Genomic DNA, 68,384 nt, shown 5'->3' with positions numbered 1-68,384 from the left:
GGAAATAGAAAGCCATCAAGGAAATATTTTGATCTGTGTAATGTCTCAATGCTCGATTAATTCAGGGGTAATGGTCTGTCGTTTATGTTATAACCTAGGACTGGTTACAGCAGAGAGCGACGCCATTCTTCCCGTTGTGTCGGTCCAGGCTGTGTGCAAGTGCAATCGACCGCGGCACATTTGCGCGATCTAAACCTGTCAGTTCAGATAATCACTATAAATTCCCGCAGCGTGGAAAAAATGATCAGATTTGCAGAGACACAGAACACACAGCTAGGGTGTGTGTTTATGAGAGTGGCAGCTGCAAACGTTTAATTGGGTCAACGGATACAGCGAGTAAGAAAAACCGCCGGATGTGTGGTGTTGACAGCAAACGAATCTAAGCATCACATATCACTTGCAGAAACCACGCTCAATGTATTTTTCCACTAGTGCAAAATCACGATAGAGCAGAAAGAGGCTTTTGGGCTTATGTACATTCACTGGCGCTCTGAATGAGCATTTCATCTCATGCCATTCCCCAGACTTTTGCCAACAATCCTTCATATTATTTCCTTTTAAATCTGTATATCTCTTTATTACCTCAATACACACTGTTGCCATCTCACTCTCTGGAAGTGCGTGCCAGAGATGATACACACGCTGTGTTTTCTCAAGTCACTTTTGCCCCTTCCACCAATTACCTTAAATCATTATCACCTGCTTCTCCACGTCCCGTCAGTGGGAACAGACCATCCTTATTTACTCATCCCTGATGCCACATGGTTCTAAATACTTCCGATTAAAACTCGTGCCATCCTTTTTAATTTCTGAAAGGAACTAATTCCCAACTTCTAGAAACATTCTTCAGAACTAAATTTTCTTGTCCCTTCAATCATCCATAATTATAATAATCATCACTTATTGTCACAATTAGACTTCAATGAAGTTACTGTGAAAAGCCCCCAGTCGCCACATTCCGGCGCATGTTCGGGGAGGCCGGTACGTGAATTGAAACCGCGTTGTTGGCCTTTCTCTGCATTACAAGCCAGCTGTATAGCCCACTGTGATAAACCAGCCCCTAATGTACAAAACTTTGGCACATTCTACAATGCCTTCACATGCAATGCCCAGAACTGTACGTAACACTCCAGCTGAAGCCCAAGTTCTGCCTTCTGCAAGCTCAATGTAACCTGATTCCTCTTGTGCACCAGGCCTCTACTAATAAACCTACGATACAGTATTTGTCCTGAATTTACATGTACTTATTAAATCAATTTCACATTGAGGAAATAAATGCATTTCTGTTCATGATCCAAATGAATTGATCTGTTCAAAAAAACCCACAAAGATCAACTCCACCCAGATCAGAAATATCGATTATCGATGAAAACCTGTCGTTGTTACGTGGTTTGGTCTCCATCTCACTTTCGGCACAACACAAAGTAGTTGACTGTGAATTTATTTCAGCATTGGTCAACTTTGGCTTGCCTTCGGACAGGCGTTTGGTGTGTTTTGAACATTCCTCTCAAGGTTCTCCATTTAAGCACCCATTCAATTGCCATGTCGCCAATTAGGTGCGCATGCTGTCATTATCCATTCCGCATTCCTCATAATATTAGCACCTGTTCTGCTACTTCTCGACCTTAAAGTAGTATAAAGTACTCGTGTTTTTGTTCTCCATACAACTTATTTTGTCCCTCTGTACACGTTCTCTGCTATGCAATTCCTGATGTATCTTTCAGCTCAGTATCTGTTGTGAAATTATTGGTCATACTCGCGCCATTCTTTTAAGTTTTCCTGAATTCCATATATTTGCTCCGTATTTCAAATTTTCAGATTTACCTGCGAAACTGTATCTATTAGAAATGCAGAATTATGGACATTTTAAGGGTATTTGGTGGTCATCGAGCTCATCCATTCTTAAATGGCCGAAAGTGAAGCAATCAGCCTAATCCCACTCTACAACACTTGGCCCACAGCCTTGTAGATTACCACACTTCAAGCCTAAATGGAGCTCCTTTAAATGTTTTCATAGATTCACCACAATCCTTTCATGCAGTGACCTTCAGATTCGCACCATCCTCCTTGTCAGAAAATGAAATTGCCTTTAATGTACTCTACACCTCTTCCATAGTTGCCTTCATCTGTACCAAATACTGCACTGAACCAAAGGGAATATTGTCTTTTTCTCCATTATATTAGGCTTCAAATAATTTTTATATATTTCAGTTAGGTCTCACTTCAGCCTCAACTGATCCAATCAAAATGTCTTTAATCTAGTAAATTTTCTAAAATTCTCGAACCGAGGCAACATATTCCTCATTCTCCTTTTACCGATGCTCTTATCATAAGCGGGGTTATTGTTATTGTTAGAGCTAGAGTTATTGTTGACACCTGCGCAGCATTCCTGGCCTTCCACGAATGCAACACTGGCTCCGCATCTGGACTGATTCAGTGACTGTTGAGGGGCTAGTACCGGTGCTAGGTGGAACACAATCAATTCCAATGCGAAACGATCCAGAATTCAAGGGATTCACCATTGATACTCAGGAAGTTGACAAACTGCAGACGCATATAGACGTCACTCATCACGCATATCATCCCAGCCAATAAGATGGCAACACGACGCATGGCCGCACGATTTACAGGCGCCGAGCTGAAGACCTGCTGGACGTGATGGAGAATAGCCAGGCCACCCTGTACGTCAGCCTGCAAGGATGCTGCCAGCCGCCGCCGTTCGATGTGCCTGGGCGGAGATGGCCGAGGCTGTAAGCGCTGCCAGCAACAACATCTGGACTGGTCAGGAGTGCCGCAAAAACTGGGCAAACTTTTCTGGTCGGCCAGGTTGAAAAGGCAACACAGTGCCCCAAGCACTAGCCACTGTCCCAACCATCCATATGTGTAACGCCCTCTCCCACCCGGAGGGCTGGCGAATCCCTATCCTGCACAACATGTTAGCACCCATACCGGCCTCCCCTGGAAAGGTGCCCTGAGCACTCAGGCGACTCCCTGGGCCACATGCGTTGACATCTAACACTGTCGTTATCCGTACCCCATGCCCCGCTCGCCAAGGAGAACGGCACACATAACCGCCGGAGCCGGGAAAACTGGAGGGGGTCGGATCTGTGGTCCCACACGTGACTAAGCAGAGGGCCCTGTAGGTGGCCATTGACCCAGTGGAAAGGGATATTCCCGGGATGGATACTAGTCATGGACGAGGAAGTGTGCCGCCGCTGAATTGCCGTTCCCAGTGACACGGAAATCCACCCTGGCAACACCACCACACAAGACTCTCTCCCCCATCACCGCCCCCACACCACTCCCGCCCAACCCTCACACCACATCAACCTCACCCCCATCCTCACTCCCAAAACCCCCCAACAACCCCACCTCCTCCAACTGGCGGTCTAATAGTGCATCTTGTCTTGTGTCTTGCAGGACCTGATCGTGATGGAGCAGCACCGCCTCCCCCAGACAGTGCACAACTGGAGACCCCCCTTCCCGTGTGCGAAGCAGTGATGACGAGAGCAGGAAAACAAGGAGCCATATTCGTGTAACCCAGGACACCCGGAGCTCCTGTCCGAGGATGACACTGATTTACCCTCACAGCTGTTTGCAATACCCTCCACCTTCCCAGAGACACTCGCTTCGGTTGTGCACTTCAGGGAAGAGGCTGCTGGGACAGTTTCTGGTGCGAACCCCAGAGCTAGTTCGTTGCATCATGGGGAAGGTAGGAACGGCTGAGAGGGCGGACTGTCCGGAGAGAATGCTTCCACTTGTAGGTAAAACAAGAACCCGAGGACACCATCTGAGACTAAATAGACGATCCTTTAAAACAGAGATGAGGAAGAATTTCTTCAGCCAGAGGGTGGTGAATCTGTGGAACTCTTTGCCGCAGAAAGCTGTGGAGGCCAAATCACTGAATGCCTTTAAGACAGAGATAGATAGGTTTTTGATTAATAATGGCATCAGGGGTTATGGGGCGAAGGCAAGAGAATGGGGCAGAAAATATCAGCCATGATTGAAAGGCGGAGGAGACACGATGGGCCGAGTGGACTAATTCTGCTCCTAAGTCTTATGGTCTTATTATCTTCTGGGATGGACAGTCGGATCGATTGTCGAGATGCTCTCACAGAGTGAGGTACTACATTAAGTGTTGTTGGCGAGCATGCGGTACCTGCAGGCGCATTTGGAAGAGTCCAACCACGTACAGGAACCAACACTGCACGAATGGCTTCCACGTTAGAGACATCGGGTCGAGGGTGTTTACTATGGATCGCATGTCCAAGATCTGAGGCATTCTGTGGATGCGCTGGTGGAGCCCTAAGTCACGTTTGCGGCCTCAAAGGGATCCATGAGCGAGGACCACCTCGAAATTGCAGCGGCCCTGCTGAGCACAACCCAGTCACAGCGTGCTGTGGCTGGAAATATTGGCGTCATTGCCTAGCGGCTGGCCAGTGCAGCAGAGACAGAGGGAGGGGGCCCAGTCCCGAAGGGAGAATCACGGTCATTGGCTCATGTGACACAGACGCAGAATGTGGTGGTTCATCAGTGAGTGACGTGGTTGAGACCCTTGCCGAGACCAGAGCGGGTCTCCACGCTGACTGAGTCATGTGGAGACACAGAAGATAGCTCTACTTGCACCCTTGCCCCGTGCAGTTGACCAGGGACAACCACCCACCTTGACGGAAGAGGTGCTGGTGACTCCTGCAAGGGAGGTGTCAGAACACTGCAGCACTTTTGACTCCCCCTTCTGTCCCTGGCGCATCTGGATGGCTGCGGGCTGAAGTGGGTAGTATTCGCCAGCTGGTACAAGCAAGCAGCAGACGGGCCCTTCCAGGCCGGTCGCCCCATAAGATGGCTGCCAACGGCGATCCAGGTCGCAATGTGGGAAACATAGCATGTTGCCTCCACTTCTGATGCACAATCGGGGGATACAACTAGCCGGGGCATTAGGTTCCGTCAGACCAGAAAGTTAGGCACTAGTTAAGTTGGCATGGGTGCAGGGCACAGTTCAGTTCCAGGGACTTGGGAACGACTCTGTCAATCTTGCTGCACATTGAACAACTGTACACAATGTTGGAAGCTGCCTGTGTGCTGCGTCAGATGGGTATGACCCTCCCTACCTCCAGACCGTCTTGATGGCTTGGGGCTTTCTTTTGTGTAAGAATGCAGTGTCTATTTCCCTGTCCACTTGCACCCACTCAATAGCCGCTGTAACTGGAGGCGATTAGAGCGTCCAGTGTGCTTCTGCCTTCGCGCTCACGTCACATAGTCTCTCATGCCTGCCACAGCCCCATATCCTCACATATCCATACCGTCCCCTGCATCCTTTTCATCGAACGAGGACTAGTGCACAGCCTCCTCCTCCAGCAGGTGAACCCTGTGCTGAATGATGTTGTACGGGATGCAGCAGACGGCCAGAATGAGGAATGCCCTCTGAGCGACATACTGTAAGGCCGCGCCAGGGTAGACCAAGCACCTGGAACACATATTCAGGAGGCCGAACCACCGCTCACTCACGCCCTTGGTCGCTGCAAGTGCATCGTTGTAACGGGTCTGGGCATTGTTCTGTCACCTCCGGATAGGTGTCATGAACCATTCCCACAGTGGGTAGCCTCTGGCTCCCAGGGGATACCCCTAGCCGTAGGGGAATCTTGAACATGTCTGGAGTCATTAACTATGCCAAGGTGAAGGCGATGTGTACACTCCTCAAATTTTGGATTCGACGTCCGTCATGCGTATCGGATTGTCACGTATCAGCTGAACATTCATTCAGTGGAAATTCTTTCGGTTTGTGTCATCTGCAGGTGTTCATTGTGAGATCTGCATCGCCCCCTGCACACGGGGTATCCCGTATATTGCAACGAACCACGCTGCCCACGCATCCTTGTGGGCTCAGTTCACATTGAAATGGATGTAATCTGCGTGCTGGACATATAGCGCCCCCGTGATGGCGCAGGTAAAGCTGTGCATCCAGCTCTGTGAGATCCTAGACATCGCCACTCGATGCCTGGCAGGACCAGTGGTGTAAAGGCTCAGGGCCACCATGGTCTTGACAGTCACCAGGAGCGGGTACCTTCCCTCATTCCCCAATGCTGCTCAGCGACAGTCTTTGATGGCATGCTCGACCCAGCAGGTCTTCGAACGACAGATGCTACCGAGACAAATGAGGCGCCATGCAGCACCCCCTTTGCTCCTCCTCTGCGGCCTGTTGGGGTGTTGGTTCTCCATCCAAGATGGTTGCCTCCTGTTGCTCTGGGGCATGCTCCATTGCTGCATGCTCTGTTGCAGTTTCCAACTCCTCGTGCAGTGCCAGCTCGTACAGCTGCCGGGGTATCCCAGGGCTGCGGCGACGAGCAGGAAGGTCACATTCGCTGGTTAAATGTCTGAATTAATTGTATCCAGGGAGTGAAAGGCAGATATGTGAACATGATGCGCAGCCTCTTGCCCAACCAGATCCAAATGGCTACAGAGTGGGCGAAGCGAGCACTGTCTCTGCCCCCCTCATGCCCCTCCGATCAACACACCCCTGTGCCTGTCAGTGCACGACACTTGGGAACGCTGACCATGACGCCCATCCGTGCTTCGACCGGTATCGTCAGCTGGAGATGTCATTGCCAGTGTTGTGCTCCATGGCTCCCACCCGGCAAGTGGTAGCCGAATGGGTGGTGGGGGATATGGCGGATGGTGGGGTGCGGGGAGTGCGAAGTGCGGTAGCCTATATGACCAGTGCATCGCTGCACAACAAGAGGCAAAGGTAGGCGGTCAGTAGGGTGCACATCAAGGAGGCCAAAGCATGCCGGTCCATGCCTGGTCCCTACTTCAGTCCTGCAGTCACACACTGCCCTTCTGCCCCGTCATTGTCCTCCCGGGCCCTGGTAGCCCCATCCCCACACCACAGCCAGCCCAGCCAGTGTCCGGCTGGCAGCCGACGGTTGCACCTCTCTGTCTCCTACCTCTTCTCTCCCTCATCTGCCACGATTCCGGATTCACGATTTTCAAAAGCAGAAGTGACCTGTGACGTCGGAAATTCGGCCTATTGAAGGCAGAGAATGGTAGCGGCCCTGGAGATTACCAGTTCCGGATTGCTAATAATATGCACAGAGATTTCACTAAATATGGGGCTGGATTCCCCACTCCCCGGTGGAAAGCCGATCCGCGGGCAGGTAGGGGGCCTCACTCTTGGTTGGGACACTGTGGCTGGCGGTGTGGGACGCACGAACTGCCGAAGGGAGGCATTACCTTTGCAGGCCAGATCTGCGGCTGAGTCTGCTGCAGGCCGACGCCATGCATATGCGTGGCCACGGAACGGGAAGTGATCAGTGTCCTATCGACAGCTAGGCCTGAGATCTCTACGCTGCCTCGCTGTTAGCCAACAGCAAAATGGGAAATCGGTGGCCAATTTACGCCGGTTTTCCTGGCGTTGTCGAGGCCTTGGAGAATTGCGATTTGGCATCAAATGGGAGCCCACAATTTCGGCCTCCGTGACAATTCTCTGCAAAATCGTGTTCCGCGATTTTGGTTTCGCCCGCAAGAGAACGCCGCCTCAAAGAGTTCCACAGCATAAAGCCCAGAACTGAAAGGAATAATCCAGTGGTTGCTTAATCGTTAAATTACAAAGTTCCAGCACTTCATCGTACCCCTTATATTATATGCCCCATATGGCAAAGCATCTATGCTAAATGTCTTATAGACCTCTTTATCTACATGTTCAGCCACATTCACTGATTGGTTATGTTCTCTGGCATAATCTGTTGTCCTCCAATGTTTCGAGACATAGTTCTCACAGGTAGAATAATTCTTACAGGAGCCTCAATTCTTACAGAAAATGTACAGAAATTACACATCTTCAGAATATGGTATTTTAGTAGATTTTTATTCACACTTGAAATACGTATTTAGAAGATTGGGAGGAAAATGTACAAGAATTGATAAATTTAACAATTTATCTTCTTCTAAAAACAAATGAACACAATGAACAACTCAGCTTGCCAACTATAAACTGTCACATGATTTAAACACAAAGTGAAACAGAATATCTAACGCTTTATTCCGCCAAATATGCGATATAACAATTGCCTTCGACCTTAGGAACCTTGCAGGAACCTTCTGTTGCAGAACTCTAACAAACCAATACAAAAGGACAGCATATTAACACTGTATTTAAATCATTGCCGCCTTCTTTCCGATCAGTTTGCGAACATGATGCGAAGAATGTTCTCTCGCTTACTTTCTGTCCTAGCATAGCTAATCGAAGTGTTTTGCCAACTTTCCCGAACACTGGAAGATACAAAATGAGGGAAAGAGTTTGAGTGAGTAATGGAATATTTATTTGACATTTGCGCTGACAAAAGATGCTGACCAGTAGTCATAGATTTACCATAATTGACGTAAGATCCCGAAGGACGCAAGAGGGTTGTTAGGTATTTGTTTATATCAGAAGATGTTGAGAAATCGATGCTGCTGCCTGAAATAACGGAAGTAGTAGATTTAATGCAAAATCTCAAAGCTAAACGAGATATGCAAGGAAGACTATACGGGCAAACCTTGCAGGATTTTATGGACAATAAAATGGGTGTCAGGGTAAGCTGGAGCCGGAATGATACAGAACTCTATGGTCGGCAAGATGGCACAGTGGTTAGCACTGCTGCTTCACTGCGCCAGGTTCCCAGGTTCCTTCCCGGCTTGGGTGACTGTCTCTGTGAAGCCTCCACTTTCTCCCCGTGTCTGCGTGGGCTTCCTCCAGGTGCTGCGGTTTCCTCCCACAAGTCCCGAAAGATGTGCTTGTTTGGTTAATTGGACATTCTGAATTATCCCTCAGTTTACCGAACAAGCGCTGGAGTGTTGCGACTCGGAGGCTTTCACAGGAACTTCATTGCAGTGTTAATTTAAGCCTACTTGTGACAATAATAACTTTTTTCATTTATTATTATTTGTCTGGGTTATCTAGGTTCAAAGGCAGACGACATTAATGATCATCGTTTGCCTTACCGAGATCTGCCTGGTCCTCTCTAGACCTCATTCCTTCTGATGCATCCACGCTGTCTGTTTTATTGTCTTTTCATCTGACTCTCATTAATGCACTTGGTCTCTCATTCAACATTCTCGTCTGTATCGGACACTCTACCTATATTTCTCCCACAATTGTTTTCTCCTGTTATCCTTCTCTCTCCACCTCACTCACAAGTTCACAAGACATAGGAGCAGAATTAGGCCATTTGGACCATCTAGTCTGCTCCGCCGTTCGTACATGTCTGACCTTATCCGGGCCATAGCTTCAACTTCCCACCAGTTCTCCATAACCCTTGAACCAATTACCAATTAAAATCTGTAAGTCCTCCTTAAATGTACCCACTGACCCAGCAGTTGAAGAAACCACACGACTTCAGCATGCTGACCAGCAAGACCTCTTGTGAGTGAAAAGTTATGTTCTACTTGAATTAAAGTATAAACATGTTCTTTTCATGCTGTAGGCTCCAGCTAAATGGCTGAGAAGCCCTGGCCTGTTTGAGGTGGTCTCTGAAATGTTTACTTTGAACTCAGTATGCTCTGTTTGTTCATTGAGAGTAAAATGTGAAGGAAGATTACCTCTTTCATCCGATAACTTCCATACTTTCCTTCTTCATTACGCGATTTTCCCATGCATACATATATCTCTCCATCTCTGTTCAATTCTCTTGATTCTCTCTCGGTGTCCCCAACTTTCCTTACTTTCTTCCTCACGCTCTCCCTGTCTCCCTTTCTCATGTTGTTGATGAATTCTTCACCTTTTGGTTCTACCCTTGTTTTCTCAATTTTATTCACGCTGTCCAAATTCTTTCAAAACGTACATCTGACATTCCTTCGCTCTTCTCTTTCCCTCTTTCTCTTACTTCTTCCTCTGTTTCCCTGTCTTGATCTGTCATATGACTGACCCCCTCTCTCCATTTCTTTCATTTTTTTTACTGGATATTAATGGAAGCTTACATAGCTTTTAAGATTATGTCTACATCACATTCTCACTGCCCCTTGTCCTCGTTCCCTGGCTTGTTGCGTATGTCATTCCAAAAATCTCTCCCGCTCTTATTCTGCCTCTTTTCTATCTGGCTTCGTGTCTTTTTCTGACCTTGTCGTCCAGGTTTGATCCTTTTCTGTCCTTTTTCCATTTACTCTCTGTTTCCTCCTCTCTCTCTCTCTCTCTCTCTCTCTATATATATATATATATATATATATATATATATATATATATATTCTAGTTACAGTTGTAAATACAGGGATAATCGAGGAACCTAAGGGCTGGTTTGCCTCAGGTCGACAGTTGGTAAATTATTGGAGATAATTCTCGGGGACAGGACTTATAACCATTTGAAAATAAATGGACTCAGCCATAGACAGCACGGTTTTGTGAAGAGGCGGCCGTGCCTCAGTAAGTTAATCGAGATTTTTCAGGCGCTGGCAACGAAAATTTATGAGTGGACGGCGCTGGATGTTGTTTACATGGACCGCACTGAAACCATTGGCAAGGTGCCTCACAGCAGACTGGTAAAGAAGGCGGAGTCACATGAGATCAAAGGTCAGATGTCAAGATGGATACAGAACTCTCTGGGTCACAGAGGGCAAAATGTAGCAGTAGAAGGTTGTTTTTCGGAATGGCAGGTTGTGACTAGTGCTCTTCCACATGGATCTGTGCTGGGGCCTCTGTTGTTTCTAGTGTACATAAACGACTTAGATAAAATGTAGCTGGTCTGATTAGTATGTTCACGGATGACACCAATGTTGATAGCATGGCAGATAGTGTTGAAGATTGTCAGAGGGTATAGCAGGACATAGATTCGTGGAGACCTGAGCAGAGAAATGGCAAATGGTGTTTAAACAAGACAAATGTGAGGGAATGCATTTTGGTAGGTCGAATATAGAGGAGAAATATCCTGTAAATGGCAAAACCTGAGGAATAAGGAAGGTCAGAGAGATCTGGACATTCAGATCCACAGATCTTCGAAAGTGGCAACACAAGTGGACAAGATGGCCAAGAAAGCCGACGGAATACTTGCCTTCGTTGGACGGGGCATCGCGTAAAAAAACTGACAAGTCATTCTACAGTTCTATAAAACCTTCGTATGTCCGTAGTTGCAATATTGCGCACAATTCTGGTCGCCAGAAGGATGTGGAGGATTTGGAGAGGGTACAGAAGAGGTTTACCAGGATGTTGCTTGTTCTGGAGGGTGTTCTCTCTGCGCAGAGGCTGAATGCACTCGGATTGTTTTAATTAGAACGACGGAGCTTGTGGGCTGACCTGATAGATATCTACATCATTATGAGGGGCATGGTTAGAGTGGATGGGTAGGCACTCTTTTCCCGTGTGGTGGGGTCAGTCACCAGGTTTAAAGCCCGTCGGGCAAAATGTGGAGCGAGGAGTGAGGTAGTTTTTATACATAGTGGGTGGTGAGTGCTTGTAACGCGTTGTCAGTGAATGTTGTGGAAACAGATATTTTAACGGCATTGAAAAGGCATCTCTAGAAATTCATGGATAGGATGGGTATAGAGTGATACGGCACTAAGATGTGCTGAGGGGTTGGCTAAGGATGTATCATAACCAGTACAGGCTTGGAGGGCCGAAGGGCTGTTCCTGTGCTCTATTGTTCTTTTTTACTTTGTTGACGGTTGGGAAGAACGAATGGGGTAAAAATTGCACCTTAGCAAGGCATTCATTCTCAATACAACGCATACCTTCACCTTCAGCAACAGGATGATGACCGTAGCCATATACAGGATACTCTTCGAGATGAGTAATGTGTAGGTCGTTTTCGCCATAACTTGTTGCTTCCGTACCCGTTCCGCTGAAAGCCAAACAAACAAAATGTAACATAAAATAATCAGTTGTCTGAAAACGGAACTCCCAGCAAATTGCAGCAGTCCAATATCAATATGCCTTAAGTCAGCCCATGTGCTTTGCGCCGCCTTAAACAGACAAGAAGATACAAAGAGCTGTCCAAGGAGAATTTGCGATGCAATTTGAAAGATGCAGATAGTCGAAGGGGCCCTCAAGAAGGAAAGAATAGTGGGCATGACCGGCAGACTCATTGGTGTTCATTGAACAGGAGACAATGATAATTACAAAGCTGCGTCATTGCCATCTGAATTCACTCCTACCGTAAAGGACCAGTCAAGAAAATAAGTAGGAGTAAGGCAGTTGGACCATCGAAACTCTTCCACCATTTAATAAGAGTGCGGTTCGTTTACTTTGCAATTCAATTTTCCAAACATAATCCCGATATTCCGTATTTCTCTGTGTGTTAAAAATGTATCTTACGTCGTCTTAACTATTTCGGGCAGCACAGTAGCACAAGTAGATAGCACTGTTGCTTCACAGCGTTAGGATCCCAGGTTTGATTCCCAGCTGGGTCGCTGTCAGTGCGGAGTCTGCACGTTGTTGCCGCGGCTGAGTGGGTTTACTCGGGGTGCTCCGGTTTCCACCCACAGCCCAATGATGTTCAAGTTAGGTGGATTACATGGAACAGTACAGCACAGAACAGGCCCTTCAGCCCTCGATGTTGTGCCGAGCAATGATCACCCTATTCAAACTCTCGTATCCACCCTATACCCGTAACCCAACAATTCCACCTTACACTACGGGCAATTTAGCTTGGCCAATCCACCTAACCCGCACATCTTTTGGACTGTGGGAGGACACCGGAGCACCCGGAGGAACCCCACGCACACACGGGGAGAACGTGCAGACTCCGCACATACAGTGACCCAGCCGGGAACCGAACCTGGGACCCTGGAGCTGTGAAGCATTGATGCTAACCACTATGCTACCGTGCTGGCCATGCTAAATTTCCCTTCATGTCAAAAAATGTTCGGAGGGGTTATTGGGTTGCGGGGATAGGGTGGAAGTGAGGGCTTGGGTGGGTCGGTGCAGACTCGATGAGCCGAATGGCTCCTTTTGCACTTCATGTTCTCTGTTCTATACCAATGAGCACGCAGTACTTTCTGGTGTGGAGAAGTCTGAAGATTAATCCTTTGAGTTAATGAATTTCACATGAGCTCAGTTAGACATTGACGATCCTGTGTTTTGATGCCCCAATTTAGCATACCGTTAAGGTCCTAGGAACAGCATTATATCCAGTGATCTTTCGAACGCATTATCTCACCAGGAAACTAATTTGTCTCAATGGTGTAAAATTCTGTGGGCCAATATTTTGGAAAGGCGTAAAGGTTTTGGAAGTGACCAAAAGACTTTCGGATTAATGAAATACATAATGTCTTAAAATTTGTGTGATGAGTGGAGAATCTGTCACGTTTCACCTTCATCAGGTTAAGGGATATCAACCCAATGCATTCAGAATTATTTACGCATTCGGCAAAAGTGACGGGCATGATACAATTATGTCTATAAGGGCTGGGTAAACAGAGGAAGCGGATTTAAGGCACTCAGTAAATAATTGAGGCAGGAATGCAATATATTTTCTTAACACACAAGGTTGTATTTAACTGTAAACATGTATTGAGAAACGTTTTGAGATCAGTTTCCACAGGGCATTCTAAATAGAAATTGAGCATGAATTACCAGAAAGCCAAGATAATCGTTTTGATGAAAAGCTGGGTCATAACCAAAATTGCATAGTACTCTGAAAAAAGCTAGAACAGGCATGGCCAAATGCATGTTTCCTTTCTGCTCTGTGGGAATGTGTCCCCCCCCCCCCCCCAATACATTTCATGTCTTTCATTTAATGCTACATTGATGGTACTGAATCGAGTAATAAACACAAAGTAGACAATTCAGCATGTCATATCTGGTCCACCATTCAACCATAATAAGGTAATTGCAGCTCAATTTCCGAACTCCATTTACCAGCCATAACACATATCGATTCATACCTTTGACTGACAAATATCTATCGATCTTACATTGAGCAATAACAATTGAAGCTTTGCGCAGGGTGAAGTCGAGACATCCTGAGTGAGACACATCCAGAATGGGAATTGCAACTTGGTAATTTGATGCAATGAGGTAATCAGGAAAGGTAAGTGGTAACTCTAATTCTTCTGTTTTCAGTTAAAAGTGCAGTGTATAGTTTCCTGTCTGATTGGCTGAAGCTGCCCCACCCTAATTGCTGAGAGGCAATTATCGGTCAGTCACCTGAGGCCTGTTGTGGGACACAAAGGTGCACATTATATTCTTCTCTTTGAAACTGAAGTAATGTGAGTCACCCTGGTTAGCTGAGGTCTGTATAAAAGACAGACAGAAAGCGCACTCATTAGGGCAGCACAGTGGCCTCGTGGTTAGCACAGCTGCCTCACGACGCTGAGGTCCCAGGTTCGATCCCAGCTCTGGGTCACTATCCGCATGGAGTTTACACGTTCTCCCCGTGTCTGCGTAGGTTTTGGCCCCACAACCCAAAAATGTGTAGAGTAGGTGGATTGGCCACACTAAATTGACCCTTAATTGGAAAAAATAATTGGGTAATCTAAATTTATAAAAAAAAAGAAAGCGCACTCATTAAGCTTTGCGCAGGGTGAAGTCGAGACATCCTTAGTGAGGCACATCCAGAGTGGGAATTGCAATTTAGTAATTTGGTACAGTGAGTTAATTCGGTGCAGATTGGGACAGGTGCTTTTTCACTACTATTTTGTTCCCTCTTTTTCTTCTGGCCTGTAACATTTAATCTGCAAGGAGAGAACCAGAGAGCATCTGAATGCCCGGGAAGGTAACTGATTTGTATTTATTTTGATTTTGATTACCTTTTCAAATTGTGTGTGCGGGGGGGGGGGGGGGGGGGAACTGAAGTGACATCACAGTAAAGCTGTGACCTGAGTGGCTGGTTGGGAATCTACGCTAAATTAAAAAATTCAACATTAAACTAATTAAACATAATCACTTAATTACTGATTTATAATTTAGAGGGGTATCTGAGCCAATGATCGGAGAGTACTGTATTTAGCTTTCACATTTATAGTAGAAATCTAGTGCTAGGAAATATATAGTTAACAGCAACTTCGAAAAAAAATGTTGAAATGTAATTTACTAATTAATTGACGCAATGTCAATTGGAGGGCTGCAATGCTCTGACTGTGAGATGTTGCTGGCTTCCAGCGTCCCGGATGGCTTCATCTGCAAAACGTGCACATAACTAGAGCTCCTCACCGACCGCATGGTTTGATTGGAGTAGCAGTTGGATGCACTTAGGAGCATGCAGGTGGCGGAAAGCGTCATTTGTTCGCAGTTATATAAATGTGGTCACACCCAAGGTGCAGGCAGAGAAATGGGTGACTACCAGAAGGGGCAGGCAGTCAGTGTAGGAATCCCCTGTAGTTGTCCACTTTCTCGAACAGGTATACCCCTTTGGATACTTTCGGGGGGGGGGGGGGGATAGTCTATCTGAGGAAAACAGCAGCAGCCAGAGCAGTGGCACCACGGCTGGCTCTGATGTTCAGCAGGGAGGATCAAAGCGCAGAAGAGCAATAGACATTTGGGACTCTATAATCAGGGGCTCAGATAGGCGCTTCTGTGGACGTGAAAGAGACTCCAGGATGATATGATGCCTCCCGGGTGCCAGGGCCCTGGATGTCTCCGAAGGTAGCGGCCATCCTGAAGGTTGAGGGCAAACAGGAAGAGGTCGCAGTGCATATTGATTCTAACTACATGGGCAGAGGGGGCATGAGGCCCTGCAGCAGGAATTCAGTATGTAAGTGCCTTTGAGGCTAGAAATAGGAAGATAGAACAGCTATATACGTGGCTAAAAGCTGGTGTAGGAGGGATGGTTTTCATTATCTGGACCACTGGCAGCTCTTCCGGGTCAGGTGTGACCTGTATGAGATGGAGGGTTTGCATCTAAACAGGAGAGACATAAATATCCTGGCCGCAAGTTTTGCTAGTGTCACATGGGAGGGTTTAAACTAGTACGGCAGGGGTGAAAGCATTGAGGGGGAACTAGGGAATAGGGCCAGTTTGGCTCTGAGGAACAGCAGACAGGGAGCAGTTGCTAAAACAGCGGGTCTGGTGGCCTGAAGTGCACATGTTTTAATGCAAGAACTATTACGGGTAAGGAAAATGAACTTTGATCTTGGAACTTTGAGGTTGTTGCCATTACAGAGACCCGGTTGAGGGAAGGAGGGATTGGCAGCTAAACGTTCCAGGATTTAGATTTTTCAGGCGGGATAGAGGTGGAAGTAAAAGGATTGGAGGAGTTGAGCAGCTGGTTGGGGAGAATATGACCGCTGTACTACGGGAGAACACTCAAAGGGCAGCTTTATGGGTAGAGATCAGGAATCAGAAGGGTGCAGTCACAATGTTGGGTGTTTACTACAGGCCTCCCAAATGCCAGCAGGAGGTAGCGGAGCAGATAGGTAGACAAATATTGGAAACGAGTAAAAAAAACAGGGTTGTTGTGATGGGAGACTTCAACCTCCCCAATATTGACTGGGACTCACAGTGCAAGGGGCTTAGACGGGGCAGAGTTTGTAAGCAGCATCCAGGAGGGCTTCTTAAAACAATATGTCGACAGCCCAACTAGGGAATGGGCTGTATTGGACCTGGTATTGGGGAATGAGCCCGACCAGGTGGTAGAAGTTTCAGGAGGGGAGCATTTCGGGAACAGTGACCATAATTCAGTAAGTTTTAAAGTGCTGCTGGACAACGATAAGAGTGGTCCTAGGGTGAATGTGCTAATTTGGGGGAAGGCTAATTATTACAATATTAAGCAGGAACAGAAGAACCTAGATTGGGGGCGGATGTTTGAGGGTAAATCAACATCTGACATGTGGGAGGCTTTCAAATGTCAGTTGAAAGGGATTCAGGACCGGCATGTTCCTGTGCAGAAGTAGGGTAACTGGCTAACCGATAGAAGTCAGATAGTGGTGGTGGATGGCAAATATTCAGCCTGGAGCCCAGTTACCAGTGGTGTACCGCAGGAATCAGTTCTGGGTCGTCTGCTGTTCGTGAGTTTCATAAATGAATTGGATGGGGGAGTTGAAGGGTGGGTCAGTAAATTTGCAGATGATACGGAGATTGGTGGAGTTGTGGATTGTGAGGAGGGCTGTTGTCGGCTGCAAAGAGACATAGATAGGATGCAGAGCTGGGCTGAGAAGAGGCAGATGGAGTTTAACTCTGACAAGTGTGAGGTTGTGCATTTTGGAAGGAAAAATATGAATGCGGAATACAGGGTTAACGGTAGGGTTCTTGGCAATGTAGAGGAGCAGAGAGATCTTGGGGTCTATGTTCAAAAATCTTTCAAAGTTGCCACTCGTGAATAGAGCTGTGAAGAAGGCCTATGGTGTGCTTGCGTCCATTAGCAGAGGGGTTGAATTTAAGAGCCGTCAAGTGATGATGCAGCTGTTCAAAACTTTGGCAAGGCCACATTTGGAGTACGGTGTGCAGTTCTGGTCACCTCATTTTAGGAAGGATGTGTAGGTTTTGGAATAGGTGCAAAGGAGATTTATCAGGATGTTGCCTGGAATGGAGAGTAGGTCTTATGAGGAAAGGTTGAGGGTGCGAGGCCTTTTCACATTAGAACGGAGAAGGATGAGGGGCGACGTGATAGAGATTTATAAGGTGATCAGGGGAATAGATAGAGTGGACAGTCAGAGACGTTTTCCCCGGGTGGAACAAACCATTACAAGGGGACATTAATTTATGGTAAATGTTGGAAGATATAGGGGGGATGTCAGAGTTAGTTTCTTTACCCAGAGAGTAGTGGGGGCATGGAATGCACTGCCTGTGGAAGTAGTTGAGTCGGAAACGCTAGGGACCTTCAAGCGGCTATTGGATAGGTACATGGATTATGGTAGAATAATGGAGTGTAGATTAATTTGTTCTTAAGGGCAGCACTGTAGCATTGTGGATAGCACAATTGCTTCACAGTTCCAGAGTCCCAGGTTCGGTTCCGGCTTGGGTCACTGTCTGTGCGGAGTCTGCACGTCCTCCCCGTGTGTGCGTGGGTTTACTCCGGGTGCTCCGGTTTCCTCCCGCAGTCCAAAGATGTGCACGTTAGGTGGTTTGGTCATGATTTATTGTCCTTAGTGTCCAAAACTTCCCTTACTGTTGGGTGGGGTTACTGGGTTATGGGGTAGGGTGTAGGTGTTGACCTTGGGTAGGGTGCTCTTTCCAAGTGACGGTGCAGACTCCTTCTGCACTGTATATTCTATGTTAATCTATGATTAAACTAGGACAAAGTTTCGGCAAAACATCGTCTGCCGAAGGGCCTGTTCTGTGCTGTATTTTTCTATGTTCATCTACTGAAATGTTCATCTCGAATTATTAGACAATGCCCACGGGACCAATGTTTCTGCCAATTCCATAAATTATTTCAATGTATTGATAGCATGGATATTTATCCTCGTCTATTCCAAGAACTGCAACCATAGTTTATGTTGTCTCGTTTCACAATGGAAGCATTGCTGTCCAAATATCATACGGGTAATCTATGTTACGCTCTGTGCAAGGTCATCATATTCGTCCGAATGCATGATATTCAGGGCAGAATATAGAATGGCAAGTTCTGTATAATGAGATCACATGATTTTGAAGCCCATGCACTGTAGCGATTGGTTAAAAAGTTCAACGATACGATTAACATTTTTAATTTTGTTTTTTCATTTGCCCCCAACATCCGATTAATACATAAGTATGCTCCTGTGTGTATGAGAGAAAGACAACTACATATCAGTGGAAAATATAGAATATTTAACATTCTTACCATTTCCTTCACATAGACCTGTAACAAATAAGAAAATAGGGATCACGCTCATTATTTATGGATATAGCTTCCACAGCACAAAGCATGATACGATGATAGAAGGCACTTTACGCCATTAATTTGTTTACAAGGCTTCAAGGCGCAGACAGTAGTGCAAAACATAATATTTAATCTCAAGACTACATGAACACTTGTGTAATATCCAGAGAGCTGCTGATAAAATATAAGAGCAAAACACTGAAGATTCGGACAGAAAGAATTAAGACAAGTAATGCACGTTAAATTACGCAGTTTTGAAGCGGTTACAAAGCTGGCTGGTTTACTTTCATAATTTACAGCACCTAATTCATTTTTTCTAATTAAGGGGAAATTTAGCATGGCCAACTTACCTACCTTGCCCATCTTTGGGTTGTGGCGGCGATTCCGACGCAAATAGGGGAAGAATGTACAAACTCCACACGGACAGTGACCAAGAGCGGGGTTTGAACCTGGGACCTCGTCACCGTCAGGGATCAATGGAAACCACTGCGTGACCATTCTGGTCTTACTCCGGTGCACACAATTAATGCACCATATTTAATCCTGGCATTTTGCCTTTAGGCATTACTTTTTTTTTAAATGACATTATGGGGAGTTGCAAAGAACTACCAGCTCGACTGTAGCTGTAGTATTGCGTCCAATTCTGTGCATTGCACTATGAAAATAACTGAAGACTTTAGAGGTGGTAGGAAAATCACATTAACTATATTCCTTTAAGGTTTCATCTGTGGGAAGTGCACCCAACTCCAGCTCCTCAAAAACCGTGTTAGGGACCTGGAGCTTGAGCTGGATGAACTTCGGATCATTCGGGAGGCAGAGGGGGTCATAGATAGGAGCTTCAGGGAAGTAGTTACACCAAAGACTGGAGATAGCTGGGTAACTGTAAGAGGGACTGGGAAGAAGCAGTCAGTGCAGGGACCCCCTGCGGTCGTTCCCCTGAGTAACAAGTATACCGTTTTGGATACTTGTGGGGGGGACGACTTACCAGGGGTAAGCCATGGGGTACGGGCCTGTGGCACGGAGTCTGTCCCTGTTGCTCAGAAGGGAAGGGGGGAAAGGAGTAGAACATTAGTAATTGGGGACTCAATAGTCAGGGGCACAGATAGGAATTTTTGTGGGAGCGAGAGAGACTCACGTTTGGTATGTTGCCTCCCAGGTGCAAGGGTAAGTGATGTCTCGGATCGTGTTTTCCGGGTCCTTAAGGGGGAGGGGGAGCAGCCCCAAGTCGTAGTCCACATTGGCACTAACGACATAGGTAGGAAAGGGGACAAGGATGTCAGGCAGGCCTTTAGGGAGCTAGGATGGAAGCTCAGAGCGAGAACAAACAGAGTTGTTATCTCTGGGTTGTTGCCCGTGCCACGTGATAGTGAGATGAGGAATAGGGAGAGAGAGCAATTAAACACGTGGCTACAGGGATGGTGCAGGCGGGAGGGGTTCAGATTTCTGGATAACTGGGGCTCTTTCTGGGGAAGGTGGGACCTCTATAGACAGGATGGTCTACATCTGAACCTGAGGGGCACCAATATCCTGGGGGGGAGATTTGTTAGTGCTCTTTGGGGGGGGTTTAAACTAATTCAGCAGGGGCATGGGAACCTGGATTGTAGTTTTGGGGTACGGGAGATTGAGAGTATAGAGGTCAGGAGCACAGATTTGACTTAGCAGGAGGGTGCCAGTGTTCAGGTAGGTGGTTTGAAGTGTGTCTACTTCAATGCCAGGAGTATACGAAATAAGGTAGGGGAACTGGCAGCATGGGTTGGTGCCTGGGACTTCGACGTTGTGGCCATTTCAGAGACATGGATAGAGCAGGGACAGGAATGGTTGTTGCAGGTTCCGGGGTTTAGGTGTTTTAGTAAGCTCAGAGAAGGGGGCAAAAGAGGGAGAGGTGTGGGGCTGCTAGTCAAGGACAGCATTACGGTGGCGGAAAGGATGCTAGATGGGGACTCTTCTTCTGAGGTAGTATCGGCTGAGGTTAGAAACAGGAAAGGAGAGGTCACCCTGTTGGGAGTTTTCTATAGGCCACCTAATAGTTCTAGGGATGTAGAGGAAAGGATGGCGAAGATGATTCTGGAAAAGAGCGAAAGTAACAGGGTAGTTGTTATGGGAGACTTTAACTTTCCAAATATTGACTGGAAAAGATATACTTCGAGTACATTAGATGGGTCGTTCTTTGTACAATGTGTGCAGGAGGGTTTCCTGACACAATATGTTGACAGGCCAACAAGAGGCGAGGCCACATTGGATTTGGTTTTGGGTAATGAACCAGGCCAGGTGTTAGATCTGGAGGTAGGTGAGCACTTTGGAAACAGTGACCACAATTCGGTGACCTTTACGTTAGTGATGGAAAGGGATATGTATACCCCGCAGGGCAAGAGTTATAGCTGGGGGAAGGGCAATTATGATGCCATTAGACATGACTTAGGATGTGTTGGTTGGAGAAGTAGGCTGCAAGGGTTGGGCACACTGGATATGTGGAGCTTGTTCAAGGAACAGCTATTGCATGTTCTTGATAAGTACGTACCAGTCAGGCAGGGAGGAAGGGGTCGAGCGAGGGAACCGTGGTTTACCAAAGAAGTGGAATCTCTTGTTAAGAGGAAGAAGGAGGCCTATGTGAAGATGAGGCATGAAGTTTCAGTTGGGGCGCTTGATAGTTACAAGGAAGCGAGGAAGGATCTAAAGAGAGAGCTGAGACGAGCAAGGAGGGGACATGAGAAGTCTTTGGCAGGTAGGATCAAGGAAAACCCAAAAGCTTTCTATAGGTATGTCAGGAATAAAAGAATGACTAGGGTAAGAGTAGGGCCAGTCAAGGACAGTGGTGGGAAGTTGCGTGTGGAGGCTGAGGAGATAAGCGAGATACTAAATGAATACTTTTCGTCAGTATTCACTCAAGAAAAAGATAATATTGTGGAGGAGAATGCTGAGACCCAGGCTATTAGAATAGATGGCATTGAGGTGCGTAGGGAAGAAGTGTTGGCAATTCTGGACAAGGTGAAAATAGATAAGTCCCCGGGGCCGGATGGGATTTATCCAAGGATTCTCTGGGAAGCCAGGGAAGAGATTGCTGAGCCTTTGGCTTTGATTTTTAGGTCCTCATTGGCTACAGGAATAGTGCCAGAGGACTGGAGGATAGCAAATGTGGTCCCTTTGTTCAAGAAGGGGAGTAGAGATAACCCCGGTAACTATAGGCCGGTGAGCCTAACGTCTGTGGTGGGTAAGGTCTTGGAGAGGATTATAAAAGATACGATTTATAATCATCTAGATAGGAATAATATGATTAGGGATAGTCAGCATGGTTTTGTGAAGGGTAGGTCATGCCTCACAAACCTTATCGAGTTCTTTGAGAAGGTGACTGAGGGTAGACGAGGGTAGAGCAGTTGATGTGGTGTACATGGATTTCAGTAAAGCGTTTGATAAGGTTCCCCACGGTCGGCTATTGCAGAAAATACGGAGGCTGGGGATTGAGGGTGATTTAGAGATGTGGATCAGAAATTGGCTAGTTGAAAGAAGACAGAGAGTGGTAGTTGATGGGAAATGTTCAGAATGGAGTTCAGTTACGAGTGGCGTACCACAAGGATCTGTTCTGGGGCCGTTGCTGTTTGTCGTTTTTATAAATGACCTAGAGGAGGGCGCAGAAGGATGGGTGAGTAAATTTGCAGACAAAACTAAAGTCGGTGGAGTTGTAGACAGTGCGGAACGATGTTGCAGGTTACAGAGGGACATAGATAAGATGCAGAGCTGGGCTGAGAGGTGGCAAATGGAGTTTAATGTGGAGAAGTGTGAGGTGATTCACTTTGGAAAGAATAACAGGAATGCGGAATATTTGGCTAATGGTAAAATTCTTGGTAGTGTGGATGAGCAGAGGGATCTCGGTGTCCATGTACATAGATCCCTGAAAGGTGCCACCCAGGTTGATAGGGTTGTGAAGAAGGCCTATGGTGTGTTGGCCTTTATTGGTAGAGTGATTGAGTTCCGGAGCCATGAGGTCATGTTGCAGTTGTACAAAACTCTAGTGCGGCCGCATTTGGAGTATTGCGTACAGTTCTGGTCGCCTCATTATAGGAAGGACGTGGAAGCTTTGGAACGGGTGCAGAGGAGATTTACCAGGATGTTCCCTGGTATGGAGGGAAAATCTTATGAGGAAAGGCTGATGGACTTGAGGTTGTTTTCGTTAGAGAGAAGAAGGTTAAGAGGTGACATAATAGAGGCATACAAAATGATCAGAGGGTTAGATAGGGTGGACAGCGAGAGCCTTCTCCCGCGGATGGAGGTGGCTAGCACGAGGGGACATAGCCTTAAATTGAGGGGTAATAGATATAGGACAGAGGTCAGAGGTGGGTTTTTTTACGCAAAGAGTGGTGAGGCCGTGGAATGCCCTACCTGCAACAGTAGTGAACTCGCCAACATTGAGGGCATTTAAAAATTTATTGGATAAGCATATGGATGATAAAGGCATAGTGTAGGTTAGATGGCCTTTAGTTTTTTTTCCATGTCGGTGCAACATCGAGGGCCGAAGGGCCTGTCCTGCGCTGTATCGTTCTATGTTCTATGTTCTATATGGAAAATTCCTTCAGATTGGAGAGGAAGGATCTGCCACCTGTGTAGCAGATTTTGCGAAGCAGACGTGGGATATACTTGTGCACAGTCGCGAACTGTTAAGTTTAGCTATCTGGAAACATATCCCATTAGCCAGATCGTGGGAAAGCAGAGGCACCAAAATAAGATGATTGGAAAAATAAAAAATATGCTACGCGGGAGAAAGGGTTTTAAACAATGATTTCTTTGGAATTATAGTGCACTTCCTGAGAGGGTTGCTTAAATAAGCGTTGCAATTAGCTTTCAAATTACAACTGTATAAACAATTCTAATGATAAAGGTGCAGACAGTAGTGCGAATTAGTACGAATAGGTTTTAGGAGTGACAGTGTGGCATGGATAGGGTTAAGGGGTTGGAGAGTTTCGCATGGATGGGGTTTAAAAAGTGGGTGAATTTCACAGGAATAGAGCTGCAGGAGTGGGAGAGTCTCACATAATTGGTGTAGAATGTGAGAGATTTTCACATGAATAGGGTTAAAGAATGGGAGAGATTCATAGAAATATGGTAGGGAGTCGGAGGGTTTCACTTCAATAGGGATAAGGAGTCGGGAGTTGCAATAAGCCGTTTGATGAGCTGCTGGAGACACGATGGGCGTAATTCGGGGCTGCACTATCCTCCGACATTACGTGGTTATATTACGGATCCGATTTCGACAGATTATTTTATAATTTGCATGGATATGGACAATGATGGCTTAACTAATTGAGATGATTAAAAATAGGTAAACGACTTCATCCAATTGATTGAACTACATCCTTTCCGTTGCTGCCGCCAATCCGTAACAAGGGGTGTTAACTGGAAAACTGGACCGAGGCCGTTAAACAAAGCTAATCGCACGTTGTTAAACATGGATCGTGAAAGTCTTGGTCTCTGGTCTCCCAAAGTCCAGGTGTGAGTTTGGATGAATTGAAATTTAAAAATGAGTAGGATGGACAAATTTGGCCAGCTGAATAGACAATGTCGTATATACAATACAGCGTTTGGTAATGTGAAAGGTTAAGCATTTCAACACGGCTTCTTTGTGTGTTCACATGATGCACACATTCGCATAAATTGGGCAAAGCAAGCACACTAAAACCGATTGAAATAAAATATAAAACCTAGGCCGTATCAAAATATTTCCTCTAAAATACTAAACGCAATCAATATGCACTATACGAGTTAAATTAAGCAAACTGTGACCCATTTTGCACAAGAAAATGTTGCCATAAATGCCAAAAGGCTTGGTTAAAGAAATAGGGATTAAGGAGCCCTACTTCGCAGCAAATAAATACCGATTCAATTTACCAATGAATTTCTTGTCTCCTGCATCTCGTCGCCTCTAATAGGTCCTACTCAGTCTCATATGATCATATTCCTCATTTCATTATTTTCCTGATTCCTTTTATGTGAACTGGCATTGCATCCCCATTTTCTTTTTTTGCCAAATCTATTTACCTCTCCCTCTGCCTCAGGCAAGACGGCTAATATTGCATAGAGTACTCCCGATTGAGTATTGGGCTGGAACGATGGCTCACTGGTTAACAAAGTCACAATATCACAGCGTCAGAGACCGAGGCTCAAATCCGGCCTTGGGTGCCTGTCTGTGGTGAGTTTGTACTTTCTTCCTGTTTTCTCGGTGGGATCCTCCGGGTGCTGGGTCATCCCACAGTCCAAAGCTATGCTGGCTATGTGGATTGGCCATGCAAAATTGACCCTCAAGGGAAGAGGACGGGGCTTTGTACTCAGGTACGTCGTTCTTTCGCAGTGATGATGCAAACATTCTAGGTCTTGTATGGTTCTTTATATAACTTCCTAATTGTTTACTGCATCTGCATGGCAATCACGTACATAGAAAAAGTAAAATAACCTGTGTTATTGTCACACTGCAGTGAACGTACTCTGAAAACCATGCATGAATCATCCTAACCTCTCTCCGATGAAATAACATTCTGATTTTCCAGTTTTCCTCGGAAAGTGGATAACTTCAAATTCCTCTGGATGATATTTCATCTGCCATAGTCTTTGCTGCTCACTAAACCTGGCCCTTTGCAACCTCTGACACGGTCGAAACATGTCATGTTAGGTGCATTGGCCATGCCAAATTACCCCTTCGTTTCAAAAGACGTACAGATTAATAATAAAAATCTTCATCTGTGTCACAGATAGGCCTACATTGACAGTGCAATGAAGTTGCTGTCAAACGCCACTAATCGCCACACAATGGCGCCTGCTTGGATACACTGAGGGAGAATTCAGAATGTCGAATTGAGCTAAGAAGCACGCTTTTCGGGACTTGTGGGAGAAAACGAGTACCCGGAGGAAACCCACGCAGAAACATGGAGAACGTTCAGACTCTACACAGTCAGTGGCCCAAGCCGGGAATCGATCCCGGGTCCACGGAGCTGTGGAGGAAAAGTGCTAACCACTGCGATACTGGGCTGGTGAGGATACGGCCATCGGGCGGGGTAGTGGGCGAAGGTAGGGTGCTTTATCATGGGTCCGTGCCAAGTCGATGGAACTTTCAAAACGTTTGCCCATGCAGACGTCATTGAAACGTAAAATAGGGCGGGTGTGTGTTGGGGGTGGGTGAAATCCAGCAACACCATCCAGTACCAACCTCCATATACCCACATGGTACAAAAGCTGAATGAGCACTTATGCAGAGGGGCTCACGATGAGTCGGTCGAATTTAGCCATCAATCTGTGTGCTGCTCAGGAGACATTTTAATCACAACCAAATTCCGGGCACTTGATTATATGAGATTCCTCAATAGTTAACCCCAATTTTAAGCTCCACACGTGTTGTCTCTATTTGTCAGTAATGTCGTTACCATTTGAAAGTGAAAATCAGCTTGTTCCTCTCTACTTCAATATAACTGTATACTTTGCAAATAGTATACCCTTCGGTAAATAATCCAAATACATTCTGGAAGTCCGTTTGAATGTATTGCCACTATACCATTGGGCTAACCGTTCCAGATAGTTGCCAGTGGCATTAAAAGATGCTCCCGCTCTCCCCCAAAATGTCGCACTGGCTAGTGTGCAATTCACCGTTCTGTTTGGGAACACAGATTGACGCATGCCCACCCCCCCCCCCCCATTTTAGTAGTACCAATAGCTCCCTATCTGCCATGTGCAGACTGTTCAAGGTGTTAAAGGCACTGCTCAATCTTCACTCAGTCTTCTCCGCCGAAGTGGGGTATATTGTTCTTGATAACTGAGATGCCTCTGATCTTTGAAGAATTCTGGTTAATATTATAGTATTTAATATTTACACGTACATATTAAAATGTGATGCTGAAAATTCTATATATCACTGAGACAGCGGCGCTGAGGACTCGGGATGGAATCCAGGTCCTGGGTCATTGTCCGTTTGAAGTTTGCACATTCTCCCCATGTCTGTGTGGGTTTCACGGCCACAACGCAAAAACGTGCAGGTAAAATGGATTGGCTACAGTAAATTGCCCGTTAGGTGGAAACAAAATTATGATTGGGTACTCTAGATTTATTAAATAGAAAGAATTGCAGACATTACTACGCTTGAGGACGGGCCAGTGTTTTAGAAACTGTAAAGGCTAGGGGCTGGAGACTCCGGTTTCGGAATTCTCGGTTGCGCCGACAGTCCATGGAATTCCAACAATGGGAAGCCTCCCATTGGCAGGCTGGCGAGACTAACAATCCCGCCATAAGTTTTTTTCCTTTTATCTTTATTCGGATTGAGTGGAGTAATATTATCTATCAGGGCTGATTCCAGAAACAAAAGGCACTCACCGGTCATACTGCTAATCTTTTTCTCGGCATAAACCTCTTCCCCGTCTTTATTGTAATGAATCACTTTGCATGAAAACTCCTTGCGTCCCCATTCTTCAAGCGGCACAGTCGCCCGACTGGTCGCACTGTAGAGGCCGTTCGTGCCCTTTTGTGGCCTGTCAGTCACCACGTACTTCTCCTCGACCTCCTCGCCGTTCGCCGTCCAGGAAAACTTCAGATAGTCTGGGAAGAATTCATTGGCCAAGCACACGATAGTAGCTTTCTTGCGTTTGCTGATCTCTTCTTCCGACGGGTCAAAAATGGTCACCTTGGGGTTCTTGACTTCCTGACCTGCCTCTGCAGAAAGGGGAACGAGGGGCAACAGACGAATGTGTGTTAAGAGGTGGGGAGAGTCAAGTTGGGAATGTTAAATAGGATTCTTTAACCGTCAAACCAATTTCGGTTGGTAACTATCAGTTTTTTTTCATTAGTCGTGATTAAATTGCATCACAGTAAACCTTGATCCCACTGCACCCGAAGAGCAGGCCATGATCAGATTATGTTGGAGATGTGAACACAATATGCGAAAAACAGAACTCACAGACATCAAGTTTTGTCACACAGCCCCCTTATCAAATATTAGCCACTGAACAATGTTCGAATTGAGTGAAAGTTGTGTTAGGATTATGCCAAGCCGAAAATAGTGTATGTGAGCAACGTAATTGTAAATGTAAAATGTATTTTGCCAATTATTTGCCCGATTTTGTCAATTGAAATGAGACAGTGTTGCCCGATTAATTAAGTTAAAGAAGCGACTTTGTTAAGAGCCGACATTCCAAACACCTGACGAACCTAGGCCACTGACTTTAAGTTTCAAATTAAGGACTGCCGACTATGGTGTTCATACTTGTTTAATATTCCGAGGCAAATGTTCTACATAGAGACATCTCTAACATTTCATTCTTAAAGAAAAAAAATGAAATGTATTGTCGAGAGACAATGAAAACCCATGAGTTGACATCCTGACAGCAGTTAATCATTATCATCACCATCGGTTCCGACAAAGATGCCTTGCTCCTGCAGTAGCGAGGCGAAGCTCTTGCTGATCTGACTGCCCATCTACAGAAACGAGATGACCACAACAAAGACTTTCATAAGGCCAAAGGAAGTCTTGACTGCCCTGGGTATAATGGCTCCCGATCTCGGGATCGAGTCTCCTCAGCCCGCCAATCCGAGTCTTCCCATTGTGGGAAATCCCCGGAATGTCGGCGCAGCCGAAAATCCCGAGACCAGAGAATTCAGCCCCTATATCCCGATCCTGAGTAAAGTAAAGGGAATTTTAATTTTGGGAATGAAGAGATTTACATTTAAGAATTCTGGGATTATATTATTTAGAATTTAGAATGAAGAGAGATAATTTCATCGAAACGTAAACAACTCACTCAGCACTTGGTCGGGTTCAGGCTGGGTGGTTGCCCCTCCCCCCCCCCTTTTCCGTAGGCATCACGAATTAAAGGTCATGGTCTGAGTATACCCTAACTCAGACGGATGTGGATATTTGAAACTCTCCATTACAAAGAGTTTTCTTCGTTGGTCAGAATTTTCAAGATTCGTTTGGATGAATCTTTTGATATGAGGGATTATGGTTTATTGAGAAGGTGCTGCAAGACGGAATGTAATCAACCAACATCCGTGATCTGATTGAATGGCGATACGAGCTATCAAGGGCAAAACGCCTCCTCATTGTCACGTTTCTGCTCCTCATTTGGGAATCTCCAGTACGTAGAGCGACTTGGAGAGCTGGACTCATTTTAGGATAGCAAAAGTTCCAGCAAAAATTAATCCAGCAAGCTAAAAAGATGGCAATGTTCAGTGAAAGCTAAGAGGGAAACATTTATAAAATTCACCAATACGAGGGAACATGTATTTAAATAATTTATCAAAGGATCTGGAACCGAAATAGATGTGAATTGCTTCAACGCTCTGAGCGGTTGTGAGCTGGATTGTTGTGAATAGAAAGACAATTGACGCTGTTTCAATGACAGCTTCAGCATTCAAATGACTATTGGATATTTGCTGGACAGATAAAGGAGCTAATGTTACGAGTCTAGATGACTATTTTCCAAATCTGCAGAGAACTGCAAGTTGGGTCATGTTAATAATGTCGTGAGGGGGGGGGGGGGCGTGGAGCACTGTTGCTTTATAGAGGCCCAGCGATAGGTGGAGATTTACAAAGATGTCGTGGGCCGAAAGAGAAAGAGAAAGGGAATGTAAATGGAGTGATTACGGCTAAGGCGACTGCTGGTAGGGGCACATTAATATATTATAAAGTGTGAATGGCAGAAAAAACGTAAGCAGTGTTTCAAAGGACAACTAGGAATACAGCACATATGGCCGAAGTGGCGTGGGCCGGGAGAGGGGAGGCATAGTAAGACGGGGGAGTAGTAAGACTAATTTGGCATCTCTTTGAGTAGACTCATGAACACACCAAGTGCCATGTGATAGCAAGAGCAAAAGTAAGCTTGGAGTAATGAGTGGCTGGGAGTTGAGGGTGGGGGGGGGGGGGTCGTAGGAGGATGTATTTCAGATTCCATAGGCATTTTGAAAGGTTGATGGGAAAATGGGACCTATGCAAACTTAATTAGTTACTGCCCAACTGGAGCAGGACCAATAGCCTTGCAGGGATGTTTGAAAGTGCTGTTGTGGAGGCGTTCAGCTAAAATTGAAAGGGGGATGGTCACTTGAGCAGGGAGTTAGAGAAGATAAATGGGTCGAAAATAATAGACTTAAAAGTAAAATCAAGGGACGAAGATATAAAATTAAGTCGCAAAACCCAGCTGCTCTATTCTCTAGATATGGCCTTGTGTAAGGAAAAGCGACAGAGAACGAAGATTAAGACTTTTTATGTTGATGCACATAGCTTTAACAAAACAGGATGAATATGCTGACGGGACAAGTAGAGTTAAATGTGTACGACCTGATAGACATTCCTGAGACATGATTACAAGGCTAAATGAATAGGGAAAACAACAGTTAGGGGGTTCTGGCTTTCACGAAGGGCAGACGGCAAGGAAAAGCCGGAAATAATTACAGTTCTGAGGTGCGTTCTCGTCTCAGACGACGGGGAGTCGATTTGGGCAGAAGTGACAAATACAAAAGGTAGCAAGGGAATATTAGGAACATTTTCTGGGCCCTGGAAAGTAACCACATTATAGAAAAGACTTAAATAAAAAAATAGCAATGCGGGTAAAAAGAGAATTGCATTACTAATGGCCGATATTTACCTTTCATGTAAATTGGGTTAATCAAACTGTAAATAGCAGCCAATTCGTTGAGTGCATTCTGGATGTTCTTTTGAGCAATATGCAATCTCGGCAACAGGGGATCAGGAAATTATGAATCCGGTAATGTGTAATGAATGTGTTTAATAAATAATCTCAAGGATAAGGATCCACGAGGAAGTATTGATAACAATATAATAAAATTTAACTTTCAGCTTGAGTGCGAGAAAATTAGGTCTTTAATTTAAATGTTAAAAGAAAAGAGGGGAAAACAGGAAGGTACGAGAATGGAACTAGCCAACGCGATTTGGCCTTATAGATTGAAAGGTAGGATAATAGATAAGCAGTGGCAGGCGTTTAGGGAGTGAATTCATTACTCCCAGCAAAACTACATTTCAATGAGGAGGGATGACTCTACGTGGAGGAAGAACCTACCATGGTTAACCAAAGAAGCTGAGCAGGAAATAGGACGAAAGTGGAAACATATAGATGGTAAAGTTAAATGCTGAGGCAGAAGCGTGAGATAGGTGCAGAATGCAACAAAGATGGACGAAACAAAATTATCTGGAAGGAGAGAGGAAGTTATAATGTTATTGATACATATAACAGTAGACAATAAGATATTTTTAAGTACATTAGAAGAATAGAGAAGAGAAAGCATGCATAGGCCCATCGGGGAATGAAACTGGGCACGTAGTCATGGTGAGCAAGGGGATGGCATTGCAGTAGAACTGGAATTTTGCATCGATCCTTATTGTAGCGGATACTTCAATCCAATAAATAGTAAACATAAAACAAGAGAGATGAACTAAATTCAGTCAGCATCACTAAATAGTTAGTTTTAGGGAAATAAATGGGGTAAAGGCTAACAAGTCCTCTGGACCTGATGGCTTGCACCACATAGTCTCAACGAGGTAGGTATGGAGATCGCCGTTGTATTGGTAGTCATTTTCCAAATATCGTTAGATTTTGCAGCTATGGCCGATAAAAACTGCCTATGTCGCACCCTTGTTCAAATAGAGAATGAGGCAACAATTCAGACATCTGCAGGCCAGATTTTTTGAAATTCAGAGTACAGGCTTTATTTTCCCTAATAAGTGGCAATTTAGCGTGGACAATCCACCTACCCGCACATATTTAGAAGGTAATAGAGAAGGCAAATTCAATGCTGGCTTTTATTTCAAGAGAGCTGGAGTATGGAAGTAATGAACTGTTGTTCCATGAAGTGCAAGGTACTAGTGCGCCATATGAGGAATAACGTGCAGGTTTGACCTGCTTATTTACGGAAAGGCACAGTAGCACTTGCGGCAATGCAGGGGTCGTTTACTGACATCATCCCAGCTATGGAGGGAATACCAAGTTTAAAATGTTGAATCTGTCGTCCTTAGAGCGCAGAAAAATGATGGGTGATATGATTGAAACATACGATTCTTCGGGCGTTAGACAGACTAACTTTTGCGAGGATGTTTCCACTCGTGGGACAGTGTTTGACAAGCTCGGATAGTCTCAGATTAAGGGGCAGCTCATTTTGAATGGATTTATTCTCCCATGGGGTGATTGAAATTTGGAACTATTTAGGTCAGGAACCTTAAGAGGCCGCGTCCTTTGAACATTTTCAAGGCGGAGATCGATAGGGTTTAAATCAGTTGGTGAATTGACGTTTTTGGACCGGAGACAGGAAAGTAGAGGTAGTGAGTGGTGGATCAACACGATGTTATTCAATAACAGAGCATGCTTGAAAATCTGAATTATGTGGCCGTGTTTCTAATTATATGGTCTACAAATATTTGGTATCGACAAAATGGGTGTAACTACCTAATTCTGCTATTTTTGCACACCTTTATGAATTTACTAATACTCTTTTGATTTGGCTAGTGTGGAAGAATTGTGTTTTTAACAATTATGATTAATTTAAATTAAAGGCGATGTTGTGCTAGGTCACGTTTGAACACCTGTTTTCAGAAGTGACTGTGAACCCGATTGCTGGTGATGGTTTTCCGCAAGAAAACCCAAACAGAATGATCCCAATTATAGGGAGTGAGACTTTCAATTGGGACAACTTGACGAGAGACAAATAAAGAAACGTCTCATAATACGGTCCCAGTGTTCAGCGACGACGCAAATACTGAAGAAGTCTCTATTTTAGCCCTCACGACAAATCACAAGTCAGACGTGATTTTTTGGTGTTCACAACCATGGAAGGTTTTGATAGAATAAAAGGTACCTCTTCTAATTTTCAAGTGGTTCCCTGACCGAACGTACAGAGTTTGAAGATGTTTTGTCAACTGAACCATAAGGGCGGACGGCGGAACATTAATCCCGCGCAGAGACCGTGGGAAATTGGAACGCATTGCCTGAAATATTAGCTTGATCTAAATCAAGCTTAACATCACGAATTATATTGAATAAAATATCGCCGAAGCAATGGTGAAAGAACGGGGTAAGGACTTTCAGTCTATTTTCTACTCTGCGTTTATTTCTTCTTCCTTTTCTGGAAATATTTCATTGTCTAACCCTCTTGGATGCATCTACCTCTCAAAATATTTCTTTCCAAGTGGCTCATTTCTCTCTTCCTATCCGTTTGTTTTTGCGATCAAGCTCACTGCCGCCACGACATTCTCCATATTCCTCTCCCGGTTTATCTCCCTGTATTTCTTCCGTCATCACTTAATTTTGCTTCTCTGCACCCCTTTCAACGATTTCTTACTTCAGCTGCAAAACCCAATCGCCCCCTCTTTTCGCCCTGTCTCCACTTCACGTACTCTTTTTCTCTCAATGTATTTTTTTGTATACCCTTTTTAATTGTCCCTCTTCCTGTTTCGCTGGAACGCAAAACTCCAACGTCAGACACAATGGCGTAGCGATGTTGAATATTGGACAATACCTGTTTCCAATGCTCCAGCGGCCGTTGAGCTAAAGCAAAAAAAACATATTCTACCCATGGCCAATTACCAATGACATATACACGACTGAGGCTTGAAAAACTCACCTAAAACAGTCAGTCTGGTCCCTTCTCCGAAGTACTGTTCAGCATTCACAGTGTTAGAGACGCATACAGGAACTCGTAGACGCAGGCGAGCACTCCCAGAGATTGGTCACCCATCCAGGACAGCTCGCTCCTCCTGCCTTGCCTTCCGGATTGGTGCGTTTGATATTTCCAAAGAGAAACCCAATCAGGAGTCAGTGCCAAAGGCAGGATTCATTGCAACACCATCCGGACGGACGTGCTAGGGATTACTGTCAAAGGGGCGAGTTCCTGTAGCGACCACGCCAGTAAATCAGGCACAGTGGAAGTTGTTTGTCCCCACGGTGATACATCTGGTCTCAAAAACACCTTTGGGTCGACATTTCATTGCATTTTATAGTCTGGAGCTTTCTGATTTTGACAACAACATTTCACAACAGTGTCTTCCTTCTGCTGCCATCATGACAACACTATTTATTTCAGTATCTGTCGATCTATCTATCTACCTATTTGTCTATCTATCTATATATCTCTCTCACACTCTCTATCTTTCTCTCGCTCTATTCACCTATCTACCTACCTCCATCCGCCTGTCTGTCTGTCTGTCTATCTATCTATCTATCTATCTATCTATCTATCTATCTATCTATCTATCTATCTATCTATCTATCTATCTATCTATCTATCTAGCTATCTATCTATCTATCTATCTATCTATCTATCTATCTATCTATCTATCTATCTATCTATCTATCTATCTATCTATCTATCTATCTATCTATCTATCTATCTATCTATCTATCTATCGATCTATCGATCTATTTATCTGTCTATCTATCTATCTATCTATCTATCTATCTATCTATCTATCTATCTATCTATCTATCTATCTATCTATCTATCTATCTATCTATCTATCTATCTATCTATCTATCTATCTATCTATCTATCTATCTATCTATCTATCTATCTATCTATCTATCCATCCACCCATCCATCCATCCATCCATCCATCCATCTATCTATCTATCTATCTAGCCATCCGTTTGTCTGTCTTTCTGTCTATCTATCTGTCTCATCGCACCTCATCTGTTCACCTCCCCGTAACTGTTAAATTTCCACATCATCCATCTTCCCATTATTTCTATCTCTAAGTCTCCCTATTTCTCCCTCTTCCTGTATCTACTATAAACTCCCTCGTATTTCCCTGAATTCTCCATCTCAAACTGTACTTCTATCTCTAATATATCTCTCTATGCATTCATGCCTCTCTCGATTTTCTTATTTTCCTCACATTCTGTACCTGTGTTGATCTACATGTCACTGTAATTCCCTACCTCTTGCTGTCTTTATCCATCTGTTTCCCAAATCTAATCCTCGCTGTTTTCAGCATCGCAGACTGGAGTTTCCACTTTCATTTGTCTCTCTCCGTTACCCACGTCGCTGTAGTTGTCTTCATTCCCGTGTTTCTCACTCAGCTTCTTTACTCAGTACAATTGTTCTACATTCCTGGCTGAACAACACCGATACACTGGTGAAAATTAATAAAAGTGTGAATTAATAGCAAGAGCAAATGTCAGTCACAGATGGAGGCTTGCCAGTTTTCAGTGCCCGTACGGAGCCTCGCTGCATAATAAGGACTCGCGTTCGTAAGGGCAACCAGATGTATAATCGCACATGAATTCCAAATAACCATGGTTGTTAGGCATATAGATGCACAAGGCTGGTCAACCGGCGTTATGACGACCTTATGTAATAAACAAGGAGAATATAAAAGGGAGAGTGAAAGATAGACGCAATGTGAGAAGCAGCTGCTGGAATGAACGGAGCCAATAGCGCAGCCTGGAATCAAAGGGCTCTTATTTGTTGGACAACTCTCCCACCTTGTGGCAGCCTGCAGAAATTACAATGAATTCCAGAGTCGCAGGCGGACGCCATTCGCAGGAGCGTGTGTTCACCGGCCCTCCAAATGAACAATTCAGCTTGCGCTAGGTTCGCCACCGACAACCCCTGCCCCGCCCCCCCCACCCCCCTCCCCCCTCCCAACCCTACCCTGCAACCACGCTGCCTTCCCTTAACATTTCACACGTCTACCTTATGAATCATAATGTGTGCTCCATTTCATTCATTTGATCGGGACATGCCTCCACCACGGTGAAACAAACCTGTTGGACTTTAACCTGGTGTTGTAAGACTTCTTACTGTGCTCACCCCAGTCCAACGCCGGCATCTCCACATCATGGCTACCATTGACACCGCAAACTGCCGGCTCAAAGTGGAGAGGATCTCCAGGAAGATCGCGCATATAGACACTGACATTCAGTTTCTACAAAGATGCAAAAAAGCAGACAAGATCCCGAAAGGACTACAGATCAAAAACCCACTCAAGTCGACTTACAACACAGACTACGCTGAAAGACTCTGCCACCGCACCTCTGTCACACTCCTCAAACACCTCGTACACCAACTCTACAGCAGTCGACGCAACCTGGAAACCAAGAGAGAGGCCATATTCTCAACTTGCGCTCAGGACACAGCAGACCAGCTGCGGAACACCGCCAAACAGATGAGACAGCAATACTATGCCACCTACATGCACACCAAGAACAGGAAGCTTGAGAAACTTGGCATCACCACCAGCAGCAATCAAGCTTCTCCCGGTACAACAGTCGAAAACAATACAGGGAAATCCATTGTCAACTTGTCAGACTACACCCTTCAACCAGACGAAATCGAAGTCCTCAGCAGAGGGCTCAATTTCTGCACCACCACCAAAATGGACCCCATCAGTCTCGCGGCAGATACGGAGGAATTCATCAGGCGAATGAGGCTCCGGGAATTCTTCCACAGACCCCAAGAGGCCGACAGCGAACCCAGGGACACGACCAATGAACCGGAACAGCAGACCGCGAGATCTGCAGTGCAGCAACCGAAAAGGAAAGAGTCAAATTGGACCCCTCCGGAAGGCCGCTGCCCTAGACTCGACATGTATGCTCAAGCCGTCAGAAGTCGTGTCAATGCCAGATTCATCACTCGCAATCACAAGGCAGCCTCAAACGTCACCCAAGCACAACGCAACGCCATCCGCACTCTCAAGACCAACCGCAACATCGTCATCAAACCAGCAGACAAAGGAGGGGCCACCGTCATACTGAACAGAACAGACTACTGCAAAGAAGTATACCGACAACTCGACAACCAGGAACACTACAGGCAGTTACCCGCAGATCCAACCAAGGAACACATCCGCCAACTCAGCAGACTGATCAAGACCTTAGATCCAGACCTTCAGAACACCCTACGTGCTCTCATCCCACGTAATCCCCGCATTGGAGATCTCTACTGCCTCCCGAAAATACACAAGGCCAACACACCAGGCCGTCCTATCGTTTCAGGCAATGGGACCCTGTGTGAGAACCTCTCTGGCCACATCGAGGGCATCTTGAAACCCATCGTACAAGGTACACCCAGCTTCTGTCGCGACACGACGGACTTCCTACAGAAACTCAGCACCCATGGACCAGTTGAACCAGGAACATTCCTCGTCACAATGGATGTCTCGGCACTCTACACCAGCATCCCCCATGACGACGGCATTGCTGCAACAGCCTCAGTCCTCAACACCGACAACTGCCAATCTCCAGACGCAATTCTGCAACTCATCCGTTTCATTCTAGACCACAACGTCTTCACCTTCGACAACAAATTCTTCATCCAGACGCACGGAACAGCCATGGGGACCAAATTTGCACCTCAATATGCCAACATCTTCATGCACAAGTTTGAACAGGACTTCCTCACCACACAGGACTTTCAACCGATGCTATACACCAGATACATCGATGACATTTTTTTCCTTTGGACCCACGGCGAGACATCACTGAAACGACTACACGATGACATCAATAAGTTCCATCCCACCATCAAACTCACCATGGACTATTCTCCAAATTCAGTTCCATTCTTGGACACACTCGTCTCCATCAAGGACGGTCACCTCAGCACCTCGCTTTACCGCAAGCCCACAGATAATCTCACGATGCTCCACTTCTCCAGCTTTCACCCGAAACACATTAAAGAAGCCATCCCCTATGGACAAGCCCTCCGTATACACAGGATCTGCTCAGACAAGGAGGAGCGCAACAGACACCTACAGATGCTGAAAGATGCCCTCGTACGAACGGGATATGGCGCTCGACTCATTAATCGACAGTTCCACCGCGCCACAGCAAAAAACCGCACCGACCTCCTCAGAAGACAAACACGGGACACCACTGACAGAGTACCCTTCGTCGTCCAGTACTTTCCTGGGGCGGAGAAACTACGACATCTTCTTCGCAGCCTCCAACACATCATCAGCGAGGATGGACATCTTGCCAAGGTCATCCCCACACCCCCACTACTGGCCTTCAAACAACCGCGCAACCTCAAACAAACCATTGTTTGCAGCAAATTACCCAGCCTTCAGAACAGCAACCACAACACCACAAAACCCTGCCAGGGTAATCTCTGCAAGACATGCCAGATCATCGACATGGACACCACCATTACACGTGGAAACACCACCCACCAGGTACGCGGCGCATACTCGTGCGACTCGACCAATGTAGTCTACCTCATACGCTGCAGGAAAGGATGTCCCGAAGCGTGGTACATTGGCGAGACCATGCAGACACTGCGACAACGAATAAACGGGCATCGTGCGACTATCAACAGGCAGGACTGTTCCCTTCCAGTTGGGGAACACTTCAGCAGTCAAGGACATTCAGCCTTTGATCTCCGGGTCAGCATTCTACAAGGAGGCCTTCAGGAGACGCGACAACGCAAAATTGCTGAGCAAAAACTTATAGCTAAGTTCCGCACGCATGAATGCGGACTCAACCGGGATCTGGGATTCATGTCGCATTACATTCGGCCCCCACCAATAAGCCTGGACTTGCAGAGGCCTACCGACTGAACTGGCTTGGGACAATTCACACCTCTTTAACCTGGAGTTACCTCTCTCTCTGCATCTTTGATGATTTGATTGCCTGCAGGTGCTCGCATTCCGGGGCATCTCTGACTGTGTCTATATAAACATTTCTGGAACAAGCCTTTCCATTTACCTGAAGAAGGAGCCGTGCTCCGAAAGCTCGTGTTTGAAACAAACCTGTTGGACTTTAACCTGGTGTTGTAAGACTTCTTACCATTTTGCAGAACACCTTCGGTCAGCACAAAAGCATGACCACGGAATTCCTATTGTTTGCCATATAAACTTAAGACCTGCAGTTGATCCCCACCTGCTCGTCCTTGGCGTTCTGTAATTCTCAGGTAAAACCAGACGCTAAGTGAAACAGCAGCTCCGCATCTTCAGGAAACAACATCGACAACAACAAGTTAGACTTTGACTTTTCTCCTACATCTTTATCCCCCTCCCTTTCATAGTTCATGCATTATTGTCTAAGCTTTGCTAATCTTTCTTTCAGTCGCTCACAGTTCCCACGAATCTGTTCTAGCTGTTCCATCCTTCCCGGACAGTAGGCTTTCCACCACTATTTTTCTCTCTTTTATTTCTGAAGATTCCGGTGGACTCGAACGTTCACACCGTTTTCTCTCATTGCATATGTTGCTAAACCTGATGATTGTTCGAGCATTCTTTGTTTTTTTCCACCTCACATATATGTTCATCGAGAGACTCCCGAATATGTCGACCACTCAAAATAATCTGGCAGACAAGTCTCTTCGATGGTCACCATTGGATAGGAGATACACCATTGAATTCAGACGCACATGATCATCCTCATTAAAAGCTACATATGAAAATAAATACCTCTCCAAGTCAATGGAAGTCCTATTTTATATAACAGCTTTTATAACCAGCTTCTTTGTAACCCAGTGAGACATGGTTTGTGCATTTGGATCTGCACTAACGTGATTCCAAGCAATTTGATTCCAATGCATTCCCAGATTCGGCAGGAGGAAGATTGATCAATCGCGAATGTCCTTTTGAATTCAGATCGCAAGCATTCCGGCAAGACCCCCAAAAAATGTCGGGACAGTTGAGAAACATCTTCCATGGCAGCTCATATTTTCGTAACTACCTAAAGTTCTGCATTCCAGACAAAGAAAACACGAGACCGGCCGACTGAATCGCCTCTTGGAGGGTTGCATTTTCCCATCAATCTGCATCACGTCTTGAGCCCTAAAGTAGAATTATGTTGCAAAGCGCGATGGGAGAGAGTAGGAAATTAGAAGATAATATTTCACGTGGACCTTATAAGGTTGTGGGATGTCTATCCTCACGTGCCCACATATCGGTAGATCACAGATGACCTGTTCAGTTACTTCAATACCAAGAACGAAACAAGTAACTTTGTGTGGGCAGCAATCTGGAAATGATGTACAGGGCTGGTTTAACACAGTGCGCTAAGAAGCTGGCTTGTAATGCAGAACAATGCACTTCAATTCCCGTACCTGCTTCCCAGAACCGGCACTGGAATGTGGCGACAAGGGCAGTAACTTCATGTGGCAATAAGTGATCATTATTATCAACAGGGTGAGACAATACCCTCGCTCTTTCTAGGGGCAGCATGGTAGCATAATGGTTAGCACAATTGCTTCACAGCGCCAAGGTCCCAGATGCGATTCCCGGCTTCGGTCACTGTCTGTGCGGCGTCTGCACGTTCTCCCCGTGTGTGCGTGGTGTTTCTTCCGGGTGCTCTGATTTCCTCCCACAGTCCAAAGACGTGCAGGTTAGGTGGATTGGCCATGCTAAATTGCCCTTCGTGTCCAAAATTGCCCTTAGTGTTGGGTGGAGTTACTGGGATATGGTGGAGGTATGCGCTTTGTTATGGTGCTCTTTCCAAGAGCCAGTACAGCCTCTATGGGCCGAATGGCCACCTTCTGCACTGTAAATTCTGTGAATGAAAAGAAGTACCGGGAGGATGCTTCTTGAGAAGAATTGGATAACTTTCGCAATGAGCAGACTGAAAACCCATGGGCATAAAGCATGAAACATTTTGATTCACTGTTCCCATGTTTTCATACAGTGCTACTTTCTGTTCTAACGAGTTCCCCTTCTAATGAATATTAATGAATATTTACACACGGTTTGTGGACTGAGTCATGGTCTGTCTGAGGGACAATAAAACATCTGCACTGCACTAGCAGTTATGTCATATTATACTGACAGTGTTAAACCAAGCTTGCTCTCAGATGGAGGTAAATAATGCATTCATTGCATTCCTGGATGGGCTCCCATAACGAATTGTCCTTGACAAGATGGTGCTAAAACGTCTGATTGATTGTACCCGAAGAACTCGACTGCCAAATTCAGTGGTAGCTTAATAGCAAATCGCATTGAAGTAAACATGCCAGAATTCCTCTTTTTTACCCGGTCCGCCAACCCCACTCTCCCGACCCCCAACCCCGCTAACAAATATAGTTTCTTTTTGGACAATTGGACAGATTCATGGCAATGCGAACTGATATTCAACTTTGGTTGCTAATTTAATTCATTGAACAGCTATATTGTTGCAGCTGGTAGGATTATGATCTCAAGTCTCTGCATCGCAATTTCAGACTTTGCTAGCTAGGCTCCTACGGTAACTGATAAGCGGTCTCATTTCCGTTCTGAAGAATACTTGAAAAATTAAAAGTTTCACTATTTTCAGTTTGCTGTTAAAACACATCAAAATGGAATTTGGATAAGCGGTAAACGGTTTGCAACTTTTCTGAAACCGCTCTCAAGAGACAGGTGTCCCAACTTGATGGTATCTAGAAAGCCATGTGGACTATTCAAAGTGCGAATATTTGCAAAGCCATTTAATTCCTGTGCCATTAATTATATTCTTTACGCTTGTGTTTTTCGCTGCCTTCCACTGAGAACATTCGAGGACGATTGGGAAGAATGAGGGAACGGAAAAGCTGGTCTTGTTATTCTTAAAGATCGGAAGGCGAGTAAAATAGAGGATGTTCATCCTTTAAAGTAAAGTGAGAATAGTTGCTGCGAAAATACTTGGAGTTCAGTAAATCGGTAAGCAGAGGAAGCCGGCATTATGTAATTGGATAAAAGGAACAAATATTGCAACAACGACCATACAACGAGTAACTGATGTAACCGAGTGTGTTATGTGTCGATTTACAAATTCTCGTCTCCATTTTTTCATCGCAGATGCCGACACATGTATTACACCGGGTCATTTGCTCAGAATCGACGAATCTTTTAAACCCTGCAGTGCAGAAGGAGACTATTCGGCCAGTCGAGTCTTCAACGACTGTTTGAAAGAGTATCTTATCTACGCCCAATCCACTGCCTATCCACAACTAATCTTTAGGCACAAAGGGGAAGTTTAGCATGAGAAGAAACCGAGCGAAAGGCAAATTAACGTGGATGCTGGAATATGAAACAAAAACAGAAAATACTGGACAAAATCAGCAGGTATGAAAGCATCTGTGGAGAGAAAAGGGAGCTAACGTTTCGAGCCTGGATGATTCTCTATGAAGGCAGGAAATCCATGTAGACAACGTGCAAATCAACGTAGACAGTCACGCGTGGTACAAAACGAATCTGGGTCCCCAGCGCCTAAAGAGCAACGATACCACTTTGCTAGATGTTGAATGAAGGAAGGATTCTTTTGCATGATTGATGTGAAAAAATTGTTCCATCATTTTTGAAAATAGATTGCACTGATTAAAAAAACTTATATAGATAGATAGATAGATAAATAGATAGATAGATAGATAGATAGATAGATAAATAGATAGATAGATAGATAGATAGATAGATAGATAGATAGATAGATAGATAGATAGATAGATAGATAGATAGATAGATAGATAGATAGATAGATAGATAGATAGATAGATAGATAGATAGATAGATAGATAGATAGATAGATAGATAGATAGATAGATAGATAGATAGATAGATAGATAGATAGATAGATAGATAGATAGATAGATAGATAGATAGATAGATAGATAGATAGATAGATAGATAGATAGATAGATAGATAGATAGATAGATAGATAGATAGATAGATAGATAGATAGATAGATAGATAGATAGATAGATAGATAGATAGATAGATAGATAGATAGATAGATAGATAGATAGATAGATAGATAGATAGATAGTCGGATAGATACATTCGTAGATTTAAAGACTGATGATTAAACCCTTCCGATACTATAGTTAAGAACCCACCTGATGTTAAATGCTAAGGTGCTCAAAATACCAAAATGGAAGTGTGGAAACATAAGAAACATAAGAACAAGGAGCAGGAGTAGGCCATCTGCCATCTCGAGCCTGAGCCACCATTCAATGAGATCATGGATGATCTTTTGTGGACTCAGCTCCAGTTTCCGGCCTGAACACCACAACCGTTAATCCCTTTATTCTTCAAAACAACTATCTACCTTTATCTTAAAACCATTTAATGAGGAGCCTCTACTGCTTCACTGGGCAAGGCATTCCATAGATTCCCAACCTTTTGGGAGAAGACGTTCCTCCTAAACTCAGTCCTAAATCTACTACCCCTTATTTTGAGGCTATGCCTCCTAGTTCTGCTTTCACCCGCCAGTAGAAACAACCTGCCTGCATCTATCCTATCTATTCCCTTCATAATTGTATATATTTCTATAAGATCACCCCCTCATCCTTCTAAATTCGAACGAGTACAGTCCCAGTCTACTCAACCTCGCCTCGTAATCCAACCCCTTCAGCTCGGGGACTAACCTAGTGAATCTCCTCTGCACACCCTCCAGTGCCAGTACGTCCTTTCTTAAGTAACGAGACCAAAACTGAACACAATACTCCAAGTGTGGCCTCACTAATACCTTATAGAATTGCAGCATAACCTCCCTAGTATTAAACTCCATCCTTCTAGCAATAAAGGACTAAATTCCATTCGCCTTCTTAATCACCTTTTGCACTTGTAAACCAACCTTCTGTGACTCATGCACTAGCACACCCAAGTCTCTCTCTGCACAGCGGCATGCTTTAATATTTTATCATTTAAATAATATTCCCGTTTGTTGTTATCCCTACCAAAATGGATAAACTCACATTTGTCAACATTGTATTCCATCTGTCAGACCTTATCCAAATCCCTCTGCAGACTTCCAGTATCCTCCTGCACTTTTGGCTTTACCACTCATCTTAGTGTCATCTGCAAACTTGGACACATTGCCCTTGGTCCCCAACTCCATATCATCTATGTAAATTGTGAACAATTGTGGGGGCAACACTGATCCCTGAGGGACACCACTAGCTACTAATTGCCAACCAGAGAAACACCCATTAATCCCCACTCTTTTCTTTGTATTAATTAACCAATCCTCTATCCATGTCACTACTTTACCCTTAATGCCATGCATCTTTATCTCATGCAGCAGCCTTTTGTGTGGCATCTTGTTAAAAGCTTTTTGGAAATTCAGATATACCACATCCATTTGCTCCCCGTTACTGGTAATGTCCTCAAAAAATTACACTAAATTAGTTTGGCACGACCTGCCCTTAATGAACTCATGCTGCGTCTGCCCAATGGGACAATTTCTACCCAGATGCCTCGCTATTTCTTCCTTGATGATAGATTCCAGCATCTTCCCTACTACCGAAGTTAAGCTCACTGGCCTATAATTACCCGCTTTCTGCCGGCCTCCTTTTTTAAACAGTGGTGTCATGTTTGCTAATTTCCAATCCACCGGGACCAGCCCAGGGTCTCGTGAATTTCGGTAAATTATCAGTAGTTCATTTGCAATTTCCCTAGCCATCTCTTTTAGCACTCTGGGACGCATTCCATCAGTGCCACGAGACTTGTCTACCTTTAGCCCCATTAGCTTGCCCATCACTACCTCCTTAGTGATAACAATCCTCTCAAGCTCCTCACCTGTCATAGCCTCATTTCTATCAGTCACTGGCATGTTATTTGTGTCTTCCACTGTGAAGACCGACCCAAAACACCTGTTCAGTTCCTCAGCCATTTCCTCATCTCCCATCTGATTAAAACTCACTTCTCATCCTCCAAAGGACTAATATTTACCTTAGCCACTCTTTGTTGATTCATATATTTGTAGAAACTATTACTATCTGTTTTGATATTCTGAGCAAGTTTGCTCTCAAAATCTATCTTACTCTTCTTTATAGCTTTTTTAGTAGCTTTATGTTGCCCCTAAAAGATTTCCCAGTCCTCTAGTCTCCCACCAATCTTTGCCACTTTTTATGCTTCGGTTGTCGGTGGAATGTCTGTTGATATGTGTATTTGTTTTTGTAATTTTGTATAAGGTGTGGAATGAAGTGAAGACCAGTGAAAAATGTTCCACTCTTTTTATAATAATAATCTATGCTAATATGGATCGTAAACCAAGGAATAATACAAGAAAATCATACACGCCACAACATGAATGGTTAGTCACGATAAATCTGTCCCTGTGGACAAATCTGTGGAGTTCGCACGTTCTCGCCGAGTCTGTGTGGGTTTCACCTCCACAACCCTAAGGATGTACAGCGTAGGTGGATTCGTCACGCTATATTACCCCTTAATTGGAAAAAAATATTGGGAGCTCTAAATGTATTTATTAAAAAGCCATGATAAATCTAAATTGTAACAGGTCCAAATCCCTCTACTTTCCTAACCTCAGGGCTAAACGTTCCCAAAACACAACCCATAGATTCTAAACAGCAATAGTTTCCATCTTGACCATATTGCTGTATTTAAATTGTGATGACATTCTGACCTACTAAATAATTCACTGGTCGATTGGAGAGTTTTGCTTATTTCCGGTGATAACCTATCGTATTCAGTTAACATCCATCCATCCATCCGTCCATCCGTCCGACCGTCCATCAGTTTGTCCGTTCGCTAATCCATTCATCCATCTTCCCATTCCTTCTATGTCATCCCACAGGCCTCATCCCACTGTACGTCCATCTAAGAACAAATAAAAGTTCTGCACCGCTTCAGGCCCGTCGGCCCAGCAACCCTGCGCCGATCATGATCCCTGTCTAAACAAAAAATTGGAGAATCATTCGCTACACGGTTATTGGGAATGTGCAAACAGGAACACAAACAAATTAGCCATAATCTTATTGCCTGCTGGACTTGTCTCGCAGGGCGGAATGGCGAACATCTGCACCTATTCCATCTGCTCTAAATATCGATCACCGAGAAACAGTCGATAGGTTTTGTGATTTGATATTGCGGTTTATTACCCTGCTCCTGTCAATCATGCGAAGTGGTAGGTTTATGCTGCGAGTCACCATGCAGTTCTGATGCTGTGGTATGATCGCTAGCGCAGTAATACATTGCAGAGTCATTGCGTTGCAGTTGGGACAATGTAAGGTGGTAGGAGTCGTCCTTCCCCCTGGATGCTGACACACGCCCTTCGAACCCCTCGGTGATGTCTGGAACACCTGTCCGATAGGCATGGATGAGGAGCTCGAAGAGCCTGTTATTATTCTGTCGATACCAATATGTTCTCGGATGATCTCTTGGGACAAAACATCCTATTGTCACCATTCCCGCAACGTTGCCGGATAGAAACCTGTTCCTTTGCATAACTGTTACAGTTAGCGTACCTGCTAAAAAAAAAGGACAATGTAGTTAACTGACAATCTCTCCTTGTATTTCACAGAGGGTTACGGAAGCAAAATAATGAAGTACGTGACTTACTGAGGTCGTGAACAGGTGAGGCAAGGAGCGAAAGAGCGGGGAGCTGGGAGCATTGGAGAATTCTTGCATGAGGGAGGAAGATGGGAACGGTGGGGAAAAGGGTAAAGGATTAAGTGGACGAGACTGGAGAAAGAATGATATAGCGAGCGCGGGGAGCGGGGTAGTTGGAGGGAGATTGCAAAGAGAGTGACCGCCTCGTCTCGGATGGAAAACGATTCCACGGCGAGAAAGAGGGGAGAGACATCGACGCATCTGTTGATGTGCCAAATAATCAAACCATATGTTTATCTTTCTTTACGTCCCGCGTTCTCTACTTAAACTTCTGCCTACCTATCTCTCTAAAGTCCCCATCTGACAATCTGTCTATCTACCTTTGGACAAATAGGACCCGTTAGTGTTTGACCAGGAGCGGGTTTTTGTAGCACGGTTCAGCCCAACTGTATCTCTGTGCAACACTGGAGGCGCAGAAATACCGAGCTGTATCGTTGAGCTGCACAGTCCCGATCTTCAGATCGAAGGCGCCGTCTGCCCTTTTCTTGGCTGTAAACCGCTTCGTGATCCCGTCTGACATGATAGGGTCACCTCCTTCTACTGCATACAAGAGATCCTGGAGTCCCATATCTGACGGCTGTCGGTACCAGTACATGTAACTATCAGAACCAAGTTGGGTACACGGGATAGACACAGACTCTCCCTCTTTCACGGATACATGCTTCAGGGTCTGTACGATCTTCTGAGACTCAATAAACCCTCGAAACAGAACGAGAACAAGCAGTTAGAAACAGAACGAGAACAAACAGTTCCACCTTTTCGCGCGCTCTTGAACTCAATGTGAGAATCCATTGCTTTCGGAGATAGGCAATTATAAGTGTTTATTTGATAGACTCAGAGACATAATTTGCCTCAGCACGTCATGTAGGGCAGCACGGTAGCATAATGGTTAGTACTATGACTTCACAGCGCCAGCGTCCCAGGTTCGATTCCCGGCTTGGGTCACTGACTGTGAGGAGTCTGCACGTTCTCCCCGTGTCTGCGTGGGTTTCCTCCGGGTGCTCCGCTTTCCTCCCACGAAACCCAAAAGACGTGCTGTAGTTTGGACAGAATGAATTCTCCCTCAGTGTACCCGATTAGGCGCTGGAATTGGGTAACTAGAGGCTTTTCGCAAAAACTTAATTGCAGTGTTAATGTAAGCCTACTTGTGAAATTAAAGATTACTATTATTTTGTGCTCTATGTCAGGAGGGTCACGCCATTATTGGGCACGAGAGGAATTCCAAAATACTCAGCATGGGAATAAATGCAAAAGTAAAATTGATAAATAAGGAGAATTGAATTGAATGCAAGCAGTACACAGAGCAGCCATTCCCTGATTGAACATGTTCGAGTGGCTGAAAGGCCTCAGTTCCCATATTTGCTCAAAATCAAATTCGCCTGCTCTCGCGCGGGTTATTCTGGTTCCAGTAAAATTATTCTAGCCAAAACTATACATTCAATCCAGATAGCTAAGGTTAGATTAAGCCAGATGTTTTTCGTGTCGATGGCCTTGAAACAACGGTTTTCCGTTGCACTCGTGGGCTCAAATCTGCGAGGACGACCGTGCGGCGCACAGCCATTCAAATCAAACGGTTGTTTTTCTTGGCCAAACGACACATGGACAGATTTGGCTAACAAATCCGTGTCCTCCTATCTTTCCTTATCCTTATCCTTATCTACTCTTATTGGTAATTACCTCGTATTGGTATTCACATTGACAAGAGGCAGGCAGACAGCATACAACCGCCATCCTTCCGTGCGCCGCTAAGAAATGCGCGGTACGGAATCGGAGAGCCGCCTGTTCCTCCGAAACGCGCCGATAGGTCGCAGCAACAAGCTGCCTTCTTGCTCCTTGTGAATGGGAATAATTCCGTCCCCCCTCCCCACCCTTCCCGTCACCACCGTAACATCGGATGGTGCAGGGAGTCCCGCATTCGTGAGTGCGCTGCCCGAGGGAAAAATGAATAGCAACGAACTGTGTCCAATCCTTCCGCCCCTTTATTTACGCTCCTTCTTTTATTTCATCCTTTTTGTCTCTATTTGTGGAACACGCTGTATGCCGCATCGATGATGTATTCGTGCTTCGAATCGGAACGTATCCCCGGCCTCCAACATTACTTACCGGGCGCTAGGAACAAGAACAATGTGCTGATCACGAACCAGTACGGCATTCTCCAGCACTGCGTGTCCGAGAACATTGAGTTTTCTATCGAAAGGCGGTGGGAGACAGAGGATAGCAAGTTTGAGGTAAAGTCGTGGGTAACTGGGGAGGGCTGTGGGGAGGAACAACCGTTGCTATTGACATAACAAAGACAAAATGAATATGCAAAGCCGAGCTCCAGCCTTTGCGGCCGGAAGCTCCGCCTTCTTTTTTGTTCACAGTCACGCCACGCCCTTTCTGATTGACAGCGCTTCTATTCCACAGTGATTGAAATTCCGCATCTCGTGCTCTGTCTAAAGTACAACAGACACTTCAGTCGCTGACTCTCAAGTCGAATTTCATTCTCGAAATGATCGACCTAACATTCCTCTAATTCTGTTAGCGAAAATCATCCCTGTCCTCTTGACAGCACTAGCCTCCCCACCGAAACTTAATTGTTCAGATTCAGTCTCCCGCCGAGAGCGGCGGAAATACAACGCATGAAGCGGGAAGAATCACCGAAATCTGCAGGCGATAAGAGGACCGAGAAGCAGTAAACAAGATCACTCTATCCAAATGACTACACTCCTTGCGTTCAGGGGGGACCTTCCGCCTTCTGAAATGAATTAGACAGTGTCATTGTCGTAAAACAGATAAGCGATTGGCTGGTGTATATTTAACTTAGCTTTACTCGGCATTATCACTCGCCTGACAATCCAGAAATCCAGGGATTGCTCCGAAGAACGGCGATTCGAATGTACCACGATTGAGCACCCCCTCCACTCCCCCCCCCCTCCCCATCCCCACCCCATAAGGTGTCATGGGACTGTTTGATTCCGACCTCTGGTGACTGCCTGTGTGGAGTTTGCGCATTCTCACCCTGCCTGCTTGGTTTCCCCTGGGTGCTACGGTTTCGTTCCACAGTCCGAGAATGTGCGGATTAGGTGGATTGGCCATGCTAATTTGCCACATATTGCTTAAAGGTTAGGTGCGCTGCTCTTTCACAGAGTCGGACCTTATTCGATGGTCGGAAGGTCCTCCGTCTGCCCTGTAGAGCATCTATTGTATTTCTGAACGTATTTCCCTGAGGTCAGCGTCGGGAGGGAATTCAACTGATTAAATTAGAAAGGCGTTTCTCTGATCGTCGAAGTGACACCAGAATGTTGTCTCAATGGTGGATTGTTTGTATTACATTCGATGGACCGGAATTTGGTTTATTCCTGACCCTCAACAATATACGAACTTGGCAGTTGGTTGGGGAACAGGTATCTGAGAGGGATTTTAAGATGCACAGAACACAATGATTGCCAGAGAGCACCATAGTACAAAATAATGAGTGAAGGCGCAGTAAGCGAGAATGAAATGACGTCTGCATCACGTATGCAGATGCACGGAGAACATAAAATAAGGTCGGGTGTTTGTTGGCACAGATTGCAATATGCAAATACAGAATTGAGGCAATAACAGAAATCTGGTTCAAGGAAGGCAAGAACGGGTGGTAAATATTCCTATGCACAAGCTGTTTTTAAACGGTGGAGATAGGAAGGACAGTACTGACATTGGTAAAGGAAAGCATTGAATTGCTGAAGAAGGATAACTGAAGTAGTGAGTCACTTTGGGTAAAAGAAGAGAAAGTATGCACTCACATTGTTCAGTGTAGTCCAGATAGCACCAACTAGAAAGGAGCATGCAAGATCAAATATGCAGGGAGCTTACAAAGAGATGAAACCATCGCAGAGTAGTTATAATGGAAATCCTTTCCCAAATATTGATTGGGATAGTGGGTGTAAAAGGGGATGAAATGTGTAACAGTTTCCAGATTGCGCTCTGGACAATGGTCAGATACATTCTATCAAGACAGTGTGTACCTGGTGCTTGGAACTTAGGTGGACCAAGCAGATCAATGTTAGTGGCGGAACATTTTGGAAGAAAAGGTAATGTTTGCATCGTGATTAAAAACGACAACAGGCAATCTCGAGTAAGGATACTTCAATCGGGGGCAATCATCTTCAATGGTGCACCAAAAGAACTGGGCTCGATGGAACTGAATGTAGCAATGGCGGGAGACATGCATCCACTGAACAATGTGTTTTGTTGAAAAATATACTTTTCGGTGATAACATTCTGCTATATACTCAGATTCCTCTTCTGTGTATGTTTTCTGTCACACCCGTTTCATTTCTATATCTTTCTGTTGGAACACCACCAATTTTCCTGAAGTAAAAATATCCGCCTCACCCCCCACCTATTCTTGTTATTTTCCAATCAACTGATCAAAAAACGTTTCTGATAATTGACCTTCAACTTTATCTTCACTCCTTGATTCATCCTCTTTCCTTGACCTATGACATTGCGACCATGTGGCTACACAATCCAGAAAAATCCCAGGATATTCTTCCTTCAAAATTTCAGTTGTCTGATTTTCCACTGGATTATCAACCAGAGTAGGCATCACACCCACCTGCTATCCAGCTATATAATTACCCAAGATAAACTGTATTCCTGGACAAGATAGTTTCTCTGTTACTCCGCCTACCACCACCACTCTTCACTGGACTTTCCAACCTTACTTTACATAATGGTAACCTTACCTTACATAATGGCAACCTTACACAATACTCCTCTTCCGAACCTGAATTCCACATATTAACACCTTTTCTTGCAATATTCCTCCCAAACTCTTCATCTCATATCATTAAATATTGACTTGCTCCCGTATTTCTTAAAATTGTGACTCTTTTTACCTACTCTTCCTAGTACACATGAATAAACATTCCCCTCACAAGTAAATCATTCAAAGAGATCTGGAACATTCTTATCAATCAACTCTTGATCAGGCTGTACAATCGTTTGCTCCACCTTCGTATCACTTGGGATCGAACTCCGGGTCCTCGGCACCATGCGGTAGCAGTGCTAACCACTACGCCACCGAGCCAGCCAGCAAAGTCGCTGTCCTCCGTGGAATACCAAGAAGGGTTTGCGGGACCGACGGTCATATCGGATGACGATTGTGTGCTCGCCACATTGCACATTTACAGACTATAATCCACTTGCGTTTATGGAAAGGTTAAAAAGCTGGAAGGCAGGAATATTGCAGTGGACTTGATCACGAAAGCAGTTCAATGTTAATAATTGTACATATTCCCAGAAAAGATCATATTGTCACGGATGCTTTGCCGAATGTTAAAGGTTGAATCATTACTAATGCAGAGACTAAGAAGGGGATTTGCATAATGGGGCTTAGTTATATGGGTATGCATTTGTGTTTTCTTTATTGCATACCTCACAATGGAACATTGATATCCAAAAGTTTCATCCTTTTCGGAGGAGAGGCATGTAAGCAGCCTTCTCTTTAAACATTGTTTGTTCTTGGTGTCTTCTTTCTTTAACTTTTTTTTGCTCTTACAATTTTGATTACTGGACGATTAATGGACCTGTGCCTTTAATTCAAGCAAGAGAAACCATTGATGACTCAGTTCCACTTACGTGGCTGGCGATGAACTCTGACGCAATACTGAGTTTTGCTGATGACAAGTGGTCATCGGTTCTGCTTTCGTTTAATTGTTTCTCAGTGTGACAAGACTGATTTTGGCTTCACTTTGGATTCTAAAGCCTGGATGGAGGAGCTCTAACTCTCTCCCTCATAACGATCTGATGAATAATTCCTCCCCAGAAAGGCTGGATGTCATTTAATTAAAACTTCAAAGATTGAGATTATAACAGGAACTGGAAGCTTGATCTGATGCTATGCAAAGAGTTTTATGAGAGCAACAGACTCAAAGGTTGGCTTTTTGGGTTCATCGCCAAGATAAGAAAAGATTAAAATGTCTTTCCAGAAGACATCCTGCTGACTATGAGTAATGAATGGATGTTCCTGCAATAAGACCATCATAATTGTACACTGGTGGCATCGATAAAATAGCGTGCCGAGAGGAGGGCCTGCTGCAAAGAAGTCATTTTCCAAATTCAGGGCTCTTATCCTATTCACCTTAATCCTTATTATTTTACCCCGTGTGTGGGTAGAGGGTGGAACGGTTAAAATGGGGTAGTAGGTAAGCTTGCTTGTTATCCAGCTCAAATTACTACATATTTCAACTTTATTTTTATAATAAATAAACAGTAATTATGTTTCAAATTACAAACATGGTGACTGTAAATTATCGGGCAGTCAAGTGCAAAGGACTTTGGGAAAGTGTTATACAGTTGATTCGTTAATCCACTTGTATGGGACTCCAGGGCATGTGCGTTTGAAATTGTTTGCGAATATTCCCAGGGTGTCGTAACCAATAACGATGTGTGTCGTGCAGCTGATGTGTTTTAAATGGCGTCCACTAAGGCCTTTGACAACGATCCATTCCGAAGGCTCGCCCAAAACGTTACACCTCATGGGATCCAAGGCAAATTGGAAAATCGGATCTAAAATTGGCGTGTTAATAGGAGACGAAGGGTGTTGGGTTGCATTTGTGACTTGAAGCCTGTGGCCAGCGGGGCAACTATGGGGTCGGTGTTGGAAACTTTGCTGTTTGTTGTATTCATTAACGACTTGGGAGTAGATTTAGACTGTGTAATTAGTACATTTGCAGGTGATAAGTGAATTGGTGGTGTGATTGATAGTGAGGAGGATAGTCCTCGGCTACAGACTGATATTAATCAGGGGAAGTTAGGCAGAGTATCGGCAGATGGAATTGAATCCTGATAAGTGTGAGTTGATGCACATTGGGAGTTTTAAGAAGGGTAGAATATACATAATGAACTGTAGTATTGAGGAACAAAAGTTTCTTGACATACATGTCCTTATCCTGCAAGGTGGAGGCACAGGTAGATCGGGTGATAACGATCGAATGCTTGTGAAATGTTTTCCTTCTCCCACAGAGGCATTGATTATAGTAGCTGGGGAATCTTGGCATAACTTGGTAAAATACAGCTCAGGCCATAGATGTAACACTGTGTGCAGGTGTGGTCACCACACCATCGAACAACGATATTTCACTGGAAGCGGTACAGAGGATATTCAACAGGCTGTTGTCTTGGATATAAAGTTTCAACTGTGAGGAGAGCCTGGAGAGGCAGGATTAGTTTTCCACGAGGAGAGGAGGTTGAGGGGACATCTGGTATTGGTATAAAAATTATGAGAGGCATATATAGGGTAGCTGGTAAGAATCTTTTCCCCATGGTAAAGTTCTCTGAGGTCTGAAGGAAGAGTTTTAAGATACGGACTAAGCTTTTTGTAATCATAGAATTTACAATGCAGAAGGAGGCCATTCGGCCCATCGAATCTGCACCAGCTCTTCGAAAGATCACCCTACCCAAGGTCAACACTTCCATCCTATCCCCTTGACCCAATAACCACACCCAACACTAAGGGCAATTTTGGACACTAAGGGCAATTTATCATGGCCAATCCACCTAACCTGCACGTCTTTCGACTGTACGAGGAAACCGGAGCAGCCGGACGAAACCCACACACACGGGGAGGATGTGCAGACTCCACACAGACAGTGACCCAAGCCGGAATCGAACCTGGGACCCTGAAGCTGTGAAGCAATTGTGCTATCCACAATACTACCGTGCTGCCCACACGGGGAGAACTCGATGAAACATTGTATTCACGCAACGAGTATTCGAAAGAGGGAAGGCGTTGTCTGAGAGTGTGGGAGAGGCATGTTCTCTCGCAGCAGTTAAGAAGCATCTGGACGATTCCTTTAATCGCCAAACCATTGTAGGCTATGGGTTAAGTGCTTCTAAAAGGGATTTACACAGATTGGGATTTGATGAGCGGAGTGTGCTTAGTAGGCTGAAAGGCATATTTCTGTGCTGACCCCTAACTCTTCCTGGTAACGTGGACGTCTTACTGAAAATATTCACATTTTTAACGATTTCCTATTTCCCATGGTGTCCTGAGCCATGTGACAGAACAGATAAGATTCCGCCACATTGATGTGTGTCTGCATCATGTTTTCTCAACCAGCTAGGCACGGTAGATTTCTTTCCTGAAGGGCACCACTGCGATATCCGTCTAAATGACAGTAACAGTGAAGTCTGAACTCTTGTATGTTGAACGCTCCAGGATTCTGAACTTGTAGTCTGTCAATCTGTTCTGTTGAGCAGGCTGGATATAAATGGTGGGGCAGGATGAATATAATCAGCTTCATTTCGTTTGATATTACAATATTGAACCGTGGACTACTCAATTTGTTTTGATGTTTACAATAAATGCTTTTGTTTCCTGGTGCCAAATTCGAATGTCTGGGTCTAATTTAAGAATTCGATTCTCGCTACTCCGAGCAAAATCGATGGGTACTGAAGGTAAAATCAAGATTTAATGCACACTAATGTTGGATGCCATTGCTAATTATGTTACAAAAGGTGGCGGAAGCCGTAGAGTAAGAGCTGTGGTCCGCCCTGGTCCAAAGAACTAACGGAACCGATTATGCGGCCGAATGGAGGTCCATGTGACCTTTTGCAAGAGGTGTGCGACGGTGTTCTGATTTCACTGGAATGCCCCCGATGGTTCGGGTGGCTTGCTTTTCACCAAATTAATGTGCGGTTCCTGGGTCAGGGGGCAGAATATGTGCCCGGGAGATCAATCTACTGCTGCCACCGGATGGTGGAAAGTGAACACTGCACCTGGACGATGCAGGTTTTGAAGCTTCACACCCGAATTCTGAAACGCCGTGCGGTCCGACAAGCACAGAGGTAGACAGCAGTGTGAGATCGATTGCTGCCGTTCAGTTTCAGAATATACTCTGTAATTGTGGGTCTTTCTCCTTCAAACGACTCGGATGTGTAACTTTCAAGAACCCCTCCTCCAGAAGAATAAAACAGAAGTTCAATTGCCCGGCTTTGCCGTTGTCTGTACCAGTACAAAATAGTGCAGCTACTCTGTTTAAGATTGCACCTGAGTGTCTTCGATTGTCCTGTTTCTACCGACACGACAGAAGGCGACTGTTCCACATAGGAGGCGTAAATTACTGTTGAACGGATAAAGGGTAGATACCAATAAAATCGATAAGTCTTTGGAATAATGATGTCATATAAAGAAGTAATACCGAAGTGAAGAATTGTTTGCATAGGACAGATGTCAGAGGTAGGTTCTTTACTCAAAGTGTAGTAAGGGCGTGGAATGCCCTGCCTGCAACAGTAGTGGACTCGCCAACACTAAACACATTCAAATGGGCATTGGAGAGGCATATGGACAATAAGGCAATAGTGTAGAGGGACTTTAGAGGGGGTTCTTAGGACGGCGCGACATCGAGGGTCGAAGGGCCTGTACTGCGCTGTAATGTTCTATGTTCTATACCGAAACTGGGTTTTTTTCAATCAATGAACCATCGCATTTAAAATAACGATGCAACCGCTGCTATCAAGCCCAAACGCCCCGACCAATTATAGGACAGCAAGGTCCACCAAACAGCAAAGTAAAGGCGAACAGTGTGTGGTGACATTTTGATGGTCGTTTCCCATATAATCTTTGCCAACGGGGCACGGGGCAGAGCACTCTATTGTTCTCTGAATAGGGTTATGGTGTCATTTTCCTGTACAGGAAAGCCCGAAGCACAGAATGCGAGTACCACCCTTGTTATTCAGTTCCAGAAGCTGGGCTGTGACAGAATCATATGATTCTAATACAGGGATGAGTAGGAAGGACGAGCTCCAGGTATCATTTGAATGCTGTGACTTAAACTTACCTGGGGAAACTGAAACCATCACCATGAGACAATAAACGTCTTGCAACAGCATATTTTCATTCGGGGCCAGCAGGGTATGTGAACCGAGTGAATTTCAATGCATCTGGGAAGACAGTGTCTCTGACGTAAATAAATATCTGAGGATCATCCGGTCGTAATTATTATACCGACGTCACTTCTTCCGAATCCAAGATCAATCTCGGAAAGTTTTTGCGCAACAATGTAGAATGATAAAGTAGTGTGATCTGATGGAAAATGATAACAGTGAATAAGTCTCAGAAGAATGTCAATATTGTAAATGAGTAGCAATCTCGCGGCTGGTCCGTAAATAAAGTGTCCCCACAATAATGATAATTTAAGACACTTGGCGCGAAACTCATTAATACAGCAGATAACATTTATTTCAATGCAGCTAGATATCATGATCTGAATACAAGTACTGACCGTGTGGTATGAGATGAAGAAAAGCAAATTTCAAAGAATAATTGGATAACTAACTGAATGCAAAAGAAACTCCGACCTGAAATGAACATGTGGGTGTGAAATGGATGGGATTGTGGTGACAAAGTCGAAGGATAACAAAAACGCTTAACCAGATGGACGCATTCAGCTAAAACAAATGAAGCACGAAAGAAATGTGCAGAGTGATAGACAGTGAAAATGTTTTATTGCATGGCTTGTGCGTGAGGCGCCTAGGCACTATATATAGACCACCTTTGATTGTCCTTCAGATGGTCGTGATGAGTAGTCTTCCTTGGTCTCAACAGTCTATTACGCAATAGTTTGGTTTAACCGAGTCCTTTCTGGACAGTTGAACAGTAGTGTTACTAGGGAGCAATTTTGCTCTGTGTCATGCATTCAGTTCCATGCACTCTGAGCCAATTATGGATGGCTGCTATTCTCCCGGAAGGACATTCATGAACCGGAGATTGGCGCTCTCTATGATAGGTTGAGGGTCATCATACTGAAACTGACATTCAATACCAGCTTTATATTTTTGTCAATTAATTGAAGCAATTGCCATACATGATTTATCGGGAACATAGATAAGGATGGTTGGTATAAATGATTCGAAGATAATGTTCACAGGCTGAGCTGAATATGTGTGGGACTGAATGATTACATCTCTGAGAACTGACACCGACTGGAAGGCTTGCTGTTGGTGCGATACACAATATTGTTCAGAATGCGAGTTTCACGCTTGTTATTAAGTTCCAGAATCTGGGACGGGACAGAATCCTAAGATTCTAATACAGGGATGAGTGGGAAACAGGCTGAGAGTCGGTTATAATCTTAACGCTGTGAATTAGATTTACGTGGGACATCTGAAGCCGTCACGTGTGGGTTTCCTTCTGGTGCTCTGCTCTCCTCCCACTGTCCACAGATGTGCAGGTTAGGTGGATTGGTCACGCTAAATTGCCCAGTAGTGTCCAAAAAATTAGGTGGGGTTTCTGGGTAACGGGGGTCGTGTGGAGGTGTGGATTTAGGTAGGGTGCTCTTTTACGGGCAGGTGTAGCCTCGATGAGCCGAATGGCCTCCTTCTGCACAGTAAACACTATGATTTTATGAAGATATTTTCCTGTACAACAGTTGAGCATTTTAAACCAATGTGTTAGTTTACCTGTTCCAGTTTGGTTTGTGAGCTAAGGGAACGCCGTAGTTTCGAAGTGGCAATCGATAGACAGAGAGAGAGAGAGCAAGAGAGACAGAAAGCAATTGTGGCCATGCGTTGCAGGCACTGTTCAAACAGAACTTGCTCTCATGTCGACGTACATTATCGTGAGTGCAACTGTTACTAATTGCATTGGCGATGATAGTGGTTAACCGGTTCCTTGCGCATCGCCGAAAACATGTTGGGCCATATCAGTTGTCGATATGTCGTCATAGGGGCTGAGGTATGGATGACCGACTTCCATTCGTCAAGATCGACGATCAGAATGGGTTTTCCAGCAATCGAGTAGCTTCCTGGCAATGATTATGGAATTCTATTGCCATTTCAGTATTATATTAATTTAACTGCGTTTAACTTGCATTGCAGAGGACTTGATGTGAATGAATATATCGGTCGATTCTCCAGGTCACTGAATTATTAGTTCAGTAACAGAACTATTATGCTCCGAGGGTCCAGCTCTGCCTGGCAATTAAAGGGTTAATTACGAACAATTTCATTTTTTTCAAAAATGATGAATGCGAGTCTGAATTAGCGGTTAAATGGTTTTCAATAGACTTTCGAACGGTTGAGCCGAAGCAGGTGTCGCAGAGCTCATGGTCTCTCGACAGCTTCGCCTCCACTTGCGAATCGTCAGCCTTTGGTGAGACATTCAATTCTTGGCTGGTGCATTTTACACCATCTGTGCTGTGATCCGACCCAGACTTCCCTCCAAATAGTCGGAGGGCACCAGCTGCATCTTCGTTCCAGAAAAGAAAATATTCAGGTTGGGCACGGAAATTGATCTTCCGCTCTTCTTCCATTATTCTGGAGCTATGCGTGATATTCTGTTCGATACAACATATCAGTTCCGGCACCATCATTGTGCTTTCACCGTTATATATTATACTTACCCGGCAGCTTGTGCGAGCTTTCAGCATTCATATGTGCGCCGCACTTCGGCAAACAGGTGAATCGAGACGTTAGTGGGCAGCACGGCAGCATTGTGGATAGCATAATTGCTTCACAGCTCCAGGGTCCCAGGTTCGGTTCCGTCTTGGGTCATTGTCTGTGCGGATTCTACACATCCTCCCCGTCTGTGCGTGGGCTTCCTCCGGCTGCTCCGGTTTCCTCCCACAGTCCAACGATGTGGATTACGTGGATTGGCCATGGTAAATTGCCCTTCGTGTCCAAAATTGCCCTTAGTGTTGGGTGGGGTTACTGGGTTAAGGGGATAGGGTGGAGGTGTGGGCTTGGGCAGGGTGCTCTTTCCAAGAGCCGGTGCAGACTCGATGGGCAAATATCCATATTTGCCGCTGGTACAATAATGGAGCAACAGGACGCGTGTTTTTCCAATAACAGAATGCTGCCCGAAAGCGAAATTGACGTTCTGTGTCTCAGACGAACGACGAATGGAATATGCATTTCCTTGACGTTGAGGTGCGAGGTATGTCGGCCGCACGTCCCAAAGACTGGCGGGTAATATTAAATAGCCATTGGGCCGTTGGCAACAGACAATACAGTGAGCGGACCCAACCAACCGATTTTTTCGAAACAAAAAACACAGCGCACAACATTAAGTTTAAATCCGTGATTGGACATCATTCATTAAATAACCTTGAGTTTTCTCAGAACGGGCTGAAGAGCAATTTTAGGTTAGCAGTTGCGCTGGCAGTGCGAGCTATATCAATGCATGGGCCATGTTGGTCAGACAGCGAAAAGGTGTACACGCGTGCGCCTGTTTCAACTGCAAATAATGGATGACAGCCACGCTCTCTTGTCAATGCATTGACCAATAAGATTACAAACTGCCATATTTAAAGTTCAACAATGCTTGGAAGTTAACTGTCAGTAATCAGTCAGCTTGGACATTCTCCACGACAACGTCTCCATACAAAGAAAAATCAATCTGACAGCCAATCAGCATTCCTGCCGACGAAGTTTTAATTGCTACTCACCTTACATTTAGCATTCTTGCGAATGGCTTGAGGAGAAAAAGACGAGGAGCATCCACGTGCCTATTTTTAGTGCGATAATTAACTTCTGAAACTCAAATCGGCTATCACTTTCTGTTCAAATATATCGACTTTTTAGATAAAGTACTGCCGGCCTGCAAAATGCTCTCCAAAAGAACTGGCAACGCGCGGTTTTGTGCGGAACCAATCTTTGCTGCTGTGGTTGCTTCTTTCTGAATCACTGTGAAGACTCCAGGCGCAGTAGTACACGGCCGTGTCATCAGACTGCAGGCTGAAGAATATAAGGTTGAATTCAGAATCACTCCGTCTCTCAGCCTTCAAATTGTCCACGTTTCCCTCCGGTATTTCGTGCCCCGTTGTTTGAGAGTAATATATCAACTGCAGCTGCTTTCCTGGATATTGTCTGTACCAGTACATATAAGGGGCACTCGTGCCCGCCACAGAGCAAGACAACCTCAGTGATTCCTGCGGAAGACGACAGGCAGCGTCGGGAGTCTGACGGATGGTCTGTGGGTTAACCTCTGGCAAAGAGATGGGGACAGAAGGTCAGTAAACAGGTTCTTTATTGACATTAAATGAAAGATAGGACGGATAAAGCAATCTAAACAGCATCTCTCACCGCGTAATACAGTTATAAGATCCAGTAAGAAATACATTTTCTGGAATGTACCTCCCTATTAACAGAGATAGCGAGATCCGTAGCCGATCGCTGCCTTATTCAGTCTTGTGAGGAGCCGATTTTAATGTAATTAAGGAAACCATAGGAGAAGTGACGGCGGCATGAATGGACTTGCCCTTCGTTTCAAACAGCCAATCAGAGTCTATATGCTTACTAATATTCTTGACTGCGTGTAGTTTGGATCCTCAACAAGGGAAACTTCTTTTATACTTACCTGAGAACTATTCAACTATTCACAGAATCACAGAATAAGTATAGCGCAAGGGAAGCAATTTTGCCTCTTACCAGGCACTCCAAATGAACATCATGACTTTGTGCGATTCCTGTCTTTTCCGTATTCCTGGATTCCTGGTCAACTTAACGTCACTGTCAAATTATCCACAAATACCTGTACAATTATCGAGATATGGCTTTTAAATTCCCTATATGTGTACCACATTTTTATGACCTATTAACCATTTTAGTTTTCTCTCACGGGATGCCCGTGTCGCTGGCTGGGCCAACATTTACGGCACATCGCTAATTGCCCTTGAACTGGATGGTTTGCTCATCCATTTAAGAGGCGATTAAAGAGTCAACCACATCACTGTCTATCTGGAGTCAAATGCAGTCCAGTTCAGATATGGACGGAAGAGTTCCTTCCTGAAAGGAAGTGAGTTCGATCGCTTTTTTACCACAACATTCCGGTTTACCAATTGAATTCAAATACCATCTGCAGTGTTCTGATTCAAATTCGGATCCTCAGAGTATGAACCTGGGTCTCTGGATTACTAGTATAGCAAAAAAAAACACTGTTCTATAATCAATTCCGAATATGTGGAATTAACTTTCATCGAGCCCTTTTCTTGTAGGGAAAACAATAAGTTCTAAATTATCTCATTGCCACTCGCTAATTACCTGCCCTACGGCATGTTCGCACTCATCTTTGGAGCGGAGAAACTGAGCAGGACTGTTAACGCAGCCCTGAACTAGCTATGCTAAAATGACCCACTGTATTCAGACAGCAGCTAAACCATTCCATAATGGGGAAATGCTTCATTGATCACGGATATGTTTTTAGTTGACCTCAGAATTACTGAATGGTGCAACGTGTTTTTGGAAATAACAACACATTGGTCCAATAGATATTGGACCGAATCATACAGAGTAAAATTGGGACAGAAGGTCGTCCATGCCAATTCAACGATTGAGCAATGCCTCACGTGATCATTAGGTTAATAATGTCTCTTTTTTACACTGCACATTCTTCCCCAACTGTGACTTTTCGTCTCCCGCATTGACTTGTTTTTCTTTTTTTTGACAATTTCATTCTCTGTAAGTGTGGTAGCAAGATCTGCATTTTTTCCCTATTGATACGGCAGAAACATTATGGGATGTGCTGTACTGAAGGGTTGTCGGCGAGTTGTCTGGGCAATGCTTCGTCCTCATTTAACATGAATGAAACTATCTTATGTTTGCCGCATTAAAAACGCATGGGAATTTTCATACAGCTCTCCAAGATTAAATGCTGATTATCCTTCAAAATAGAAATATCATTGGCCCCTCCCTCTTGTCAATTGATGCTGTCGGAGATCGCCCATCAAACGGCAGATGAAGCTGTAATTCAGTCCCTCTGTAATGGAAACCACTGCTGATGCATAGTGGAAGCAGTCAAAACCCCTGGGTGAGGGACAATGAACAGTAAAATGTTTCGAATGATCCAACAGATGGAAGGCATTTAGCCCCTCATGATAATATCAGCTCTTCACAAGAAGGATCTATTCACGTCGCTTCTGCATAGACATTCAAGGATACATCTCAATTTCTTTGTCCAATCCCTTTCAGAATGCGAAATTTACTCCCATTTATTCACAACTGGACGTTTCTCTCCTTCTTTAAACATTCCAAAATAATAATAATAATAGTCGCTTATTGTCACAAGTAGGCTTCAATAAAGTTACTCTTAAAAGCCCCTAATCGCCACTTTCCGGCGCATGTTCGGTGAGGCCGGTACGGGAATTGAACCCGCGCTGTTGCCTGGTTCTGCATCACAAGCCAGCTGTTTAGACCACTGTGCTAAACCAGCCTCTCAAAGTATTTAAATACATAAACTCGGCGAACCAATCCAATGGCGCGTCTAGTAAATGAACCACATGAAGAACATTCGAAATGTGAGTGCCACCGCCTTTTTTTGTGGCGACACGGATAATTTGTTCGGGGCAACCTGCCACCAGGCAAATTGTCCCTCTCAGCGGAAACGGCACAATAAGGAGACGGGCTGAGTCTGGAGATCGCTCAACCAGCCGTGTGCCAAGGCACGTCAATAGATCAAACTAGTGAGAAATATTACATTTTCCCGTGTTGTGCATATTTGTAAATGTCTTGGCGCAGTACAGAAGGCCGGTTCTAACTCAGAAATGATAGATTGCATTACCGGAGGTGGCGGTCATTGGCAATGGATATGTCTCAATCCAGAATTCGCTCTGAGGAAATAGACATTTGGACATCCCACTGGCAGATTTCTGTGACTTGCTGTATAGAACGCTACAGCTGACGTTCCTACGTTATTTTAATGGCTGCACCTCGAAAAATTAGGAGATCATAGAAGGCCGGCAATCGAAAGCCGGAATTGAACTTCATAAGTACAAGTGCAGTGAGGTTACTCCTAACCTTTAACAATGTCTGGATTGGCCGCAGCTAAACCTTTCAAGATTTTAGAAAGCACGTGAGAGTCCTGCCGAGTTTGAACAGGATGATTGAACAGGATGATTGCCACATGGTTCAGTGATGAGGATATTCCGCGACAAGATTTGTTTGGTGAAATGAGGATTATTCCATCAATTTGAATGCGATTCAGAAGAGATTTGATGTAGACAGACGATATGATAGCAGGCTTGGAGAAGGGGCATATTAAATAGTGTGAGTGTGTGTTTATGTTGGATGGACGATAGCGAACGTATTTGTTTCCTGTGACAGCTGCAGGGAGGGTCTGAGGGAAAAATTATTTATGCGGTATGTAATAACTACCTGGAACTCAAGGACAATGAGGGAGATGACTGTTCGGGCAATTGATTATTTTTTCATGAATTGGATGACTGCTTTATGGGAAATGCATTTGCAGGACTTACGGGATGAATGGGGCAATAGCTGTGATGGGCTTGATCTGATAATGCCGGGATGGAAACTATGGTTTATTCTCTTCCTCCCCCTCACCGCCCAGCGCAAGCCGACAATCACCACATCAATTTAAGTGCAGGACTGACGAGTTGAAACCATGGGCAACTAATTACTAAAAATGTTGACATGTAATGTAAACTTAAGGGTGAATAGAGAAATAAAGATTTGTTCAATCGATTGCCGAACTTTCTGGACTGGCTCATCACAAGTTGGATTGGATGCACATGATGAGGTTTTCGTATGACACTGCGGGAGGTTTGCGTCGCTGTGCCACACTAGCAGCACAGTAGTAAGTTCCTGAGTCGTTTGGGTGGAGTTCAGTTAGCTGCAGAGTGAAGCGGTTGTTTGCAGACTGCAGCTGCACTGTGAACCGACCATCGAAAAGAGGATCACAGCTGCCATGTTCATTGCAGACCCAGTCAATGGCCTTCCCTTCTTGCCTGTACCAGTGCATCGTGTAGCTGCCCATGCTACCACCTTTCAAACTGCAGTCAAGAGTGAAGGGCTGCTGCGTTCGAATAGCGGCCGCAACGGACTGGACAACTGTCGGCGCAGCCCGAACCACTAAGGTAGATTTCAAGAAGGAAAATAGTTAGAATGCGACAACACATGCGAAAGCGTAAAATATATAGGGTCTCACAGCCATTAGTATCATTGTCAGATCTTTAACGAAGCGATTTAATATCACGTGACCCTGCTCTCGGTCATAGCAGTTAATTTTCAAATGGTATTGGACGAATATTTGATCGTTTTATATACTTCAATGGCACAAATACCCATTTCACAATTATAACGCTTCCCTGCTTTTTATCACAGCAACACAAACAGAGCAGCACGAGGAAGCTAGCCTATTTGTCTTGACTATCAAGTACAACACTTACAGCAATGCCAATGTGCCAACGACAAGGTGAGTAAGATGTAAAACATTTTGGCTGAGAGTGTTATTGTCCTTCCCAGGACGTTAGACACTGTGTCACCGAAAAGACTACAAGGAAATGTCACTATTAAAGGGCATGGCAGGAGGTGTGACCAATTCAACGTAGTGAACGGCCAGCAAATCGTGGGGCATGATGCAAATGAAGAGATAAAGAACATAAGAACTTGTACCAGGAGGAGGAGTCAATTCAACCCTTCGAACCCCCTCCGTCATTCAATGTGATTGTGGCTGATCTTCGTTCTGTCTTAACTCAACGTTCCAGCCCATTCTACATAACCCGTGAACCCAATACTGATTAAAAATCAGTCTATCTCCCCCTTAAATGTAATCAAATTTCCGGCATGCACTGTTTGTAGTGAACCCCTTATCCAAAAACTATGACCTGGCATTCTAGACTGTCCCAAATGAGGAAGTATCAGTTCCACTCGAATTTATTATTTATAATCTTATACACCTCAATTATACCTCTACGCATTCCTCTAAACTGAACAGAGTATCGGCTCACCTGCTCAATCTCTCTTCACAAGAAAATCTCCTCTGAACTGCTCCTCTGACGCAACTACATCTCTCCTCAAATAAGGGTACCAAAACTGTACATATTTCTACAGGTGGGGTTTCACAAATGCATTGTACATTTCCAGAAACACGACCCTACTTTATACTCCATCCCTTTAGCTGTAAAGGCCAATTCCATGCGCCTCATAATTACCTGCGCACTACTTCGGAGACTCATGTATGACGACACCCAGATCCCTCTGCAATGACGCACTTTGTGGTTTCTCTACATTTAGATGGGGAAAGTAGTAATCCGTAAAGGGGAATTGGTCAGTTTCAATGAAGGAGGGCTCAATGGGTAAATGGTAACGTGGGTGAGGTATATGGAGGAGGATATTTGCTATCAGCATTGGGGAGAGGGATGAAGGGAAAGCATTAATTAATTAACAATTATGGGCGAAGGTAGGAAATAACTGGTTGAAAGGCGCATTCTGGAGCCGGTGCTGACATGATGGTTCAAATGATCTTCCATTACGCTGTATTTTCTGAATCTCTCATTCGGCATTTCTCCCCAGGATGGACGGATGTTGAGGACGGAGAAGGACGCACATATTTCCAGGGTTGAAGGATTGGACAGAGTTCCAGAGATGACGAGACAATAAGCGGCTGGCCGTGTTAAACAGATACTGAGATTTGTACGGGTTTGAGGACGTCACCTAGATGGGTGCGGTTTCAGGGACTGAAAACGTTCGGGCAATATGTTAAAGGGGTTGAAGATAGTTACTTACAAATGGAGATTGTAGGGGTTGGAAAAGGTTTGAAGGATAAATGGAAAATCTAGAAGCTGGATCACTTCAGTAAAGAGCGCGGAGAGAGAGAGGGCGAGACTTCAGTAAAGAGCGTGGAGAGGGGGCGAGGCTTCAATAAAGAGTTCAGAGAGAGAGGGCGAGACTTCAATAAAGAGCGCGGAAAGACAGGGGCGAGACGTCAATGAAGAGGGCGGAGAGACGGGGCGAGAATTCAGTGAAGAGCGCGGAGAGACGGGGCGCGAATTAAATGAAGAGCGCGGAGAGACAGGGGCGAGAAGTCAATGAAGAGCGCGGAGAATCAGGGGCGAGAATTCAATGAAGAGCGCTGTCGGGACAGACAGCTGTTTGTTCAAAACTGATTTTTAAAAACGGTATTGTGACGTCACACGAAACTGCAATCTGATTGGCTGAAAGGCAGACTGGGCTAAATTTGAACATCTGTGGAGTTACAGATATAAATACTAGCTTTGTATTGACTTAGATTACTATTTTTAAGTTGATTTGAATTACTATTTTTTAATTCATTTTTTGAAATTTGACTTAAATAACTATTTTGGATTGATTTAATTTATTATTTTAATTGATTGTCAGATCAAGAGGGATATGTACACAGTAAAAAATAATCTAATTAAATAGCATACGGGGATTGGATTTAATCTGACACAAAACATATTTCGAAAGTTTACTTTCAAAGGTTTAATTTAAAGGATTAAATCATGGCAGGACAGCTCCGAGGCGTGGTCTGCTCCTCTTGCTCCATTTGGCAAGCTGGGGCCAGTTCCAGTCCTCAGGGTCAGCATTTGTGCAGGAAGTGTCTCCAGTTAAAGCTTTTGGAAGATCGAATTTAAGAGCTGGAGCGGCGGCAGGAGACACTGTGGAGCATCCGCGAGTCAGAGAGTATCGTGGATAGCACGTATAGAGATGTGGTCACACAGCAGGCTCAGACTCCGCAGGCAGGAAGGGAATGGGTGACCACCAGACAGAGCAAGTTGCGAGGCAGGTAGTACGTGAATCTCCTGTGGCCATTCCACTGCAGAACAGATAACCCGCTTTAGATACTGTTGAGGGGGATGACCTCTCAGAGGAAAACAGCAACAGTCAGTCCAGTGGACCCACGGTTGGTTCTGCTGCAGAGGGCAGGGAAAATACATAGGACAGTGCAATAATTACAGTGGATTCAATTGTAAGGGGAATAGACAGGCGTTTCTCTGGTCGTAAATGTGACTCCAGGATGGTATGTTGCCTCCCTGGTGCTCGGCTCAAGGATGTATCGGAGCGGGTAACATGACATTCAAGAAGGCGAGGATGAACAGCCAATGGTCGTGGTACACATCGGTACAAACGACATAGGTAAAAAAAAAAAGTGATGAGGTCCTAAAGGCAGAATTATGGGAGCTAGGAAGGAAGTTAAGAAATGGCACCTCAAAGGTAGTGATCTCAGGATTGCGACCGGTGCCACGTGCTAGTCAGAGAGAAATGACAGGATATATAGGATGAATACGTGGCTGAAGAGATGGTGTCAGCGGGAGGTTTTCAGATCCTGGGGCGTTGGGACCGGTTCTACGGGAGGTGGTACCTATACAAACCGGACGGGTTACACCTGGGCAGGGCTGGAACTGATGTCCGAGGGGGAAGCGGTTGGGGTGCGTTTAAACTAAAGTGCCAGGGGGGCGGGAACCTACGCAAGGAGTCAGAGATCGAGGGAGCAAGACAAAAGCAAAAAGTAGAAAAGAAATAAGAACATTGATAGGTGGAGTAACCAAGGACAAAATTCAAACAGGGCAGTAAAGAAAATTGTTGGGAGCAAGACAAGCATTGTGAAAAAGGCGAACTTAAAGGCTCTGTACTTTAATGCACGGAGCCTTTGCAATAAAGTGATGAACTAATCGTGCAGATAGAAATAAATGTGATATAATTGGGATTACGGAGACATTGCTGAAGGGTGAACGGGGATGGGAACTGAATGTCCCAGAGTTCTCAGCATTTAGGAAGGACAGACAAAAAGAAAGGTGGTGGCGTGACACTGCTGGTTAAAGAGGAACATAACAGAATAGTGAGAAGGGATATTAGCTCTGACAATGTTTAATCAGTATGGGTGGAGTTGAGAAATACCAAGGGACAAAAATCATTAGTCGGTGTCATATATAGACCCCCAAACTGCACTGGTGAGTTTGGGAAAAGTATTAAACAAGAAATTAGTGACTCATGTAATGAGGGAATATCGGTGATCAAGGGTGATTTTGATCTTCACATAGATTGGGCAAATCAATTTCGTCAAAATGCCGTAGATGAGGATTTCCTGGAGTGTTTACGGGATAGTTTTCTTTACCAATACGTGGATGAACCATCTAGAGAGCACGCCCTCTTAGACTGGGTACTGTGTAATGAGAAGGGAATTATTGTCAGTCTTCTGCACGAGACCCCTTGTGGATGAGCGACCATCACAAGATAATATTTTTTTATCAAGTTGGAGAGTGAAGTAGTTGATTCGGAGACTAGGGTACTGAATCTTGATAAAGGGAACTATGAGGATATGAGGCGTGAGTTTGCCTTGAGAGATTGGGGAGAGTTTCTTTAAGGGATCACAGTGAATAGACAATGGTAAACATTCAGGGAACGCATGGACGAACTACAGCAACTGTTCAATCCTGTCAGGCACCAAAGCAAAGGGGGTAAGAGGGCCAATCCATGGTTTACAATGGAAATTAGAAATACTATCCGATCCAAGGAAGAAGCATACAGATTGGCCAAGAAATGTAATAGTTCTGAGGATTGGGAGCAGTTTAGAATTCAGCAAAGAAGGGATTGATTTAGAAGGGAAAAGTACAGTACGAAAGGAAGCTTGCAGGGAACATAAAGACTGACGCTAAGAGTTTCTACAGATATGTGAATAGAAAGAGAA

The 68,384-nt window shown here is 44.8% G+C and overlaps 1 protein-coding gene across 1 annotated transcript; it reads right to left on the bottom strand.

Annotated features, from left to right (window-relative positions):
• Positions 1–7,842: 7,842 nt before the first annotated feature.
• LOC119968036 (M1-specific T cell receptor beta chain-like) lies at positions 7,843–48,140 on the bottom strand. The gene is made up of 8 exons (XM_038801139.1): positions 48,077–48,140; positions 46,361–46,672; positions 45,555–45,828; positions 33,294–33,385; positions 27,045–27,380; positions 18,663–18,680; positions 11,692–11,801; positions 7,843–8,265 (listed from the first exon to the last, which is right to left on the bottom strand). The coding sequence occupies exons 1-8, from the start codon at positions 48,123–48,125 to the stop codon at positions 8,233–8,235; spliced, it is 1,224 nt and encodes a 407-aa protein (XP_038657067.1). The 5' UTR covers positions 48,126–48,140; the 3' UTR covers positions 7,843–8,232.
• Between the last annotated feature and the right edge of the window lie 20,244 nt (positions 48,141–68,384).

The sequence above is a fragment of the Scyliorhinus canicula genome, chromosome 6 (genome assembly GCF_902713615.1).
Source record: "Scyliorhinus canicula chromosome 6, sScyCan1.1, whole genome shotgun sequence".
NCBI classification, from domain to species: Eukaryota; Metazoa; Chordata; class Chondrichthyes; order Carcharhiniformes; family Scyliorhinidae; genus Scyliorhinus; species Scyliorhinus canicula.
The sequence above is the reverse complement of the archived record's forward strand: the minus strand, read 5'-3'. Positions and strand labels throughout refer to the sequence as shown.

Excerpts from the sequence above, each read along its gene's own strand:
- LOC119968036 (XM_038801139.1), bottom strand. The coding sequence starts at position 48,125 with ATGCCGTACTGGTTCGTGATCAGCACATTGTTCTTGTTCCTAGCGCCC. Across the intron at positions 46,673-48,076 it reads GTTCTTGTTCCTAGCGCCCG|GGTTTATTGAGTCTCAGAAG; the intron begins GTAAGTAATGTT and ends TTCTGTTTCGAG. Across the intron at positions 27,381-33,293 it reads GACCAGACTGACTGTTTTAG|AGGCAGGTCAGGAAGTCAAG; the intron begins GTGAGTTTTTCA and ends CCCTTTCTGCAG.